Below are 70,145 nucleotides of genomic sequence, written 5' to 3'. Positions count from 1 at the left end.
ATCTGGTCGCTAGAGCCAGGTAAGGGAACCCTCCGCCACCATTTTAGCTTATTGGACCCAACAATCTTTACCAGCATCTTCTACCAGCATCGCCTACTTTGCCTTGACCGCCATTGATCACAGTGTCTAAACGATTAAGGACGGCATGGTCAGGATCGTTTCTGCCCAACATTAACGGTAAAGTCCCGACTACTGTCAATCGCTCTCCCTCACCTCCTATAAAGCAACAGTGTCCAGATGTAACAGAATTTTTAGCTCACCACACTTGTATGGGCAAAATAATCCATCCCTACCATGGATGGAGCACAAAGGCCATAGCAAGCAAAACTTAGCTAGTCCATTGTAAGAAAATCACAGCTCACATGGTAAATATCCAAATCTAAACTTTACTTTAGCATATAAAAATTGAAAATACAGGTCCCACAACAGACTGATGCATAATGTAACCATGTCTCCTACATACAAATAGTAAATACATTTCCCTTTGTAGATTATAGATTGCACATATAACATGACACCATATACACTACATAAAAAAGTGATGTAATTAATATGATTTGTCATTTTATGATTGTGGTGAGGATGTAAAAGAATTTCCAACCACCAATATTGACACATTTTATAGATCTTATGTCCACATCTCTGACAACCCATCACATTATGCCAACTTATTTTGTCTTCATTATCTCTGTCTATAAAAAGACAGGTGACAGCCACTGTTCCAAAGTTTGAGCTTTACTAGGGATCAAACTTTTTTTCATCATGAATAAGAATAGGGAGATTTTTATAAAAGATTTTTTTTGTATCCTATAAAACTCTTCACTGTAAGGAGTGATTAAAGCAAAGGTAGGTGTCTTACTTTCCCTTTCTTTCTTTCTTTTTTTCATTACTTAACACCAGAGTTTTCCTGTCCTGTTATTGTACTTTCTTTTTAGCCCTCTCTAAAGACCGATCTTAAAATCTCTGCTCCCCAAGTCTTTTACAAACTTTCTCCTGTTTTTTTTGGTCATATATTTTCATTAAAACATTTTCTCTTAGATTTAAAGGAAAGCAGGCATCCTGCGCACCCACACTAAACACAATACTCTGTGTTATAGTGTGGGTGAACAGGAGACCGATGTGGGGTCTCTAACTCATTTACATTTATGGTCACTGGCGATCAAAGTGCTTGTGCCTACTGAGTGCTCACGTGACCAGCGACCATGAATATTCAAGTTCAGCCAGTGGGCCCGCCTCCAGCGTGCAATTCAGCAAAGATAGAAGCTGATCTTCAGAGGGACCGGGCACCGGACTGAAGGTATGTATATTAGTCAGGATTACCGTTTCCCTTTAAAGGGGTACTCCACTGGAAAAAAAAAATCTTTAACCCCTTAAGGACCCAGCCATTTTACACCTCAGGACCCGGGCATTTTTTGCAATTCTGACCACTGTCACTTTAAACATTAATAACTCTGGAATGCTTTTAGTTATCAATCTGATTCCGAGATTGTTTTTTCGTGACATATTCTACTTTAACATAGTGGTAAAATTTTGTGATAACTTGCATCCTTCCTTGGTGAAAAATCCCAAAATTTTATGAAAAATTTGAAAATTTTGCATTTTTTTTTAACTTTGAAGCTCTCTGCTTGTAAGGAAAATGGATATTCCAAATAATTTTTTTTTTTTATTCACATATACAATATGTCTATTTTATGTTTGCATCATAAAATTTATGTGTTTTTACTTTTGGAAGACACCAGAGGGCTTCAAAGTTCAGCAGCAATTTTCAAATTTTTCACAAAATTTCCAAACTCACAATTTTTCAGGGACCAGTTCAGGTTTGAAGTGGATTTGAAGGGCCTTCATATTAGAAATACCCCACAAATGACCCCATTATAAAAACTGCACCCCCCAAAGTATTCAAAATGACATTCAGTCCGCGTTTTAACCCTTTAGGTGTTTCACAGGAATAACAGCAAAGTGAAGGAGAAAATTCACAATCTCCATTTTTTACACTCGCATGTTTTTGTAGACCCAATTTTTGAATTTTTACAAGGGGAAAAAGGAGAAAATGTATACTTATATTTGTAGCCCAATTTCTCTCGAGTAAGCACATACCTCATATGTCTATGTAAAGTGTTCGGCGGGCGCAGTAGAGGGCTCAGAAGCGAAGGAGCGACAAGGGGATTTTGGAGAGTACGTTTTTTTTAAATGGTTTTTGGGGGGCATGTTGCATTTAGGAAGCCCCTATGGTGCCAGAACAGCAAAAATCCCCCACATGGCATACCATTTTGGAAACTAGACCCCTTGAGGTACGTAACAAGGAATAAAGTGAGCCTTAATACCCCACAGGGGTTTCACGACTTTTGCATATGTAAAAAAATAAAAATAAAATTTCACTAAAATGTGTGTTTCCCCCCAAATTTCACGTTTTTGCAAGGGTTAATCGCAGAAAATACCCCCCAACATTTGTAACCACATCTCTTCTGAGTATGGAGGTACCCCATAAGTTGACCTGAAGTGCACTACGGGCGAACTACAATGCTCAGAAGAGAAGGAGTCATATTTGGCTTTTTGAGAGCAAATTTTGCTCGGGGGGCATGTTGCATTTAGGAAGCACATATGGTGCCAGAACAGCAAAATAACCCCCACATGGCATACCATTTTGGAAACTAGACCCCTTGAGGAACGTAACAAGGCATAAAATGAGCATTTACCCCCCACTGGTGTCTGTCATATCTTTGGAACAGTGGGCTGTACAACATTTTTAATTTGCACAGCCCACTCTTCCAAAGATCTGTCAGACACCAGTGGGGTGTAAATTCTCACTGCACCCCTCATTACATTCCGTGAGGGGTGTAGTTTCCGAAATGGGGTTTTGTTTTTTTTGCGTTTGTCAAAACCGCTGTAACAATCAGCCACCCCTGTGCAAATCACCTCAAATGTACATGACGCACTCTCCCTTCTGGGCCTTGTTGTGCGCCCCCAAAACACTTTACGCCTACATATGGGGTATCTCCGTAGTCGGGAGAAATTGCGTTACAAATTTTGGGGGCTTTTTTCCCCTTTACCTCTTGTCAAAATGAAAAGTATAGGGCAACACCAGCATGTTAGTGTAAAAAGTTTATTTTTTTACACTAACATGCTGGTGTAGACCCCATCTTCACCTTTTCATAAGGGGTGAAAGGAGAAAAAGACCCCCAAAATTTGTTAGTCAATTTCTCCCGAGTACGGCGATACCCCATATGTGACCCTAAACTGTTGCCTTGAAATACGACAGGGCTCCGAAGTGAGAGCGCCATGCGCATTTGAGGGCTGAATTAGGGATTTGCATAGGGGTGGACATAGGGGTATTCTACGCCAGTGATTCCCAAACAGGGTGCCTCCAGCTGTTGCAAAACTCCCAGCATGCCTAGACAGTCAACGGCTGTCTGGCAATACTGGGAGTTGTTGTTTTGCAACAGCTGGAGGCTCCATTTTGGAAACCGTGGCGCACCAGGCGTTTTTCATTTTTATTGGGAGGGGAGGGGGGCTGTGTAGGGGTATGTGTATATGTAGTGTTTTTTACTTTTTATTTTATTTTATTTTGTGGTAGTGTAGTGTTTTTAGGGTACAGTCACACGGGCGGGGGTTACAGCGAGTTTGACCTGCCGCGCAAAATTTGCTGCATCGCAAACTTGCAGCCCGATACTCACTGTAAGCCCCCTGCCCATGTGAATGTACCCTGTACATTCACAGGGGGGGGGGGGGACCTCCAGCTGTTGCAAAACTACTACTCCCAGCATGCCTGAGAATGTTTGGGAGTTGTGGTTTTGCAACAGCTGGAGGCACACGGGTTGGGAAACACTGAGTTAGGAAACAATGTTTCCCAACCAGTGTGCCTCCAGCTGTTGCAAAACCACAACTCCCAAACATTCTCAGGCATGCTGGGAGTAGTAGTTCGGCAACATCTTTAGAGCCAGATGTTGCCGAACTACAACTCCCAGCATGCTGGGAGTTGTAGTTTTGTAACATCTGGAGGACTACAGTTTGCAGACCACTAATACAGTGGTTCCCAATCTGTGCCCTTCCAGATGTTGCAAAACTACAACTCCCAGTATGCCAAAACTGTCCAGGCATGCTGGGAGTTGTAGTTCTGCAACATCTGAAGGGCCAGATGTTACAGCACTACAACTCCCAGCATGCCTGGACAGTAAGGGCATGCTGAGAATGTGTAGTTTTGCAACATCTGGAAGGGCACAGTGGTCTCCAAACTGTGGACCTCCAGATGTTGCAAAACTGCAACTCCCAGCATGCCCAGACGCCAAGGGCTGTCTGGGCATGCTGGGAGTTGTAGTTTACAGGGTCCTATTACAGCAATGCATGTCGCTTTACGGCGACGTGCATTGCTGTAAAGGGCCCGACCGCAGCTGAATATCTACTCACCAGTCGCCGCCGCCGCCATCTTCCTCGCCGGGATCCGGATCTTCAGGGACGAGGTAAGTACCGGGGCCGGTCCCCAGCACTCCCCCGTCCCCCGCCGCATCCTCCGGTCTTCCTCCCGTCCTCTCCGGACTTTCAGGGGCCGGGCAGGACGGGAGGAAGTAACCGCCCCCCCCTCCTGCGATTGGTCGGTTAACTAACCGACAGATCGCAGGGTATAGGAGGAGGTGGCAGGCGTGCCACCTCGCTCCTATACGTTAGCATGGTCCTGGCTGTCTGTGACAGCCGGGATCATGCGAAATTACCGGGTGGTCGGGTCCCAGAGACCCGATCAGCCCGGTATCGCCGCAGATCGCAAGGGCGATTTCCCTTGCGATTTGCGGCGATCGCCGACATGGGGGGCCTACATGGCCCCCCTCGGCGTTTGCCCTGGATGCCTGCTGAAGGATTTCAGCAGGCATCCGGTTCCGATCTCTGCCCGGCGAGCGGCAGAGACCGGAAAACGCCATGACGTATGCATACGTCATTGGTCCTTAAGACCCAGGGTGTGATGGCGTATGCATACGTCATGGGTCCTGAAGAGGTTAAAGAGCACCAGTCATCAACAAAAACTTTTAATATGTTGTTCATAATCATTAATGAAGAGATATAGTAATATATCTTCATTAAAAAATATTAATATTTATACCAGTTTTTTCATTTTATACTTTTGGCCACTAGGGGTCACTCTTCTATGCCTGGTCTGCAAGCAGCATCCTATGCTTTTCATAGTAAGTGTACAGCTTTTAGGGCTAATGCTGAAGGGCTCTGGTCCTTCCACCGGAAGTTCAGTACTGTGAGCTACAAGCCTGCACATGCCTCCCATATAACAGCCAGTCACCTCCCCCTCACCCCCTGCTCTGTGTTCTCCCTGCCCCTCACCACACGTTATCTTATACATTGTATTATCTCACTGCACTCCCTGCTCTGTGCCCCCCCCCCTGCGATTCATCTTAATTACTGCCTCTGTAATTGCTCCCACCGCCCCTGGTTCTCAGCATTGACTTTTTAGTACAGAGAGACACAGGAGAGAGAGAGACAGGGTGCCGTCCCTCCCCTGTACTTAGTCTGTATGCACACTGCTGTCTGGGCATGCTGGGAGTTGTAGTTTTGCAACAGCTGGAGGTGCCCTGGTTGGGAAACACTGCTGCAGAGGGAGAACAGCATACAGGAAGACTGGCAGAAGCAGAGTCCCAGCCAGGCTTCATGTGACATCATGCCTGCTGGGACCCGTCTCCTTCCACCCCTCAGAAAGACAGTGTTCGTGAGCTAATGAAGAGGGATAAAAAAAGGTATTTCCACAGCGTTTTAAACCTCAATAAACACAGGGATAGGCATAGTTAGAGAAGGGGACAGATGGGAAGGGGGATCAGGGAAAGTTTAGATGATGACAGGTACTCTTTAAGTCAACTGGTGCTAGAAAGTTAAATAGATTTGTAAATGACTTCTATTTAAAAATCTTAATCCTTTCAGTACTAATCAGCTGCTGTATGCTCCACAGGAAGTTCTTTTCTTTTTTTAATTTCCTTTCTGTCTGACCACAGTGCTCTCTGCTAACACCTCTGTTCATTTTAGGAACTGTCCAGAACAGAAGAGGTTTGCTATGGGAATTTGCTCCTAATCTGAACAGTTCCTAAAATGGATAGAGAGCACTGTGGTCAGACAGAAAGAAAATTCTAAAAGAAAAGAACTTTCATTGTGGTATACAGCAGCTGATAAGTACTGGAAGGATTAAGATTTTTAAATAAAAGTAATTTACAAATCTGTTTAACTTTCTGGCACCAGTTGATTTAAAGAAAAATGTTTTCCAGTAGAGTACCCCTTTAAGTAAAATGTTTCAAGTGACAAGAGGGTGCATCAAGAATTGTTTTCCCATACTGGCTTGCATAAGATTTTAGTGATCACAAGTTATTTATCCCTATCTGCCATAGGATCTATTCACACATACAGTATTCTGCGCAGATTTGATGCGCAGGATTTCAAGCTGTGTTAATTCATTCGGTTTACATTGAAATCTGCAGTAGAAAATCCTGCGCATCAAATCTGAACAGAATATTGTATGTGTGAATAGACCAATAAGATACAAATAAAGAAACATAATATCAGTTTGTCCCTAAACTTTAAATTAGGCTAGGTTTACACATTTTTTTTTCTGACGTATTTTGAAAAACTTCCACTGCAGTTTTTGAGCCAAAGACAGAAGTGCATCCAGCAGGAAGGAGAAGTATAAATCCTTCATTTATATTTCCCATTCCTTTAGAATACATTATTGGTTTTGGCTCAAAAACTGCAGTGGCAGTTTTACAAAATAAAAAAAAAAGGCAGACAAAAACCTTAGTGGAAACCTATTGTGGGCATTGTCATTCATAAACTTTATTAAGTTCAGTATGCCAGTATGTCACATTTCTGCCCCATACGATGATTAGGTCACCTATGTAGCAGCCACATAAGACAACAGAATCAGGAAAAATAAATAATTTGCACCCCCCCCCCCCCCCAAAAAAAAAAAAAAATACAATAAAATTATATAACTTTGCATTCATATTGGCAGCAGATATCTGAATATCTAAATATCTTAACTGATGCCAGAAAGTTAAACATATTTGTAAATTACTTATATTAAAAAGTCTTAATCCTTCCAGTACTTCTCAGTGGCTGTATACTACAGAGGAAATCCTTTTCTGATTTATTTTCTGTCTGACCACAGTGCTCTCTGCTGACACCTCTCTCCATGTCATGAACTGTCCAGAGCAGGAGAAAATTCCCATAGCAAACATATGCTGCTCTGGACAGTTCCTAAAATGGACAGATATGTCAGCAGAGAGCACTGTGGTCATAACAGAAAAGAAATCCAAGAAGAAAAGAATTTCTTCTGTAGTATACAGCTGCTAATAAGTACTGGAAGGATTAAGAAGGGGGTGCAGCAGGAGAGATCGCGGGGGGTCCCGCCGCTGGAGATAAGATGTTTAGGAGCAGAGTACCCCTTTAACCCCTTAAGGACTCAGGGTTTTTCCATTTTTGCACTTTAGTTTTTTCCTCCTTACCTTTATAAAATCATAATTCTTTCAATTTTGCACCTAAAAATCCATATGATGGCTTATTGTTTGCGCCACCAATTCTACTTTGTAAAGTAGAAAATATGGAAAAAATAATCATTGTGCGACAAAATTGAAGAAAACAATGCCATTTTGTAACTTCTGGGGGCTTCCATTTCTACACAGTACATTTTTCCTTCTCTTTATTCTGAAGGTCCATACGATTAAAATGATACTGTCACGATGCCGGCTGGCAGGTAGTGGATCCTCTGTGTCAGAGAGGGATGGCGAGGACCGCGCTAGTGGACCGGTTCTAAGCCACTACTGGTTTTCACCAGAGCCCGCCGCAAAGCGGGATGGTCTTGCTGCGGCGGTAGTGACCAGGTCGTATCCACTAGCAACGGGTCACCTCTCTGACTGCTGAAGATAGGCGAGGTACAAGGGAGTAGGCAGAAGCAAAGTCGGACGTAGCAGAAGGTCGGGGGCAGGCGGCAAGGTTCGTAGTCAGGGGAGATAGCAGAAGTTCTGGTACACAGGCTTTAAACACACAAAACGCTTTCACTAGGCACAAGGGCAACAAGATCCGGCAAGGAAGTGCATGGGAGGAGGTTAGATATAGTCAGGGACCAGGTGGAAGCAAATTAAGCTAATTGGGCCAGGCACCAATCATTGGTGCACTGGCCCTTTAAATCTCAGGGAGCTGGCGCGCGCGCGCCCTAGAGAGCGGAGCCGCGCGCGCCAGCACATGACACCAGGGGACGGGAACGGGTAAGTGACCTGGGACGCGATTCGCGAGCGGGCGCGTCCCGCTGTGCGAATCGCGTCCCCAACGGCCATGACAGTGCAGCGCTCCCGGTCAGCGGGACTGACCGGGGAGCTGCAAGGAGAAAGACGCCGTGAGCGCTCCGGGGAGGAGCGGGGACCCGGAGCGCTAGGCGTAACAGTACCCCCCCCCCTTAGGTCTCCCCTTTTTTTTGTCCGGTGACTGCCTCCCCTGGGATGAGGACACCGGGAAGGAATGGATGGTTTCCTCAATGGCAGGCAGTACAGCAGGAGTAGGAATGGGGAGAGAGGGCAGAGGGCGAGACCTGGCACGGGGCAGTGTGACACCAGGACGAGGGCCATGAGGGGACACAGAGGCTTGCCTGATGGGACTGGGAGGGGGGGAGAGGCATTTCCTGTGGCAGGCAGAGTCCTTAATGACCTTAAGGGGACCGGATACAGGAGGAACCACAGGATCACGGCAGGGAGTACTGGGAACCGGTTGAAGGCAGTCCTTGGAACAAGAGGGACCCCAACTCTTGATCTCCCCAGTGGACCAATCCAGGGTTGGGGAATGGTGTTGAAGCCAGGGTAGTCCAAGGAGAACTTCAGAAGTGCAATTAGGAAGGACAAAAAATACAATTTCCTCGTGATGAGGTCCGATGCACATTAGGAGGGGTTCCGTGCGGTAACGCACGGTGCAATCCAACCTGGCTCCGTTGACCGCGGAAATGTGGAGTGGCTTGGCAAGACGGGTCACCGGAATGCGGAATTTATTCACTAAGGACTCCCGAATAAAATTCCCAGAAGCTCCAGAGTCCAGGCAGGCCACGGCTGAGAGGGGAGAGCTGGCTGAAGTAGAAATCCGAACAGGCACCGTGAGACGTGGAGAAGCCGACTTAGCATCAAGAGACGCCACACCCACGAGAGCTGGGTGCGAGCGTGCGTTTCCCAGACGTGGAGGACGGATTGGGCAATCCACCAAAAAATGTTCAGTACTGGCACAGTACAGACAAAGATTCTCTTCCTTACGGCGATTCCTCTCTTCCAGGGTCAGGCGAGACCGATCCACTTGCATGGCCTCCTCGGCGGGAGGCCTAGGCGCAGATTGCAGTGGAGACTGTGGGAGAGGTGTCCAGAGATCTAAGTCTTTTTCCTGGCGGAGTTCTTGATGCCTCTCAGAAAAACGCATGTCAATGCGAGTGGCTAGATGAATGAGTTCATGCAGGTTAGCAGGAGTCTCTCGTGCGGCCAGAACATCTTTAATGTTGCTGGATAGGCCTTTTTTAAAGGTCGCGCAGAGAGCCTCATTATTCCAGGATAGTTCAGAAGCAAGAGTACGGAATTGTATGGCGTACTCGCCAACGGAAGAATTACCCTGGACCAGGTTCAGCAGGGCAGTCTCAGCAGAAGAGGCTCGGGCAGGTTCCTCAAAGACACTTCGAATTTCCGAGAAGAAGGAGTGTACAGAGGCAGTGACGGGGTCATTGCGGTCCCAGAGCGGTGTGGCCCATGACAGAGCTTTTCCAGACAGAAGGCTGACTACGAAAGCCACCTTAGACCTTTCAGTAGGAAACTGGTCCGACATCATCTCCAAGTGCAGAGAACATTGCGAAAGGAAGCCACGGCAAAACTTAGAGTCCCCATTAAATTTGTCCGGCAAGGACAGGCGGAGGCTAGGAGTGGCCACTCGCTGCGGAAGGGGTGCAGGAGCTGGCGGAGGAGATGATTGCTGCTGAAGTTGCGACACAATGGTGAATACTTCCGACAGCTGGTGGGTTAGATGGGCGATCTGTCGGGATTGCTGGGCGACCACCGTGGTGATATCAGAGATGTAAGGCAGAGGGACGTCAGCGGGATCCATGGCCGGATCTACTGTCACGATGCCGGCTGGCAGGTAGTGGATCCTCTGTGTCAGAGAGGGATGGCGAGGACCGCGCTAGTGGACCGGTTCTAAGCCACTACTGGTTTTCACCAGAGCCCGCCGCAAAGCGGGATGGTCTTGCTGCGGCGGTAGTGACCAGGTCGTATCCACTAGCAACGGGTCACCTCTCTGACTGCTGAAGATAGGCGAGGTACAAGGGAGTAGGCAGAAGCAAAGTCGGACGTAGCAGAAGGTCGGGGGCAGGCGGCAAGGTTCGTAGTCAGGGGAGATAGCAGAAGTTCTGGTACACAGGCTTTAAACACACAAAACGCTTTCACTAGGCACAAGGGCAACAAGATCCGGCAAGGAAGTGCATGGGAGGAGGTTAGATATAGTCAGGGACCAGGTGGAAGCAAATTAAGCTAATTGGGCCAGGCACCAATCATTGGTGCACTGGCCCTTTAAATCTCAGGGAGCTGGCGCGCGCGCGCCCTAGAGAGCGGAGCCGCGCGCGCCAGCACATGACACCAGGGGACGGGAACGGGTAAGTGACCTGGGACGCGATTCGCGAGCGGGCGCGTCCCGCTGTGCGAATCGCGTCCCCAACGGCCATGACAGTGCAGCGCTCCCGGTCAGCGGGACTGACCGGGGAGCTGCAAGGAGAAAGACGCCGTGAGCGCTCCGGGGAGGAGCGGGGACCCGGAGCGCTAGGCGTAACAGATACCCTACTTTTATAGGCTTGATTTTGTCGTACTTCTGAAAAAAATCATAACTACATGCAGGAAAATGTATACGATTAAAATTGTTATCTTCTGACCCCTATAACTTTTTTTATTTTTCTGCGTATGGGGAGGTATGAGGGCTCATTTTTGTGCCAAGATCTGAAGTTTTTAGCGGTACCATTTTTGTATTGATCGGACTTATTTTTTCATGATGTGAAGTGAAATACACTATTTTGGAATTTGGAATTTTTTTTGCCATCCTTCTGGGAAAACATCTTGTGGACAGATGAGACCAAGATAGAGCTTTTTTGTAAATCACATCATTCTTTTTACCGAAAACAGAATGAATCCTACAAAGAAAAGAACACAGTACCTACAGTGAAATATGGTGGAGGTTCAATGATGTTTTGGGGTTGTTTTGCTGCCTCTGGCACTGGGTGCCTTGAATGTGTGCAAGGCATCATGAAATCTGAGGATTCCCAATGGATTTTGGGTCGCACTGTACAGCCCAGTGTCAGAAAGCTGGGTTTGTGTCCGAGGTCTTGGGTCTTCCAGCAGGACAATGACCCCAAACATTCGTCAAAAAGCACCCAGAAATGGATGGCAACAAAGCGCTGGAGAGTTCTGAAGTGGCCAGCAATGAGTCCAGATCTAAATCCCATTGAAAACCTGTGAAGAGGTCTTAAAATTCCTGTTGAGAAAAGGCGCCCTTCCAATAAGAGAGACCTGGAGCAGTTTGCAAAGGAAGAGTGGTCCAACCATGCGGCAAACTTGCAACTCTGCAACTTTTTCATGAAAAGACACATTTCATGAATTTAGAAACTACTGCAAACTTCAGACAAAAAAAACCCCCATTAAATTACACATATATACTGGAAACATTTTGGAGATTTTTGGAGATTTTATGACCCAGTTGTCTAGGTATACCCTTGACAGGTGTCACTGTTATGAAATAATTAATGCTATTCATTTCAATGTCATCATTTCAATATTGTGGCTGATAGGTGTGCTTATAATGTAGCAAAACAGCCTCACTCTCTCCAGTCCTACATTCTGTTTGCATTCAGTCAAATGATTCAAACTAATGTGTGTGGCTTATCTATGACACCTGAACTGTTTTTACAGATATATAATACACAGGAAAACCAAACATGCTATTACACGAAACACTCGTCCACATCACGTTCAGTATGTTGTCAAAAGTATATACTGTATATAATACATGTGTCTGTCACTGGTTTTTACTGTAAAAAAGTGCAGTATACTTTATTATTTTCAGGATTCTTTATAATAAAAAGCATAATTCGCTGCTATTTTAAATGCAGTGAAAAACAGGTATACTGTCCAAACATATTTTACAAGAACACCTTTTTTTTTTTTTACATAGGTTTGTCTTTTGAAGTCTGCGAACAAAATTGATGGTACCGTTTTGTTAAAGACAAAAAAAAAAAAAACACTGCTCCCTGAAACAACTTAACCTGTTCAGGACTCCGGTCGTATGCACCTGCATCCCGAGTCCTTAAGGACGTGGGGCGTATGCACGTGGGAATTCCGGTGCCCGCCGCTAGCCGGTTGGGAACCGGACCGGGATGCCTGCTGAAATCATTCAGCAGGCACCCCGACACATTGCCCAGGGGGGTCCTGAGACCCCCCCATGTCGGCGATCGCAGAAAATCCCATGTCAATTCAGACATGCGATTTTCTGCTATTCCGGGCTGATCGGGTCTCTGGTGACCTGATCACCCGGAAAATAGCGATGATCGGAGCTGTCAGAGACAGCCCCGATCATCCTGAGGGCTAGGAGTGAGGTCACAGTGCTGCGATCTCCTCCTATCCCCTGCCATTGGTCAGAACTGATTCTGACCAATGGCAGAGCAGGACAGTGGGTTGCTATGGCAATCCCCCGTTCTGCCCACCCCTGGATGTCGAGGGGAACATGGACAGAAGATGGAGGCCGGGTACCTGCAAAGAAGATGCCTGGGGACCCCCCGATCTTCGCTGAAGACTGCTGGATCCTGGCTAAGGTAGGGAAGCGACGGTGGGGGGGGGGGGGGGGAATTGAAAGTGAAAGTAAAACGATCTTTACTGTGGCAACCACTAGGAAGGCCAAACTGCAACTCCCAGCATGCCCAGACAGCCAAAGGCTGTCTGGGCATGCTGGGAGTTGTAGTTTTGCAACATCTGGAGGGTCACATTTTGGAGACCACTGTTACAGTGGTGCCCAAACGGTAGCCCTCCAGATGTTGCCAAACTACAACTCTCAGCATGCCTGGACTGCCCAGGCATGCTGGGAGTTGTAGTTCTGTAACATCTGTCCCTTCAGATTTAGCAATTTTCATGACATTTACTTTGAAGCCCTCAAATTTTTTCAAAAAGCAAAAATATGTCCATTTTATGATGCCAACATAAAGTGGAAATATTGTATTTGTGAAGAAAAATAAAATTTATTGGGAATATCCATTTTCCTTACAAGTAGAGAGCTTCAAAGTTAGAAAAATGCAAAATTTTCATGAAATTTGGGGATTTTATCGCCGAAAATTTACCACCAAAATAAAGTAGAATATGTCACGAAAAAGCAATCTCAGAATCAGAATATTCGGTAAAAGCGTTTTCGCGTTGTTAATTCGTAAAGCGACGGTGGTCAGAATTGCGAAAAAGGGCTCAGTCCTTAAAGGGGTACTCCGCCCCTAGACATCTTATCCCCTATCCAAAGGATAGGGGATAAGATGTCAGATCGCCGAGGTCCCGCTGCTGGGGAGCCCTGGGATCCCCGCTGCGGCACCGCGGTCTCATTACAGCACAGAGCGAGTTCGCTCTGCACGTAATGATGGGCAGTACAGGGGACGGAGCATCGTTACGTCACGGCTCTGCCCCTCGTGACGTCACGGCCCGCCCCTTTCAATACAAGTCTATGGGAGGGGGCGCGGCGGTCGTCACGCCCCCTCCCATAGACTTGCATTAAGAGGACGGGCCGTGATGTCACGAGGGGCGGAGCCATGATGTCACGCTGCTCCGTCCCCCGTATCGCCCGTCATTACGCAGAGAGCGAACTCACTCTGTGCTGTAATGATAGCGCTGTGCCACAGCGGGGATCCCAGGGCTCCCCAGCAGTGGGACCGCGGTGATCTGACATCTTATCCCCTATCCTTTGGATAGGGGATAAGATGTCTAGGGGCGGAGTACCCCATTAAGGTGAAAAAGGGCTGCATCCTTAAGGGGTTAATAAAAAAAAAAGGTATTGCTTTTGAATTGTGGTTCAACAGAATCATTTTGAAAAAGAAAATAAGGAATCTAGACAGGATGGTACCCTGAACTTAATATTTTGCTGCACATCCTTTTGAGGCTGTCACTGCGATCAGACGATTTCTTTAACTCTCAAAGAGATTTCTGCAACTGTCTTCAGGTATCTTGGCCCACTCCTCTTAAAGGGGTACTCCACCCCTAGACATGGTTTTGATAAATCTCCCCCAGTGTTCTTTTTTTTTGTATACTTCATTTTTTACCTTTGAACATAAAATAGATATGACTTGCCAATAACCTCCAGTTTTGTCTCAGCAGTCCAAAAGACTTTCTCCCAGAAGCAAGCTTTTTGGCTTGTCCATATGCATTTTGGCAAATTCTAGTCTAGTTTTTTTTATGATTTGCTTTTAACAGTGGTGTCTTCCTCGGTTTTCTTCCATTACGTCCACTTTGACTCAAACAGCCAGGTGGTGCGATCTCAAACTTATGCACCTTGACCTTGGAGTTCACCTCTAATGTCTCTGGAATTTATTTTAGGCTCTTTGGTTACCAATTATATTATTTATCCCTTCAATTTGTTACTAGAATGTCGAACATACATTACAGGCATGATGTAAACGGAGCATAGCATCACTACGAAAAGATAATTCAATACAAACAGGGCGAATAACAATACTTGCAATAGTAAACCTAAATGTCTCACTGTTAAAAAGTTAAATGTTGTCATGTGAAAGCTGCAGTTGTTAAAGAAAAAGAAGAGCATGTTCTCACTGTTCTTGAGATTTTTTTGTGAACGACAAGGAAATATTTCAAGAGTAAAAGAGAATCTGGAAAACAAAAATGGAGAACAAAGGATCTTTGAGGAAGAATTCTGAAGCATGACGCATTATGTAATCACTTAATAGGTACTTTGCATTTCCAATATTTTTATGAATACACTAGGCAGCCTTGGTCAAACAAAACACAGCAATGTCAGGAACTCTAAAGGTAATGAGTTAATAAAGTGATTTTCCATAGACCTACAGGTTTAGAATAAAAACTAGATGAGATTTTCAAAGATAAAACAACAACAAAAAAGCCTTGGAACAGACCGGAACTTTCTGTAAGAACCCAGACATAAGCAAAACAAGTTTCTAATAACAAGTGGTCACTTTTTAATTTCAATTCCATTTTCACTGGGAGCTTTACACATAAAGCACATAAACACATAAACCGTAATTAATAATAACAAAGGCGAAGTTTACTATTTACCTTACCCATATTCTACCCATCTGTAGCAGCACTGCCTACGCCTAGATTCATTTTAAACAACTTTCAGGGCCCAGTTGAAATTGGCATGTTGGGAAAAAACATTCAGAGTTTACACTTTTGAGTTAATCTGTTTGGCTTTGTAGATACCACGTGTGTACACATAGTTTCAATTATTTAATATGCCATAAAGGATATGCATTTTAAAATAAAGTGGTCAACACAAGATAGAGGCTGGCGATGAGAAAAAGTCATGTACTAGTGAGTCAGGTGTCTGTGCCAGAGGGACAATACACTTACAATTTTTAACAAAGAGCTTTCTACTTTGTAGTCTTTAACCCCTTAAGGACTGAGCCCTTTTTCACCTTAAGGACTCGGCCATTTTTTGCAATTCTGACCACTGTCACTTTAAACATTAATAACTCTGGAATGCTTTTAGTTATCATTCTGATTCCGAGACTGTTTTTTCGTGACATATTCTACTTTAACTTAGTGGTAAAATTTTGTGGTAACTTGCATCCTTTCTTGGTGAAAAATCCCAAAATTTGATGAAAAATTTGAAAATTTAGCATTTTTCTAACTTTGAAGCTCTCTGCTTGTAAGGAAAATGGATATTCAAAATAATTTTTTTTTTTATTCACATATACAATATGTCTACTTTATATTTGCATCATAAAATTGATGAGTTTTTACTTTTGGAAGACATCAGAGGGCTTCAAAGTTCCGCAGCAATTTTCCAATTTTTCACAAAATTTTGAAACTCGCTTTTTTTCAGGGACCAGTTCAGGTTTGAAGTGGATTTGAAGGGTCTTCATATTAGAAATACCCCATAAATGACCCCATTATAAAAACTGCACCCCCGAAAGTATTCAAAATGACATTCAGTAAGCGTTTTAACCCTTTAGGTGTTTCACAGGAATAGCAGCAAAGTGAAGGAGAAAATACACAATCTTCATTTTTTACACTCGCTTGTTCTTGTAGACCCAATTTTTGAATTTTTGCAAGGGGTAAAAAGGAGAAAACTTTTACTTGTATTTGAAACCCAATTTCTCTCGAGTAAGGACATACCTCATATTTCTATGTTAATTGTTCGGCGGGCGCAGTAGAGGGCTCAGAAGGGAAGGAGCGTCAAATGGTTTTTGGGGGGCATGTCACCTTTAGGAAGCCCCTATGGTGCCAGAACTGCAAAAAACCCCACATGGCATACCATTTTGGAAACTAGACCCTCAGGGAACGTAACAAGGGGTAATGTGAACCTTAATACCCCACAGGTGATTCACGACTTTTGCATATGTAAAAAAAAAAATTTTTTTTACCTAAAATGCTTGGTTTCCCTAAAGTTTTACATTTTTAAAAAGGGTAATAGCAGAAAATACACCCCAAAATTTGAAGCCCAATTTCTCCCGATTCAGAAAACACCCCATATGGGGGTGAAAAGTGCTCTGCTGGCGCACTACAGGTCTCAGAAGAGAAGGAGTCACATTTGGCTTTTTTGAAGGAAATTTTGCTCTGGGGGCATGCCGCATTTAGGAAGCCCCTATGGTGCCAGGACAGCAAAAAAAAAACACATGGCATACCATTTTGGAAACTAGACCCCTCGGGGAACGTAACAAGGGGTAAAGTGAACCTTAATACCCTACAGGTGTTTCACGACTTTTGCATATGTAAAAAAAAATAAAAAAATGTACCTAAAATGCTTGGTTTCCCAAAAAATTTACATTTATACAAAGGGTTAAAGCAGAAAATACCCCCCAAAATTTGAAGCCCAATTTCTCCCGATTCAGAAAACACCCCATATGGGGGTGAAAAGTGCTCTGCTGGCGCACTACAGGTCTCAGAAGAGAAGGAGTCACATTTGGCTTTTTGAAAGCAAATTTTGCTCTGGGGGCATGCCGCATTTAGGAAGCCCCTATGGTGCCAGGACCGCAAAAAATACCCACATGGCATACCATTTTGGAAACTAGACCCCTCGGGGAACGTAACAAGGGGTTAAGTGAACCTTAATACCCCACAGGCGTTTCACGACTAAAAAAATTTTTTACCTAAAATGCTTCTTTTCCCAAAAACTTTACATTTTTAAAAAGGGTAAAAGCAGAAAATACCCCCCAAAATTTGAAGCCCAATTTCTCCCGAGTACAGCGATACCCCATATGTGACCCTTAACTGTTGCCTTGAAATACGACAGGGCTCCAAAGTGAGAGCGCCATGCGCATTTGAGGCCTTAATTAGGGACTTGCATAGGGGTGGACATAGGGGTATTCCACGCCAGTGATTCCCAAACAGGGTGCCTCCAGCTGTTGTAAAACTCCCAGCATGCCTGGACAGTCAACGGCTGTCCGACAATACTGGGAGTTGTTGTTTTGCAACAGCTGGAGGCTCCGTTTTGGAAACCATGGCGTACCAGATGTTTTTCATTTTTATTAGGGAGGGGAGGGGGGTTGTATAGGGGTATGTGTATACGTAGTGTTTTTTACTTTTTATTTTATTTTTTGTGGTAGTGTAGTGTAGTGTTTTTAGGGTACAGTCGCACGGGCGGGGGTTCACAGTAGTTTATCGCTGGCAGTTTGAGCTGTTGCAGAAAATTTGCTGCAGCTCAAACTTGCAGCCCGATACCTACTGTAATCCTCCGCCCATGTGAGTGTACCCTGTACATTCACATTGGGGGGGACCTCCAGCTGTTGCAAAACTAAAACTCCCAGCATGCGCTGACAGACTGTACATGCTGAGAGTTTTAGTTTTGCAACAGCTGTAGGCACACTGGTTATGTATCACGGAGTTTGTGACCTTACTCAGTGTTTCAAAACCAGTGTGCCTCCAGCTGTTGCAAAACTACAACTCCCAGCATGTACGGTGCATGGTGTAAGGTGACTGCTGGGAGTTGTAGTTTGCAACTGCTGGAGGCACACCGGTCGTGAAACACTGAGTTAGGTAAAAAAAAAAACCTCTAAGTTTCACAACCAGTGTGCCTTCAGCTGTTGCAAAACTACAACTCTCAGCAGTCACCGACAGCAAACGGGCATGCTGGGAGTTGTAGTTATGCAACCAGCAGATGCACCACTACAACTCCCAGCATGCACTTTAGCTGTTTGTGCAAGCTGGGAGTTGTAGTTATACAACAGCTGAAGGTACACTTTTCCATAGAAATAATGTGCCTCCAGCTGTTGCAAAACCATAAGTCCCAGCATGCCCATAAGGGAATGCTGGGAGTTGTGGTGGTCTGCCTCCTGCTGTTGCATAACTACAGCTCCCAGCATGCCCTTTTTGCATGCTGGGAGCTGTTGCTAAGCAACAGCAGGAGGCTGTAACTCACCTCCTGCTGTTGCTTCATCGCTGGACTGTCCCTCGCCGCCGCCGTCGCTCCTGGGGCCCCGATCCCAACATGGACGCCGGGGATCGGGGTCCCCAGCACCCGGGGTCGTCTTCCCGCACCCGCTCACGCCCTCCGGAAGAGGGGCGGAGCGGGTGCGGGAGTGACGCCCGCAGCAGGCGCCCTGATTGGTCGGCCGGTAATCCGGCCGACGAATCAGGGCGATCGTGAGGTGGCATCAGTGCCTCCTCACCCCTGCAGGCTCTGGCTGTTCGGGGCCGTCAGAGACGGCCCCGAACAGCCAGTAATTCCGGGTCACCGGGTCACTGGAGACCCGATTGACCCGGAATCGCCGCAGATCGCTGGACTGAATTGTCCAGCGATCTGCGGCGATCGCCGACATGGGGGGGCATAATGACCCCCCTGGGCGATATGCCGGGATGCCTGCTGAACGATTTCAGCAGGCATCCGGCTCCGGTCCCCAACCGGCTAGCGGTGGGGGCCGGAATTCCCACGGGCATATGGATACGCCCTGCGTCCTTAAGGACTCGGGATGCAGGGCGTATCCATACGCCCTGCGTCCTTAAGAGGTTAATGAGTGAATATGAAGCAAACCCCTTTGTCCAAGATCAATTCTCAGGGACCAAAACAAACTTTAAAATATATTATAGTATAACACATCTAGCAATGACTTCTCATATGAAGATGTATCCATCCCTATGGCATGGCTGTTCATAAAACTTCTGTCATGCCTAGTTTTGAACATGAAACCTCAACAACATAAAACATTAAATGTGCCTTTAATGTGTTTTGCAGAATACAAAACATAAGAATAGACTCAAAAAAAAAAAAAACTTCACACACAGTTATTCTAAGAAACTTAGAAAACAGGAAATAAATGGGAACAAATGAAGGGTAGCAAATCAGATAAGAAACTTTAAAGCTTTACAAGTATTGGGACTGTGAGAAGTTTATACGAACATTATCATTGGTATAGGTGGTAGAACTGTAGCAAACAATTCTACATTCTGACTCACTGACAGATCAGGAGGAGGCACTGGTTGCATACTATTCAGTTTCTTGCATAGGGTGCTCCCATTTTGGTGGTTCAAGATGGAGTGTCAATGGGGCAAAATATTCTCCATCTTCTGCGAATATTTTTTATAATTTACTGAGAAGAGAATTTTATATTTTCTCCGACAAATTTGTGGAATATATTAATCAAAATTATCTAAATCTTGCTTTTACTGCTATCCTTTTTTTGTGGATGATGGTTTGTGTATGTGTAGGCCTGGCTGAAAGTAGTGTGATGGTGGATTGGTGTTACTTGTAGTATCCTGCTGTATCCTGACTGATGTTACTAGCGTATACAGCATGAAATGGCGGAGTTATGTCAACAGCGTAGAGCAGGAGCTGGCGGACTGGTAGAAGCAGAAAGGTGGGGGTTTGAAAATGTTATAATGTTTCAATGAAGTTTTTTTCAAATTTTGAAATTAAAATTAAAATTCAATTATATGGTTCCTGAACTGGTGATGCTGACATGCTTTGGTGGTGTATGCGTAGACCTGGCTGAAACTACAGGGAGGTTGCAACAACAACCTTCAGCATGTCAGAGTGGTTTACTGGAGGAAGTCCTAGTAGTCTGCATAAAGCAGCAGGTTGAGAAAACATTAAAATTTATTAAAATTTTAGCCAGCCAAGTGACCCAGGCCTGGCTGGCTGCAGGGAGGTTGCAACAGCAATCTTCAGCATGTCAGAAAGGTTTACCCGAGGAAGTTGTAGTAGCCTGCATAAAGCAGCCGGTTGAGAAACCATTAAAATAATTTAAAATTTGGCCAGTTGCAACAGCAAACCTTCAACATGTAGTGGTTTACTGGAGGAAGTTGTAGTATCCTGCAAAATTTTGCCCCAGCCAGCCAGGCGGTCCAGGCCTGGCTGGAAGTAGCAGGTTGGCAAAAAAAAAATCTATTTTAATTTAGCCAGCAGCCTTGGCATGTGACAAATGTTCCTGATTAGCTGCCAATCCCATAGCTCTTAATCACACTGGCTTCAGAAATTGTCTTGCTGTTGTATAAAAAAGTCAGTCATTGCTTTTCGCTGCTGGTAGAGGCGGTCCAACAGGCGTAAAGTGGAGTTCCACCATGTTGGAACGTTGCAAATAAGGTGGTGTTGTGGAAGAGCGTTTTGATGTTGCAGGTGAAGCAAGCCATGTTTAAAAGCATATGAACAGTTATACCGAACGCAAATTTACCTGCACGTAGACACCACTGGCTTGACACCTGGACAAGTTGCCAAGAAACGTTTAGCACCTAGACACAGCACTTTGACGATGTTTGTGCCCTTATCGTTGACAATGTTTCCCAATTTCCACTCACGACTTGAGATCCAGTGTGAAACCTCTTGTTGCAGACAGAGCAGCAGCTCCTCCACCATGTGGAGGCTCAGCAGGTGTAACACAGCATGGCAGCGCTATATTTTGCAGCGAGTGGGGTAGGAGGAGAATGAGATACGCTCTTCCCCGTGGGGTGTAAAACAGTTGCGAGGGATCTGGAGGATCATCAGTAGCAGAAGTAGCGTTTAGCCGGCGTTGTGGGGCGTCTCGACTGTTTCACGTGGCCTTGTGGTGTCACGGTCTAACCGTATATGGAGAAGTGGATCCGCTGTCCTGTGTGGACAATGGCAGGACAGTACCAGGGAGCGGAATCTAAGGTGCCACTGGTTTTCCCCAGAGCCCGCCGCAAAGCGGGATGAACTTGCTGCGGCAGGTCGCTACCCCTGGCACGATCTGTCCACACAGGTTTACCAGATGTAACTTGGCACAGAGAATGAAGCGTAGACAGACGAAGCACGGGTCAGAAGGCTGGCTGCAAGGATGCGTAGTTGGATCCTAGGCACAAGGTCAGGAGGCAGGCAGCAAAGGAGCAAGGTCAGGTCACAAGCTGGAGGTAAGTAGGCAGGAGGCAAAGGAGCAGTCAGGTCACAAGCTGGAGGTCAGAAACACTAATATGGAATGCACACAGTAACGCTTTCTCTAGGGCACTAAGCACAAAGATCCGGCACCATGGTAGGGAGGTGCCGGACTAATATAGGTTCCACCAGCAGGGAACCAATTAAGGGCGTATCGGCCCTTTAAATCTAGTAATGCCAGCGCGTGCCCTAAGGAAGGATGGTGTGTGCGCCAGCAATGAAGAGCAGAAGACACACCGGGGGACAGAGAGAGGTGAGGGGATGCCCGGGGCGCGCATGCGGGCAACGTTCCGCATAGCGAGTCCCGGAGCCACCGAGACAGGTAGAAGGAGTGCGCTCACCGCCGGACAGAACAGCCGGAGAGTTACCCATAGCAACGCCTGGGACACGCGTGCGGGAGCATCCCGCCCCGCAATTGTCGGAGCCAGAGATAATAGGAGAGAGCCCATAACACGTAGAGACATAGTTCCTACACTAGGACCCTGGCCACGGCTTACTTTCTGTTTGCAGAGACAACATATTGCCGCGTTCTCTGCATCAGGTAAGGTGGAAAAGAAGTTCCGCACATGAGAATAATCGGACAGGGAATGCACCACCTGACCTGTGTGGTTTTTTACCGAAACCTGAACAGGCAGTAGCGCTGACATCACCTGAGCTCATCAGACCAGCAGCCCTACGCCTGTTACGTTTCACAGGTTTTTTCCCCTACCTCGGCTACGCTCTTCTTCGCTGGCACTGCCACTACCCTACTGCTCTAAACAGGTCAGCTCATGCCCAGGTGGTTCCCATGTCCTGTCCAACATCACATCATCCTCAACATCAAACTCCTTATCTTCCACGCCACTCCTCTCTGCATGGACTTCTTGGGCTCCTTGCTCCCCCTCAGCATAGCCACCTCGAAGCCTTACAGTATCTCCACCATGCCTACCAACACCAGTCCCGCTTGTGCTGGGCTCGACCACTGATTCTACTTCCACCACCTCACCAACACACTCCAAAACTTGACTGCCCCCACACAACTCCTCGTGGTTAGTGCTATCCTTCTGAGTAGTAATAGGGAGGGGGGGGGGGGCAAAGCCAGAGATGAGGAAGCAAAGCTTCTAGGATGGACCTTTTCACTTCCCCATGTGATTGTAGACGTCAAGAAATCCACTTACCGGAGGCTCACCGTCATATTGTCTTCCTCCTCAGAAGTCGTATGACAGAAATATTCCAGTAAAGCCATAACATCCTGTGAAACCACATTAATTATCTTAGGCGGTGAGAACTAGGGATGGCCGACGCAGCTGCCACACCACACCTAGCTGCTGTTGCCGCTAACTGTACTAGTACTGCTAGGGACATTCCTACTGGCAGACAACATGGCGGGGGTTATCTGCCCTCTACCATATCCACAAACTTGTTTTCCAGGCATGTTTTTTTGGGGTTACTTTTATCCTTTTTAGGTAATTTTTCCACCAACCTACTTGTCAAATCTAAGCTGCAATGCTTTGAACTTTGCGTGGCAGAGATGAAAGCACAATGAGTACTGAAGGTGTTTGAGGAACAATATTAAATGCACCAGAACCATATAACACTACAGGCTAAATATGTGTAACTTTAACATGCTTTTTGCATAGCAGGGATGAAAGCAGAATGGGTACTGAAGGTGTTTGTCGAACAATATTAAATGCACCACAACCGTATAACACTACAGGCTAAATACATGTAAATTCAACAGGCTTTCTAGGTGGCAGAGGAGACGGCACAATGAGTACTGAAGTTGTTTGCGGAACAATATTAAATCTACCAGAACCGTATAACACTAAAGGCTAGAATGAACGGAGTACTACTAACAGTTGCTGTTTAACCCCTTAAGGACACAGCCCATTATGACCTTAAGGACCAGAGCATTGTTTACATTTCTGAACACTGTCACTTTAAGCATTAACAACTCTGGGATGCTTTTACTTATGAATTTAATTCTGATAACTTTTTTCCTTACATATTCTATTGTATGTTAGTGGAAAATTTTCGTCAATACTTGCAACATTTCTTGGTGAAAAATTCCAAAATTTCATGGCAAAGTTGAAAAATCTGTATTTTTCTAACTTTAAAGCTCTCTGCCTGTACGGAAAATGGACATTCCAAATAAATTATATATTTATTCACATATACAATATGTCTACTTTAGGTTTGCATCATAAAGTTGACATGTTTTTACTTTTTGAAGACATTAGGGGACTTCAAAGTATAGCATCGATTTTTCAACTTTTCACGAAAATTTCAAAATCAGAATTTTTTAGGGACCAGTTCAGTTTTGAAGTGAATTTGAGTGACTTTATGCTCGAAATACCCCATAATGGAGGACTCCATTACGTAAACTGCACCTTCCAAGGTGTTCAAAATGACATTCAGAAAGTTTGCTAACCCTTTAGGTGTTTCACAGAAATAGCAGCAAGGTGGAGGAGAAAATTCAAGATCTTTGGGGGGGGGGGGGGGGGGGCATGTCGCATTTAGACAGAACAGCAGAAAAAAAAAACACATGACACACTATTTGGGAAACTATACCCCTCAAGGAACATAACAAGGGGTATAGTGATCCTTAACAGCCTGCAGGTGATTGACAAACTTTTGTTAAGGTGGGACTTGAAAATGAAAAATTAGATTTTTTTCACTAAAATGCTGGTGTTACCCCGAATTTTTCATTTTTACAAGGGGTAATAGGAGAAAAAGCCCCCCAAAATTTGTAACCCCATTTCTTCTGAGTATGGAAATGCCCCATATGTGGATGTTAAGTGCTCTGCAGGTGTACAACAGGGCTCAGAAGAGAAGGAGCGCCATTGGGCTTTTGGAGAGAGAATTTGGTTGGAATAGAAGTCGGGAGCCATGTGCGTTTACAAAGCCCCCCTGCTACCTAAACAGTGGACCCCGCCATACACACACACGTGACCCTATTTCGGAAACTACACCCCTCACAGAATGTAATAAGGGGTGCAGTGAGCATTTACACTCCACTGGTGTTTGACAGATGTTTGGAATAGTGGTCTGTGCAAATGAAATTTTTTTTTTTTAATTTTCATGGCCACTGTTCAAAAAAGTCTGTCAGACACCTGTGGGGTGTAAATGCTCACTGCATCCCTTATTACATTCTGTGAGGGGTGTAGTTTTCAAAACGGGGTCACATGTGGGGGGGCCCAGTGTTCTGGCAGCATGGGGGCTTTGTAAATGTTAGTGCGCCCGCAGAGCACTTAACATCAACATATGTGGTATTTCCATACTCAGAAGAAATCGTGTTACAAATTTTGGGGGGCTTTTTTCCAATTACCCCTTGTGAAAAAGAAAAATTTGGAGTAACACAATCATTTTAGTGAAAAAAAAAAATTTTTCATTTTCACATTCCAACTTTAATGACAATTTGTCAAACACCTATGGGGAACCAGCATGGTGCCTCCTCCACCAAAATACGACCCTACGACAGTGTTACCCAAACAGGGTGCCTCCAGCTGTTGCAAACTCCCAGCATGCCTGGACAGTCAATGGCTGTCCAGCAATACTGGGAGTTATTTTGCAACAGCTGGGGGAGATCAGTGTAAGGGTGAGTATATGCAGTGTTTTACTCTTTATTTTGTGTTAGTTTAGTGTGGTGTTTTTGGGGTACATTCACAAGGGCGGGGGATTACAGCAAGTTTCCCGCTGGGAGTTTGAGCTGCAGCAGAAAATTTTCCACAGGTCAAACTTAAAGCGGAAAAATTCACTGTAAACCCCTGCTCATGTGAATGTACCTTCACGTGGGGGGGGGGGGGGGACCTTCAGCTGTTGCAAGAATACAACTCCCAGCATGCATTGACAGACTGTGCATGCTGGGATTTGTAGTTATGCAACAGCTGGAGGCACACTGGTTGGGAAACACTGCGGTAGTCTGTTACCCAACCAGTGTGCCTCCAGTTGTTGCAAAATTAAAACTCCCAGCATGCCCAGACAGCCGAAGGACATGCTGGGAGCTGTAGATATGCAACAACTGGAGGGAAATAGTTTGGAGACCACTGTGTAGGGGTCTCAGAACTGTGGCCCTCCAGATGTTGCAAAACTTTAACTTCAAGCATGCCCAGACTGCCCAGGCATGCTGGGAGTTGTAGTTCGGCAACATCTGAAGTTTTGCAACATATGGTCGAGGGCCACAGTTTGGAGACCACTACACAGTGGTCTCCAAACTGTTCTTCTCCAGTTGTTGCATAACTTCAATTCCCAGCATGCCCTTCGGCTGTCAATGCATGCTGGGAGTTGTAGTTTTGCAACAACATGAGGTAGGGCTGGGCAGTATGACCAAATGTGCTTCACATTTTAACTTTTGGCGGTTCAACGGTATATAACGGTATTTACTTCTCCCCCCCCCCCCCCCCCTCCTAAATGAATTATCAGCCCAGCGCTGCTGTCTCGATTCGGCTAGCTGGATGTGGATCCTCTGTGTCAGCGAGGGATTGGCGTGGACCGTGTCGGTGGACTGGTTCTAGGGTTGCTACTTGTTTTCACCTGGTCTTGCTGCGGCGGTAGCAACCAGGTCGTATCCACTGGCAACGGCTCAACCTCGCTGACTGCTGAGAAGGCGTGGGACAGAAGGACTAGGCAGAAGCAAGGTCAGACGTAGCAGAAGATCGGGGCAGGCGGCAAGGTTCGTAGTCTATAGAAATAGCAGGAGGTCAGGAACACAGTATGGGTAAACACAGTAGTAGCTTTCTCAAGGCACTAAGGCAACAAGATCCGGCAGGGAAGTGCAGGGGAAGTGAGGTAATATAGCCAGGGAGCAGGTGGAAGCTAATTAGACTGATTGGGCCAGGCACCAATCATTGGTGCACTGGCCCTTTAAATCTTAGAGAGCTGGCGCGCGCACGCCCTAAGGAGCGGAGCCGCGCGCGCCAGGACATGACAGCCAGAGGCCGGGACAGGTGAGTGACTTGGGATGCGATTCGGGAGCGGGCGCGTCCCGCTATGCGAATCGCATCCCCGCCGGCAGTGTCAGTGCAGCGCTCCCGGTCAGCGGGTCTGACCGGGGCGCTGCAGAGAGAGGAACGCCGCGAGCGCTCCGGGGAGGAGCAGGGACCCGGAGCGCTCGGTGTAACAGCTGCGTTGTCCCCATCGGGGTAAATACTTACATATCACCCGCAGGCGCTGCCCTCCTCGTCCTCCTGTTTGTTGCGGCCGCCGGCGCTGACACTCTATACTGTGCGGTATCCCTATGCCCGGGCTGCAAAAGATAAGCAAAATAAACTTTAACGCATGTTCTGACGTCGGCCTTACGCTCTTCCTGGGGACGGGAACGTCGGAGAGCCGTCAGCCTATCACCGGCCGCAGTGATGTTCCGCATCGGCCGGTGATAGGCGGAGCCCACTGTCATGAAAGAAGCCGGCTACTTACATGACAGTGGGCTCAGCCTATCACCGGCCGAGGTGGAACATCACTGCGGCCGGTTATAGGCTGACGGCTGTCCAACGTTTCCGTCCCCAGGATGCAGGTGAGGCCAGTACTGGACCAACAGGAGGTGAATGAAAGTTTATTTTGTTTATTTTTTGCAGCCCGGGCATAGGGATACCGAACAGTATAGAGTGTCAGCGCCGGCAGGCCGCAACAAACAGGAGGACCAGGAGGGAAGCGCTTGCGGGTGATATGTGAGTATTTACCCCAATGGGGACAGCGCAGCGCTGGGCTGATAATTCATTAATTCCCGAGGGGGAGGGGCCAAACCGGTATTGCAGTATGGGTTAAAATTCATATCATGCAGCACAAACATTTCGGTGTTCGGTATGAACCGTTATACCGCCCAGCCCTAACGTGAGGTACACTGGTGCGGAAACACTGCTGTAGTCTGTTACCTAACTCAGTGTTTCCTAACCAGTGTGCCTCCAGTTGTTACAAAATTACAACTCCCAGCATGCCCGGACAGCCGAAGGGCATGCTGGGAGTTGTAGTTATGCAACAACTGGAGGAGAACAGTTTGGAGACCATTGTGTAGTGGTCTATAAACTGTGGCCCTCCAGATGTTGCAAAACTACAACTCCAAGCATGCCCAGACTGTCCAGGCATGCTGGGAGTTGTAGTTCAGCAACATCTGAAGGGCCAGATGTTGCAGAACTAAAATACCCAGCATGCCTGGCTGTCTGGGCATGCTTTGAATTGTAGTTTTGCAACATCTGGAGGGCTACAGTATGGACACCACTGTATAGTAGTCTCCAAACTGTGCCCTTCCAGATGTTGCAAAACTACAACTCTCAGCATGCCCAGACAGTCTGCTGGGAGTTCTACAACATCTGAAGGGCCAGATGTTACAGAACTACAACTCCCAGCATGCCTGGACTGTCTGTCTGGGCATGCTGAGAGTTGTAGTTTTGCAACATCTGGAAGGGCACAGTTTGGAAACCACTACACAGTGGTCTCCAAACTGTGGCCCTCAAGATGTTGCAAAACTACAACTCCCAACATGCCTAGACAGCCAAAGTCTGTGTCGGCATGCTGGGAGTTATAGTTTGGCAACTCCTAGAAGGCAGCTGTGAAGATCACTTACCATTGATCTTCACTGCTGCCTCTGCGCCACCTCCTCCGCCTAACTGCCGCCGGTCCCACTGCTGCCTGCCACAATCGCCGGTCCCCCACCTCGATCGCCAGTCCCCCCTCACTCTGGCCCCCGCCGCTATCTTCCCACCACTCTGCCCGGACTTCCAGGGGCGGGCAGAGCAGAGGATTTCAACTTTAACCCCCCCCCCTGCCCTGCGATTGGCCGGTCAGTCCTGACCAGCTAATCATAGGGGATAGAAGGAGGTGGTACCCACCTCACTCCTATCCTTCAGGAATCGAACGGCGAATCACGGCGATCACCGACAAGGGGGGTCTCAGGACCCCCCCAGGCGATATGCCGGGATGGCTGCTGATAGATATCAGCAGCCATCCCGTTCCGATCACTGCCCCGTGTGCAGCAGTGACCGGAAATGCCAAGGGCGTACAGGTGTGCCCTATGTCATAAAAGGGGTACTCCACCCCTGGCATCTTATCCCCTATCCAAAGGATAGGGGATAAGATGTTAGATCGCCGCGGTCCCGCTGCTGGGGACCCCGGGGATCGCTGCTGCGGCACCCCGCCATCATTACTACGCAGAGCGAGTTCGCTCTGTGCGTAATGACGGGCGATACAGGGGCCGGAGCAGTGTGACGTCATGGCTCCACCCCTCAAGACATCACGGCCTGTCCCCTTAATGCAAGTCTATGGCAGGGGGCGTGGCGACCACGCCCCCTCCCATAGACTTGTATTGACAGGGGCGGGCCCTGACATCACTAGGGGCGGAGCCGTGGCGTAACGATGCTCCGGCCCCTGTATTGTCCGTCACTACGTGCAGAGCGATCTCGCTCTGTGCAGTAATGATAGAGGGGTGTTGCAGCAGCGATCCCCAGGGTCCCCAGCAGCGGGACCCCGGCTATCTGACATCTTATCCCCTATCCTTTGGATAGGGGATAAGATGTCTAGGGGCGGAGTACCCCTTTAAGTACCAGGACGTCAGGGCATACCTGTACGCCCTGTGTCCTGAAGGGGTTAAGGACACAGCAGGTATTGGTCTTGAGTCAATTTTCAAGTTTATGTTTTCATTTTTGCCTCCTCCCCTTTTAGGAACCATAACTGTTTAATTTTGCCATCCACAGAGCCATATGAGGGCTTGCTTTTGCTGACCAATTGTATTTTTGCAATAAAATGTCAGCAGGACAAAATGTTGTCAGTTTCAGAACTCTCATAGAAAATGTAATATCTAAACTTTTGTTATTGTGTAACTTTTTTGTTGGGAGAAAAATGTACCACAGGTGCCACAATACTATAACCTCTTACAAAAACAGGAAGTAAACTATGGTTGAGGAATCGATGTCTAGACCTTAGCAGTGTATATATTTGGCAACATTCCAAAACACACATATATATATATATATAAAGAAGAACAGTCACATCTTCTTACCTGTGTTGTATAGTTAATATTTGCATTTTTCTGGTGGCAGAAAGACTAAAATTAACATAAAGTAAATATTAACACTTACCATAATATTCTGTTCTTTGTTATGTAAAACATTGAAAACTCAAAAAATAATCCATCAATATGTCTGCCTAATTAAATTATCAGTCTATAATTAACACTGATCATACTCCAAGGTACCTTGCTACAATGACAAAAAAGCAACACCATTTGTAAAATTTCTGTTATTTTTTTCATAGTACAAATGCTGTAATTACAGTATCTAATGCTTGTTTTTTTTAATGTGCCCCACCTGTCAAAATTGAAGCATTTCTGGGAGACTCCTACTGGTAAACAAGGAAAACAGTTTCAACATAACCATGAAAATTGTTCTAATTATTTTTGGTAAAATGTACCCATGCTCAAAAGCTCTGCACAGAATAGGCCTCACATATAAAAGAAGGGATTTTAACGATGCAACCAATCAGATTTAAGTCATCATTTATTCAGTGTGCAATTCAGAATGGAATATATTTTTTCAGGATACCAAGAATCGAGCTCCCAGGAGCAGAATGTCTGAAAATATCGAGGTCACTTCTGACCTGTGACTTCCCTGCAGACTATCACAATCTGTCGACTGAATTGCCATAAATCACATAGACTTGTTAGGGAGTTCCGGCAACTTCCTCTTCAGATGGCGATAGGCTGCAAGCAAGTCACGGGATCAGAAGCGTTACAATATTTTGAGACATTACCTGCTGCCGGGAGCACAATAAGAGGCCTGATGTATTGTCTTCAAGACAGATTCAGACACATTGAGGGAGATTTATCAAAACCTGTCCAGAGGAAAAGTGTCCAAGATGCCCAAAGCAACCAAACAGATCGCTTAATTCATTTTTCAGAGGCCTTTTCAGAAAAGAAAGAAGCAATCTGATTCAATCTGTGTTCAACTTAGCAACTTTTCCTCTAGACAGGTTTTGATAAATCTCCCCATTATATATACAACAATAAAATATGTCTGGCTTGCATGATCTATAAAGTTCTTCTTTGCCGTCTGGTAAAGGTCCTTGCCCGGACAGCTATACTGCCACATTTTATAAGGTGCTCTAGCAGGACTTACCGTATTTTTCGCCGTATAAGACGCACTTTTTCTTCCCCAAAACTGGGGGGGGAAAGTTGGTGCATCTTATACGGCGAATACACACCTATCGCGGCAGTCCCTGCGGCCATCAACGGCCGGGACCCGCAGCTAATACTGGACATCACCCATCGCAGTGATGCCCTGTATTAACCCTTCAGATGCGGCGATCAAAGCTGACCGCCGCGTCTGCAGGGAAAGTGACACTAACCCGGCTGTTCAGTCGGGCTGTTCGGGACCGCCGCGGTGAAATTGTGGCGTCCCCAACAGCTTACAGGACACCGGGAGGGACCTTACCTGCCTCCTCGGTGTCTGCTCCGTGCCGGGATCCCCTGCATGGCCGGCGCTCTCCTTCGTCGTCATCACGTCGTCGTGCACGCCGTCCCGTCATACAATAGGAGCGGCGTGCGTAGCGGCATCATGGCGACGACGGAGAGCGAGGATACCGGGCAGCCGAGACGGTCCGGAGCGACTTGGACACCCCGGGGATGCGGCGACAGCGATGGAGGGCGACATCCAGGGCAGCTTTGACGGGCGGTGATGGGTCCGGAGCGGCGGGGACACGTGAGTACTACCTCCTATACCAGTGGTCTTCAACCTGCGGACTTCCAGATGTTGCAAAACTACAACTCCCAGCATGCCCGGACAGCCAACATGCTGGGAGTTGTAGTTTTGCAACTTTTAAAGGTCCGCAGGTTAAAGATCACTGTCCTATACTTTACATTGTATTTGGTTCAGAATCTTTATTTTCTAGATTTTTATCCTATAAAATTAGGTGCGTCTAATATGCCGGAGCGTCTTATATGACGAAAAATACGGTATCTCCTAGTCTTCTTTTAACCTTTAATGTGGTTTCCAATGACTCCCCCTGCTTCCTTCGTGCATTTATTGTGGTAATTCCAATAAAGGATCCAAATATGTCAGAGCTACTACCCGATTCCTTTAATTAATGTTGATGCTAAGCTCTTTGCCAAGATGCTTGCTCTGCTGTTGAGCCTCTGCTTACTCACCTAGTCCTTCCGGATCAAATGGAATTTGTTCCCTCTAGAGAGGCTCGAGACAACACCTTAAAGAACTCCTTGTTGATCCAGCATGTGCAGACTGCTCACAAGCCTTGTATGATTTTATCTTTGTATGCCAAGAAGGTCTTTGATAGGGTGGATTGGCGGTCCAAGTGTCAAGATCTTACTCAAATTGGCCTTAGTCACTCCAGGCTAGAATAAGAATTAATGGGGTGCTGTCCGATTCACAAAATATCAAAAATGGCACTAGGCAAGGTTGCTCCTTGTTGCCTCTATTATGCATTCTGGTGATGGAGCATCAGGGGCTTTTGCCGATCATCTTTTGTTGTATCTTACTTGTTCGGAGGCCTTCTTGCCGGCTGTGTTCTTAGTCATTGCTGAATACAGCAGTTTTTAGCAACTACAAGATTTATCTATCCAAGAACATGACCCTGGATGTCTCCTTGGGCTCAGCAGTCACATTCCCTCTGTGCCGAACTTTACGTTTCACTTGGAAGTCCTCTTCTATTTCGTTTCTGGGAGTTCAAGTCCCTAATGACATGCCCCGGATTTATGAATTGAACTTCGATCAGTTGCAGGTCTCTTTTAAAGTTTGAAAGTGGGATAGACTTCTCATGGATAGGTCGGGTTAACATCCTTAACCCCTTAACGACGCAGGACGTAAATGTACGTCCTGGCGAGCTGGTACTTAACGCACCAGGACGTACATTTACGTCCTAAGCATAACCGCGAGCATCGGAGCGATGCCCGGATCATGTGCGTCAGGTGCCGGCTGCTGATCGCAGCCAGGGACCCGCCAGTAATGGCAGTCATCCGCGATCCCGCGGATGTCCACTATTAACCCCTCAGATGCCGTGATCAATACAGATCACGGCATCTGCAGCATCGCGGTCACTAAAATGGATGATCAGATCGCCCGCAGCGCTGCCGCGGTGATCCGATCATCCAGCATGGCAGACGGAGGTCCCCTCACCTGCCTCCGCTGCCTTCCCGGAGTCTTCTGCTCTGATCTGCTTTCCCGCAGACCAGAGCAGAAGATGACCGATAACACTGATCAGTGCTATGTCCTATACATAAAACTGAACAGTATTAGCAATCGAATAATTGCTATAAATAGTCCCCTAAAGTGTAAAAATAAAAGTTTAAAAAAAAGTGAAAAAATGTGAAAAACCCCCTACCCCAATAAAAACGTAAATTGTCCCATTTTCCCTATTTCACCCCCCAAAAATGTTAAAAATAATATTTTATATACATATTTGGTATCGCCGCCTGCGTAAATATCTGAACTATTAAAATAAAATGTTAATGATACCGTACGGTGAACGGCATTAACATTAAAAAAAATATCAAAATAGCAGCTTTTTTATAACATTTTATTTCAAAAGAATTTAATAAAAAATGGATTAAAAGTTTTATATAAGCAAATATGGTATCAATAAAAAGTACAGATCACGGCGCAAAAAATGAGCCCTCATACTGCCGCTTGTACGGAAAAATGAAAAAGTTATAGGTCTTCAAAATAGGGGGATTTTAAACGTACTACTTTGGTTAAAAAGTTAGCGATTTTTTTTAAGCGCAACAGTAATAGAAAAGTATGTTATTATGGATATCATTTTAATCGTATTGACCCAAAAAATAAAGAACACATGTAATTTTTACCGTAAATTGTATGGCGTGAAAATGAAACCTTACAAAATTAGCAAAATTACGGTTTTCTTTTTAATTTTCCCACAGAAATAGTATTTTTTTTGGTTGCGCTATACATTTTATGGTGTGATGGCATTACAACGGACAACTGGTCGCGCAAAAAACAAGCCTCATACTAGTCTGTGGATGAAAATATTAAAGAGTTATGATTTTTTGAAGGCGAGGAGGAAAAAACAAAAACGTAAAAATAAAATTGTCTGAGTCCTTAAGGCCCAAATGGGCTGAGTCCTTAAGGGGTTAAAGAAGTAACTCCGCTGCCCCAGCATTCTGAATATTTTGTTCCAAATGCTAGGTGCGGCGGCGTGGCGTCACGGCTACGCCCCTCATGCCATCACGCCACAACCCCTCAATGTAAGTTTATGGGATGGGATATGACTGCCGCCACACCCCCTCCCATAGACTTGCATTGAGGGGGTGTGGCATGACATCACAACCCCGCTGCCCACACCCAGCATTCTAAACGAACGCAGGTGCTGCACAGAGATCGTGGATAGGGGATAAGATGTTTAGAGGTGTACCCCTTTAAGATGACCCTTCTGCCTCATCTTTTGTATCTCCTTTTTTGGTATGTTGACCAGACTTTTCATATGATATATCTGGGGCTCTTTGTGCAATAGACTGGCCCACCTTACTATGATTAGATCAAAGTGGACAGGAGGTTGGGGCCTGATTCTTTTTGTTATTACTTAACAGCAGTGTTCTCTTGAATTATACACTGGTTTGATCACTCAGCTTCTAAACTGTGGGCTTGCTTCAAATCCTCTCTAACTTGTTATGCTTACAGCTATCCCGTGAGTATGTCATTCCTACTAGTCGGGTTCCTACCTTGCTAGCTTTCCCTTGGTACAGGTATTACTGCAAGTTTGTACTACGTATCGGGGTAAAGTGGGTTTACTTTGTCCCAGTGGCCTGTTGACTCCTATCTGGGAAACCCTGACTTCTCACCAGCCAGGGATAATTTTTAAGGTAGACTGAGGGGCTTTACTTTTCTGTTCTCACAGGTCCTTCAGTCATCTTCCATGAAGACAATGCCTGAGGTGCTAATTAATACACCTTCAAATCCTCTGTCGTTATGGCAATACACCCAGCTCAGCCACCTTTATTACACACTTGCTGAGTACCCGGCGTTGCCCGGTTTTTCTTTCCTAATCCTTGTTGGGAAGGAAAATAAACAAAGGAGGAAGCTTTTGACTTCATATCCCGTCCTCATATATTGTTGTCATATCCCAACCCCCTATCCCGTCCTCCTAACCCGACCTCCTATCCTGTCCTCCTATCCCGACCTCCTAACCCGTCCTCCTATCTCAATCTCCTATCTCGTCCTCCTATCCAGTCCTATCCCGTCCTCCTTTCTCGACCTCCTATCCCGACCTCCTATCCCGTCCTCCTATCTCTACCTCCTATCCTGATCTCCTATCCTGTCCTCCTTTCCCGTCCTCCTATTTTGACCTCCTATCCCGTCCTCCTATCCCGTCTTCCTATCTTGATGTCCTATCCCGGCCTCCTATTCTGACCTCCTATCCCGTCCTCCTATCCTTATCTCGACCTCCTATCTCGACCTCCTATCCAGACCTCCTATCCAGACCTCCAATCCCTACCTCCTATCCCGTCCTCCTATCCAATCCATCTATCCCAAACTCCTATCCTGACCTCCTATCCTGACCTCCTATCCCATCCTCATATCCCCTGCTCCTATCTTGACCTCCTATCCTGACCTTCTATCCCAATCTCCTATCCCGTTCTCCTATCCAGTTCATCTATCCCAACCTCCTATCTCGACCTCCTATCCCGACCTCCTATCCCATCCTCCTATCCCGTCCTCCTATGCCGACCTCCTATCCCGTCCTCCTATCCCGACCTCCTATCTTGACCTCCTATCCCGACCCGTAATATGTGTACCAGGTATTGAAATATCTCCAGCTGTACAGAAGTTATGTGGGAACATACATTTCCCATTGATTCGCATGGGACTTTAAACAAAAGCCCTGACCCTCACAAATGGGGGTAGTTAAGGGTTAAATTAACTATCCTATATTTTAAGTGGACATATAAGTAACATGTGACCAAGTATTATGGAAATATCTCCAGCCGTTTGGAAGTTATGCAGTAACATATATTTCCCATTGACTTGTATGGGACTTTAAACATAAACCCCGTCCCTGGCAAATCGGGGTGGGTAAGGGTTAAATCACCTATCCTATGTTTGTTGTTGACATATAAGTAACATGTGTGCCAAGTTTCATGTTAATATCTTTAGCCGTTTGGACGTGATGCTGGAACATACACACATACACACACACACGTTGAGTTTTATATATATATATATATATAGACTAGCTGAATACCCGGCGTTGCCCGGTTTTTCCTTCCTAATCCTTGTTGGGGAGGAAAATAAACAAAGGAGGAAGCTTTTGACTTCATATCCCGTCCTCATGTATTGTTGTCATATCCCAACCTCCAATCTCGTCCTCATATCTCGTCCTCACATCTTGTCCTCCTATGCCAACCTCCTATCCCGTCCTCCTATCCCGACCTCCTATCCCATCCTCCTATCCCGACCTCCTATCCCATCCTCATATCCCGACCCATAATATGTGTACCAGTTATTGAAATATCTCTTGCCGTATGGAAGTTATATGGGAACATACATTTCCCATTAATTTGCTTGGGACTTTAAACAAAAACCCCAACCCTCACAAATGGGGGTAGTTAAGGGTTAAATTAACTATCCTATATTTTAAGTGGACATATAAGTAACATGTGACCAAGTATTATGGAAATATCTCCAGCCGTTTGGAAGTTATGCAGTAATATATATTTCCCATTGACTTGTATGGGACTCTAAATATAAACCCTGCCCCTGGCAAGTGTGGGTGAGTAAGGGTTAAATCATCTATCCTATGTTTGTTGTTGACATATAAGTCACATGTGTGCCAAGTTTCATGTTAATATCTTTAGCCATTTGGACGTGATACTGGAACATACATACATACATACATACACGTTGAGTTTTATATATATATAGATTAAAGGAGGCCTGTGACCTTCATAGTCTCCCATTTCCTATTGAGACTATGTGTATAAGAACCCCCTCCTGCCAGTGTATTCTACCCTTCTTTAGCTTCTTTTGGATAATCGTCTGACCTCTTAGGAGGAGTGAGCCCAGGTATTGGGAAGGAATGTTTGGCAGCTTCACGCTCAGCCAATGAAGCATTTATTTCTCAATGGCAACCGTGGGAGGAGGACTAGCAGGTCTTCTCATTTGTCCCCCATTGCTTGGTTTCTCTCCCTTTTCTCCTCTTTTTCTTGGTTCCTTTCACGCTTTCTTTCTTTTTCTTTTTCAAAGTAGTTTTTTTTCCTTGTTCCCCATATGCACTTTTTATATTTATTTTCAAAGAGTTTTATAAAGTGGTTTTAGGTAAAATAAGCAGCATATAATATATAAATGTATAAATGAATTCACAGCAGTGAATAATAATGACGAGCATAATAATGAGGCGGCATCAAGTCAGAAGCAAACAAATAGAGTCATCAAAAATAGAATAAAGGCCCAGCAGTGAAAAAGCCATCAGGAAGTCGTGAGTAGACAACCGCTCTGGATCACGACATTTATAAGAAACCTAAAAAAGCGCCTCTAAAACAGTCCATAAAACTTATTGCTAACAACTATAGCTCCCCATAGCACTTTTAATTGAAATCCATTCTTTGTGTTTTATTATGCTTGTATATGTTAGAGAATGTTTCTTTGATTTTGTTTTGCTTTCACCTTTTTCCTCTAACTGTCCCCCTTTTGTTGCTTAATGAAACAGTGAAAAATAAATAAAACTAACGTAATGAAAAAGACATAACATATACTCACCTACCTTTCTGCCTTGGGCGTCCCATGTGACATCTTTGGCTCCTCACTGAACGCTCTGGCTGCTACATAGAGACAGACTTGGCTAGGTGTCTCACCTCAGTCGGCCATTATTGCTGAGATAAGTCTGCCCTGGAAATGGCATGGAAAACATTCAGCAGGGGATCAGAAGATGTCACAGGGAAATTTCAGAGTGAGAGAGGAAGACATGTGGTTGTTTGCTAAATAAACAAAATTCAGATTTAGTATAATTTACATAGGTGCCTTTGTGTTTTGGTTGTCTTTAAGTGTCAAAGAGTGTAATCCCACAATGTATACCTTCAATGACCTAGTGTAAAAAACTCATGGGAAAACAATGGATTTAGAGAGTGTGGCTAATATATGCATTGCACATCTCAATTTAAAATAATCAGGCAACTTAGGATCTGAAACTGTCTTTACAATTCCACAGAATTCCTCAATGCCTCTGAATATTGAGGACCTTGTGCTTGATCAACACCTTGAGGGCAAATGCCCTGTCTGTGGACCCCGCAAACAACAACCGAGATTGGGAAGTGTCTGAAAATACCAAAGCTTGTAACATCTACCGTAACTTTGTAGAAAAATGAAAAAACTTTAGTATACTTGCACCACAGATTTTGACCTGATCAGAACTATTTCCCAAAAGTAGATACAATTCTCACCGAAATTCTTTCCCATTATATGACTGCACCACAAAATAAGCAACTCTGGACAGAAGCACTAAAATTCCTGAACTGATAACCACAAACATGCCTTCCTTTTTTAGAAACTAAGGTTTAACCCTTCATTTATGACAGCAGCTTCCAGCAAAAATATAGCACAAATGTCCAGATCATAAAACAGTGGAATCTTTTCTGCTAACTCCTCTTTGGCAAGTAAACACATTTTAAGGCTAAACAAATGTTCTAATAAAGTTAGAAAAACATATTAACTCAAAAGAGAAAAGGCTTCATAGGATAAAACAACTGTACAAAAAGCACACTGTAATTCCCCAATAGCATAAAGAATGTATGACTGTAACCTTAATCAAATCCTACAAACTATTTAAAAAAAAAACTCTTCTGTTGCAATAATAAATGCCTGAAATAGTAGGAGAAAAAATTATAAAGAGAGTTATAACCAACCCACACAATATTCCCCATTGAAACTTGAGAATTAGCCCCATAAGGACAAAGGCCATTTTGGTCTTAAGGGCAATTTAATTTTTTGCATTTTAGTTTTTTCTTCCTCGTCCTTTAAGAGCCATACCTCTTTTTTATTTTTCCATCCATAGACCCATATGAGGGTTTGTTTTTTGGGCAACCAACTGTACTTTGTAATAACCACTTTAATTTTACCATAAAATGTTTGTCGCTACCAAACCAATTTTTACCCAGTGCACTTTACTGTAAAACTAACATTATCTTTTTTCTGTGGATCCATATAATTCACGATATGGGATCATTAACATTATATTTTAATAGCTCAGACATTTCGGTAAGTGGCAATACCAAATATTTTTTTTTTCGATTGCTTTTATTGTTCAGTCCTATGCATTGACATAGCACTGATCATTAATATCGGTGATCCACTTATATAACCTGCCAGAAGACAGACCATACAAGTTTATCCCGGAGAGTGGCATGGAGCATGTAAGGTGGCCTCCGGCCATCATTTATACTCATTGGACCTTCGTGATTGTGCTTTAGATGGTCCGATGAGTATAGCTAATTATTGATCATGGCATCTAAAGGGTTTATGGCGGGCATGATCATTAGCTCCTGCGTTCACTTCATAATCTGAATGCTGCTCAGGACATAAATTTACATCCTGTGCACTAAGTATCAGGCAGCCAGGGTGTTCTCTAGGAGTTAAGAAACCTAGACTAAAAAAAAAAACCTAAGGACTAAAAGAGACAAAACAATAAAAAGATAGAGAGGGACATGTAGGGGTATGGAGAAAAATGGTCGCCCACAATCACCCAAGGTCATCATGCCTGCCAGGTGCAAAAGCACTGAAGAAAAACCCTAGAATCAACAATGCCGTACCTCTGTGCTCACATCTGATAATTTAGAGCTCCACAATCTTATGATAAGGAAGAAGTGGTACCAGGAGGACCATGTGTTATTAAAGAAGTTTTCTCAGTCCGGTAAGGCTAATATTTAGTTAACCATTATCCAGAAAAAAATGTTATTACTAGTCAGTACTAACTCGGGAGTCTTTTCCAGGAATTAGCAAACACAATGAGATCCATGTATGAGTACTATTCAAGATTTCTTAGATTCACAACCTGGCAGAGCCTCCCAAAAGATAATTTATATAAGTTACTATTTGAGATCATACCATATGTGGAGGAATGATCCCCCCACCACCACAACCTCTAAGGCATGTTAGATATAGAAGAACCTCTGAAGTCAAATATCAGAATATGAAAAAATGATTAACGTCCTTGTGCTCTGGTACTTAACGCACCAGGATGTACATTTCCGTCCTGTCCATGACCGCGAGCACCGGAGTGGTGCTTGTGTCATGCACGGCATGTCCCGGCTGCTATCAGCCAGTCCCTCAGTAATGGTGAACATCAGCGATCGTGCTGATGTGCACCATTAACCCATCAGATGCCAGGAAAGGTTAAAGGACGTTAACATGTATAGTTTGTAAGAAAGAAGAGACAGAGGGGATATGATAGAAACTTTTAAATACATAAAGGGAATCAACAGGATAAAGGAGGAAAGCATATTTAAAAGAAGAAAAGCTACCACAAGAGGACAAGTATTACTTTACTGAGCGAGTATTGGATGTATGGAATAGCCTTCCTGCAGTAGTGGTAGCTGCAAATACAGTGGAGTTTAAACATGCATGGGATAAGCATAATGCTATCCTTCATATAAGATAGAGATAGGCATAAGGCTATCCTTCATATAAGATAGGGCCAGGGACTATTGATAGGATTCAGATTATTGGGCAGACCAGATGGGCCAAATGGTTCTTATCTGTCGACACATTCTGTGTTTCTATGCCGTGATCAATACAGATCACGGCATCTGCGGCAGTGTGGGGATCCGATCATCCATAATGGTGGCCGGAGGTCCACTCACCTGCCTCGGTCCGTCTCCAGGGGTCTTCTGCTCTGGTCCGAGATCGAGCAGACCAAAGCAGAAGATCGCCGATAATACTGATCAGTGCTATGCCCTATGCATAGCACTGAACAGTATTAGCAATCAAATGATTGCTATAAACAGTCCCCTATGGAGACTATTAGGGTATGTTCACACGTACGCAGATTTGATGCACAGAATTTGATGCACAGGATTTTCTGCTCCAGATTTCAATGTAAACTAAATGACTGAGCACAGCTTCTAATCGGCAGTTACAATTCCTGCACATCAAATCTGTGCAGGATCCTGTACATGTGAACGTACCCTTGAATTGTAAAGATTCTCTCCCATTTTTGAAGAATCATGGGACAAAACATTCTCTATCCCATCCAAAGTTTCGCACTGTATGTCTCACTTAGAATCCTCCTGTAAATTGTTGTATCGATGGTACCTCACCTCGGTAATGATGGCAAAGTTTAACACTAGAAACTCCCCACAATGTTGGCATTGTAATACAGGGAACGTTCATTGAAGGGGTACTCCGGTGGAAAACCTTCTTTTTTTTTTTAAATCAACTGGTGCCAGAAAGTTAAACAGATTTGTAAATTACTTCTATTAAAAAATCTTAATCCTTCCAGTTCTTATTAGCTGCTGAATACTATAGAGGAAATTCTTTTCTTTTTGGAACACAATGCTTTCTGCAGACATCACGAGCACAGTGCTCTCTGCTGACATCTCTGTCCATTTTAGGAACTGTCCAGAGCAGCATATGCTTGCTATGGGGATTTTCTCCTACTCTGGACAGTTCTTAAAATGGACAGAGAGAGATATCAGCAGAGAGCACTGTGCTCGTGATGTCAGCAGAAAGCTCTGTGTTCCAAAACAAAAATCCATTTCCTCTGTAGTATTCATCAGCTAATAAGTACTGGAAGAATTAAGATTTTTTAATAGAAGTAATTTACAAATATGTTTAACTTTCTGGCTCCAGTTGATTTAAAAAAAAAATTAAATGTTTTCCACCGGAGTGCCCCTTTAACCCCTTAAGGACTCAGGGTTTTTCAGTTTTTGCACTTTAGTTTTTTCCTCCATACCTTTTAAAAATCATAACCCTTTCAATTTTCCACTTAAAATCCATATTATGGCTTATTTTTTGCGTCACCAATTCTACTTTGCAGTGACATTAGTCATTTTACCCAAAAATTCACAGCGAAACGGAAAAAAAAAATCATTGTGCAACAAAATCGAAGAAAAAATGCCATTTTGTAATTTTTGTGGGCTTCCGTTTCTACGCAGTACATATTTAGGAAAAATTACATCTTATCATTATTCTGTAGGTCCATACGGTTAAAATGATACCCTACTTATATAGGTTTGATTTTGTCGCACTTCTGGAAAAAATCATAACTACATGCAGGAAAATTTATACGTTTCAAAATGTCATCTTCTGACCCCTATAACTTTTTTATTTTTCCACATACAGGGCGGTATGAAGACTCATTTTTTGCGCCGTGATCTGAAGTTTTTATCGGTATGATTTTTGTTTTGATCGGACTTTTTGATAACTTTTTATTAATTTTTTAATGGTATAAAAAGAGACCAAAATACGCTTTTTTGGACTTTGGAATTTTTTTGCGCGCACGCCATTGACCGTGCGGTTTAATTAATGATATATTTTTATAGTTCGGACATTTACGCACGCGGCGATACCACATATGTTTATTTTTATTTACACTGTTTTATTTTTTTATGGGAAAAGGGGGGTGATTCAAACTTTTATTAGGGAAGGGGTTAAATGACCTTTATTAACACTTTTTTGTAACTTTTTTTTTGCAGTGTTATAGCTCCCATAGGGACCTATAACACTGCACACATTGATCTCCTATGCTGATCACTGGCGTGTATTAACACGCCTGTGATCAGCATTATCGGCGCTTGACTGCTCCTGTCTGGATCTCAGGCACGGAGTAGTCATTCGTCGATCGGACACCGAGGAGGCAGGTAAGAGCCCTCCCGGTGTCCTGTAAGCTGTTCGGGACGCCACGATTTCACCGCGGCGGTCCCGAACAGCCCGACTGACTAGCCGGGATAGTTTCACTTTCGCTTTAGAAGCGGCGGTCAGCTTTGACCGCTGCTTCTAAAGGGTTAATACCGCACATTGCCGCGATCGGCGATGTGTGGTATTAGCCACGGGTTCCGGCTGTTGATGAGCGCCGGTACCAACGCGATGTGATGCGGGGTCGCAGCGCGACCCTGCTTCATATGGCGGGAGCCGGCGCAGGACGTAAATATACGTCCTGCGTCGTTAAGGGGTTAAAGGGGTACTCCGGCCTTACCTTTTTTGGGGGTTTCTGGTTGGTTTGTGTCTGGTTTATGGTATTGTGGCTTTGCTGTTTTTCCTGGGCTTTTAATTTTATGTGTACACTTACTTAATTATGGTGGCGGAAGTGTTGTAGTCCCGGTAGTTTGGCCGTGGTGGCGACCACGTTGTTCTCGTCATCCCGTGGCCATGTTGCGTTTGTGACGTGTTGTTTGTTCGCCTCCGAGTCGACTTCAGGACGCGCCCATCTCATGAATATTCATTGTGTGTTTGTGAGTGACTCCTCCCAGGGTATTGGCCTTCCCCGTTTTGAGCTTTGGATTGGTTGAAGTGTTGTCCAATCCCTGTTTTAGTTGCTGCCACGTGATGTGTGTTTGTTTACATCCTGTCTTTTCAGATTGCCTGGCAGTGTGTGGTTTGGTTGCATTACATTTTTTTTTTCTAACATCTGGTTTGCGCATGCGCATTTTCCCCTTCGATGCTGCCGGTGATGTAAAGTGATGTAAATCCAGCATAATATAGACAAATTCCGAAAATCCGGTGATAACAAAGAACTTACCATTCTGCGTGAGGTAAAAACGTTGCAGGAAGAAAAACAGCTGCACGGCACCCAGCTGCGGACCAAAACCAAGTACGTGAAGAAGGGGAGTGGCCAAACGGAAGCTAAGGCAACGTCATTGGCCAGTGCAGCAAACACACAAGAACTAACATGCTACGCTACACCGAAGGTCCTCCAGGATAGGCAACCAATGAGAAGTGGCAGGGGCGGATGCAGGGGGGGGGGAAGGGGCGGATGCAGGGGGGGGGGACTAACCTATTAAGTCACAGAAAAGGCAGGAACTTTACAGGGGAAAGGGGAGGAGACAAAACTTTAATTATAAAAAAAAAAAAGACCGCGGACCATGCTAAAGCTCATGGGAAATGAAGTACCACAAGGCAAAATGACAGGAAGTCATGGCGAAAATCAAAAGCGTGAAACGCAAACCACAGACCATGAGAGCACCAAACAGCGCAGCAGACGCAACATACATTAAAAGTCAGGTAAGCATGCTGTACAGTTTAAAAAGTAAAAAAAACGAGATTAACGCCAGAGTACCCCTTTAACCCCATTTGGGCCTTAAGGACTCAATTTTAATTTTACGTTTTCGTTTTATCCTCATCGCCTTCAAAAAAATCATAACTCTTTAATATTTTCCATGATAACTTACTTTTTTATTACTGTTGCGCTTAAAAAAAATGGCAAACTTTTTAACCAAATTAGTACGTTTAAAATCCCCCTATTTTGAAGACCTATAACTTTTTCATTTTTTGGTATAAGCGGCGGTATGAGGGCTCTTTTTTTACACTGTCATCTGTACTTTTCATAGATACCATATTTGCTTATATAAAACTTTTAATAAATTTTTTATAAATTGGAATAAAATGTTATTAAAAAAAACAGCTATTTTGGCCTGCTTTTTTGTTTAGTTTTTTTTACGTTCACGCCGTTCACCGTACGGTATCATTAACATTTCAATAGTTCGGATATTAATGCACGCGGCGATACCAAATATGTATATAAAATATATTTTTTACACTTTTTGGGGGTGAAATAGGGAAAATGGGACAATTTACGTTTTTATTGGGGACGGGTTTTAATTTTATTTTTTTCACATTTTTTTAATTTTTTCGTTTTCATGGACCACTGTTCCAAAAATCTGTCAGACAACTGTGGGGCGTAAATGCTCACTGCACCCCTTATTACATTCCGTGAGGGATGTAGTTTGCAAAATGGGGTCACATGTGGCAGAATGGGTCCATTGTTCTGGCACCAGGGGGGCTTTGTAAACACATGTGGCCTTCAATTTATTTTTTTTTTTTACACTAACAGGCTGGTGTAGCGCCCAACTTTTCCTTTTCATAAGGGGTAAAAGGAGAAAAAGCCACCCAATATTTGTAGTGCAATTTCTCCCGAGTACGGAAATACCCCATATGTGGCTCTAAACTGTTTCCTTGAAATACGACAGGGCTCCGAAGTGGGAGAGCGCGATGTGCATTTGAGGACTAAATTAGGGATTGCATAGGGGTGGACATATGGGTATTCTACGCCAGTGATTCCCAAACAGGGTGCCTCCAGCTGTTGCTAAACTCCCAGCATTCCCGGACAGTCAGTGGCTGTCCGGAAATGCTGGGAGTTGTTGTTTTGCAACAGCTGGAGGCTCCGTATTGGAAACACTGCCGTACAATACTTTTTCATTTTTATTGGGGGGAAAGTGTAAGTTGTGTATATATGTAGTGTTTTACCCTTTATTATGTGTTAGTGTAGTGTAGTGCAGTGTTTTTAGGGTACATTCGCACTGGTGGGCGTTTATGGGGAGTTTCCCGCTAGGAGTTTGCGCTGCGGCGAAAAATTTGCCGCAGCTCAAACTTGAAGCAGGAAACTTACTGTAAACCCGCCTGTGTGAATGTACCCTGTACATTCATATGGGGGGGGGGGGGGCAAACCTCCAGCTGTTTAAAAACTACAACTCCCAGCATGTACTGACAGACCGTGCATGCTGGGAGTTGTACTTTTGCAACAGCTGGAGGCATACTGGTTGGAAAACCTTCAGTTAGGTTCTGTTACCTAACTCAATATTTTCCAACCAGTGTGCCTCCAGCTGTTGCAAAACTACAACTCCCAGCATGTACTGATCGCCAAAGGGCATGCTGGGAGATGTAGTTATGCAACAGCTGGAGGTACCAACTACAACTCCCAGCATGCCGAGACAGCTGTTTGGTCATGCTGAGATTTGCAGTTTTGCAACATCTGGAGGGCTACAGTTTAGAGACCACTGCACAGTGATCTCAAAACTGTGGCCCTCCAGATGTTGCAAAACTACAAATCCCAGCATGCCCAGACAGCAGACTGCTGTGTGGGCATGCTAGGAGTTGTAGTTTTCCAAGATCTAGAGGGCCACAGTTTAGAGATCACTGCACAGTGATATCCAAACTGTGACCCTCCAGCTGTTGCAAAACTACAAATTCCAACATCCCCAAACAGCTGTCTGGGAGTTGTAGTTTTGCAACATCTGGAGGGCTACAGTTTACAGACCACTGTATAGTGGTCTCAAACTGTAGTCCTCCAGATGTTGCTAGGCAACTCACCGGCTTCCGTATGATCCAGGGAGCCGCATCACCGTCCTCTGCTGCCACCGATCCCCGCCGCTGATCGTCTCCTCCGCCGCGGTAAGTGGACCTCGGCTCCGGTCCCCGACGGTTTCCCCGTTCCGCCCCGCCTATTGTGGGTGGGCAGAATGGGGAAACCGAAAGTTAACCCCCCCCCTCGCCTCCGATCTGCTATTGGTCATGGCTTATAGACGACCAATAGCAGGGATAGGAGGGGTGGCACCCCTGCCACCTCACTCCTATCCCTTCAGGGGGATCATGGGTGTCTTGGACAACCCCGATCCCCCTTATTTTCCGGGTCATCGGATCACCATAGACCCGTATGACCCGGAATCGCAAGTGTGAATTCACTTGCGATTTGCGCCGATCGCCGGCATGGGGAGGGGGCTGATGACCCCCCTGGGCATCGATATCAGCAGTCACCCCGGTCCGGTCCCCGCCCGATGCGCGGCAGGGACTGAAATTCCCACGGATGTACGCGTACGTCCTTGGTCCTTAACTACCAGGATGCTTAGACATACGCGTATGTCCATGGTCCTTAAGGGGTTAAAAAGTCAGTTCAACATATGTCTTGAAACCTAGAATAGCTGCATTCCAGCATGGTTGTACTGTTGCGTGTTGCATGCAGTGTTTTTTTGATCTGGCAACTATCCTAGATCATCCATAGGTTTGGCATTATGCACTTTTTAAAGGGGTACTCTGGCCCTAAGACATCTTATCCCCTCCCTATCCAAAGGATAGGCGATGAGATGCCTGATCGTGGGGGTCCCGCCACCCGAGACACCTGCAATCTTTCAAGCAGCACCCCGTTATCATCAGCCTCCAGAGTGAACATCGCTCCGGGTCTGATGAATCACGATCATGGGGCCGGAGTATCATGACATCACGGCTCCGCCCCCGCATGACGTCACGATACTCCCACCCCGTGATCGTGATTCATCAGACCTGGAGCGATGTTCACTCCAAAGGCTGATGATAGCGGGGTGCTGCATTAAGGTATCTTATCCCCTATCCATTGGATAGGGGATAAGATGTCTTAGGGCCGTAGTACCCCTTTATGCTATAGAGAACCAAATGGGATGTTGGGCACCAGGGATTCAGCTTGTTGTATCTGGATTTTCAATCTTGGACAGCTCTGGATGTACAAGAACCTTAGACTTTATTCTTAATCAGGCTGTTTGTTGGGTGATTTGTTTAGACACAAAAAGCCCACGATCTTTCAAAGCTTAGGGGCCACTGCTGAAAGTGGATTGTTTTTGCATGGTTCATTAATATATACCGGATCCATTTGTAGAAATCTTTGGCTAAACATCTTAATAACTGATGAGAAGCACATATGTTGTTAGTTGAACCATATGTATGTACTCTTGGTGATCTTTTAAGACTGCATACAATTGTAGCAAACTCTCAGCTCTCACAGAAGTATTAGGTCTAAAAGGATTTTCAGCCTCTAGATGTAAACACAAAGGGCCACATTCATTCAAATGTATGATGAATTTTAAAGGTTATTTCTATCTTGAACATTTATGGCATATTCATAGGATATGCCACAAATGTTATGGCTGCTAAGGTACTTAAATACAACACCCACTATACTTAAACTGTGTAAATCTCATTTAAGTTATTTAATCCCATCCAGTGACAGAAACCATGCTATAATGGGCCAGGGGGTTGTCTATCTCAACATCTATCAGACATTCGTGGCATATTCTGTGGATGCCATAAATGTCCAGATGGAAATACCACTAGAGAGAGAGAGAGAGAGAGAGAGAGAGAGAGAGAGAGAGAGAGAGAGAGAGAGAGAGAGAGAGAGAGAGAGAGAGAGATGATAGAGAGAGAGAGATGAGAGAGAGAGAGAGAGAGAGAGAGAGAGAGAGAGACTAGAAATTTGGAAAAGGAAGCAGCACTCATCCACAGTACTTAAAATATATTCTTATGAAAAATCCTTTATCATGGATGCAGACATTCAGAGCTATGGCCATTTTGCATCTTTACCTATGCTTCAACTTGGCCCATATGACCAGAGGCCTACAGGGGTTCCATCCTATTTGACTTACTTTACCACTACAGCTAAAAATCGACATATGTACCGTACCACCTTTAAGGCAGAGAATTGAAGAAGGGAACAGGCAAGGATTGAGTTACTGAGCTCCAACTGTCTGTGCATGGGCGCTTACGAAATATCTGCTTTATAAATATAAGTACACACAGAAAGGAGTTCTGAGAAAGGAAGAACCTAGGAAGGCCGGCCAGTTACATCACTCATTTTATGTCGCACACAGTGCATATGTGCTCACAAAATATGTGTCTAATAGACATCCATATATAAATATGCACACAGGAAGCTATACAAAGGAGGCGTTCAGAAGAAAGAGCAAGCTCATCAGCTCCTCCTCTCTCTTCACCGCACACAATGTAGCTCCATGTATATATGTGCTATGTATAAATTATTAAATATGTGCAGAGAGCTCTGGGAAAGGAGGGACTAGTCATCTCCTCTGTTTAGTTCACACAATCCAGCCACATATGTATTTGAGTTTACATAATGGATGTCTTCTAGACATTTCCAAGTTCACTCAGGGAGTTCTAGGAATTCGAGAGGCAAACTAAGCTTGTCATCTTTTCTACTTCGTTTACCTCACACAGCCTAGCTAAGTATATATCATGCAGTATATGTGCTATCTAGTTATGAACACATTACTATGTTCTAGGAAAGGAGAATCTCTGAACTTGTCATCCCCTCCTGTTTATTACATACAATGGTAGCCCTTAGCAGTGGTTCAATTTAAAAGATGAAAGACGAAATGAGGTAAAGAAATTGGTTCAGCAGAGGCGCTACACAACTGTAGCCATGAAGAGAAGACTTGAGCACCACAGGACAAAATAACATCCACCACCAGTGACCCAGAACTGAGCATAATCGACTCCTGGGAACTATAAGTGGACCTGAGGAAGGCATTAGGGTATGCCGAAACGCATTGTCCCGAATTCTATCAATAAGTTATTTTATCCTGTGCTGCTCGAGTCTTCTCTTCATGGCTACAGTTGTGCAGCACCTCTGCTGAACCGATTTCTTTACCTCATTTTGTCCTTCGTCTTTTAGATTGAACCACTGCTCAGGGCTACCATTGGATGAAATAAACAGGAGCGGATGACAAGTTCAGAGATTCTCCTTTCCTAGAGGTTTCTTTACCTCATATCGTCCTTCGCCTATCTCCATCAGTCACCACTACTGGTGTCCCATACCCTTAAGAGAGCAGCAGCCAACTATTGCATTCACCTTTACTTACACCACTTGCTGCCAACTTCGGTGCAGCTTCCAAAAAAGGTCGGTATATCACCTGGGTGTGGTGAAGGGTAAACACCAGCGGATACACCTCATCAGGGAGCGCCCCCTGTATATTTTTATCTCTTCATTTAAGCTTTCAATCTAAAAGAGTGTCTCTAGAACCGTAGAGAGTTGTGCACCCATTTTTTATACACTCATTGGCCACTTTATTAGGTAAATCTTGCTAGTACTGGGTTGGACACTCTTTTGCATTCATTCTTCATGACATATGTTCTACAATAAGCTGGAAACATTCCTCAGAGATTTTGGTTCATATGGATTGAAATCTGGGACTGGTCCACTGATACAAGGCTGGCAAATTCTGACTCCGTCATCTGAATGTCACACCTGGAATCGAGACTGCTCAGACCAGGAGACATTCTTCCAGCCTTCCATTGTGTCATCTAGACGTGTATATATCACCCTGCATATGACTTCAGAGAGAACAGGGATGCAACAAGAAATGTGGTCTTGTCATCCTCTCAACTTCAATTATTGCATATAATAACAGACAACAGATAGATAGATAGATAGATAGATAGATAGATAGATAGATAGATAGTTCCACAGAAGAAGCAGCACATCCAAACAGGTATTAGAATGTAGATGGGTGCCAGCAGAGAACAGGCCGGATCACATTCTGTATACTTCAAGCCACAATGCAAAAGAGGATCCGCAGCACTCCAGATAAGGTGACATCAAACGTGCACTTTATTCACCCATGTTTTAGGATACAACATTTCAATGGCCTCTCACCCCTAATGCTTGGGAAAGATGGCGAGAAGCCATTGAAATGCTGTATCCTGAAACATGGGTGAATAAAGTGCACGTTTGATGTCACCTTATCTGGAGTGCTGCGGATCTTCTTTTGCATTGTAGATAGAGAGATACATTACCATGTGCCTGATTTCAGAACGAGGTATGAACTATCCCTGTCATTCTGTCAGCTGTTTACATCACACAGTTCTGCTCCATATGTATAAATGCCATTTAGACACGTATACATTAGCCGGTCTATGACTTTAGGGAATGTGATATTGTCATTTTCTCAGTGTCATTAACCACATACAAAAAGGGATAAAAGAGGAAAACCTTTCCTGTCATCCTATTTACATCATACAGTACAGACAGACACACAGGAATACATTACCCTGTGCATGACTTCAGGGAGAAGAAGGATGCAACAGGATAACTATGATAAATACATAGGAGATAGATATACATTACTCTGTGCATGACTTCAGTGAGAAGAAGGATGCAACAGGATAACTATGATAAATACATAGGAGATAGATATACGATACTCTGTGCATGACTTCAGTGAGGAGAAGGATGCAACAGGATAACTATGATAAACACATAGGAGATAGATATACATTACTCTGTGCATGACTTCAGTGAGAAGAAGGATGCAACAGGATAACTATGATAAATACATAGGAGATAGATATACGTTACTCTGTGCATGACTTCAGGGAGAAGATGGATGCAACAGGATAACTATGATAAATACATAGGAGATAGATATACATTACCCTGTGCATGACTTCAGGGAGAAGAAGGATGCAACAGGATAACTATGATAAATACATAGGAGATAGATATACATTACCCTGTGCATGACTTCAGGGAGAAGATGGATGCAACAGGATAACTATGATAAATACATAGGAGATAGATATACATTACCCTGTGCATGACTTCAGGGAGAAGAAGGATGCAACAGGATAACTATGATAAATACATAGGAGATAGATATACATTACCCTGTGCATGACTTCAGGGAGAAGAAGGATGCAACAGGATAACTATGATAAATAGATAGGATAGATATACATTACCCTGTGCATGACTTCAGGGAGAAGAAGGATGCAACAGGATAACTATGATAAATACATAGGAGATAGATATACGTTACTCTGTGCATGACTTCAGTGACAAGAGGGATACAAGAGGAAACAGTCCCTATCATCCCTTCAGCTGCTTATATCAGTACAGATCTCTGAGTAGATATGTTATACAGACCTGTACACACCTGGGTATAGTAAGAAGAGGAATGCCAACAGCCTATATACCATGTTGTTCTCTCTGGCCACTGTGTAGCTATGTCATACAGACCTGTACACACCTGGGTATAGTAAGAAGAGGAATGCCAACAGCCTATATACCATGTTGTTCTCTCTGGCCACTGTGTAGATATGTCATACAGACCTGTACACACCTGGGTATAGTAAGAAGAGGAATGCCAACAGCCTATATACCATGTTGTTCTCTCTGGCCACTGTGTAGATATGTCATACAGACCTGTACACACCTGGGTATAGTAAGAAGAGGAATGCCAACAGCCTATATACCATGTTGTTCTCTCTGGCCACTGTGTAGATATGTCATACAGACGTTTACACATTTCCATGTTTATGGGTATAGTAAGAGGGATAACAACAGCCTATAACCATGGTGCTATCCTCTAAGCTACCTTTACAGCAAAGTATAAAAGCTTACACTAGATATGCCTACACTACATTATTAACCCCTTAACGACGCTGAAGTAAATGTACGTCCTGGTGAGGTGGTACTTAACACACCAGGACGTACATTTACATCCTATACATGACCGTGAGCATCGGAACAATGCTCGGGTCATGCGCGGCAGGTCCCAGCTGCTGATAGGAGCCAGGGACCCGCCCGTAATGGCCGACATCCACAATCGCGCGGATGTCCTTCATTAACCCCTCAGATGCCGTGATCAATACAGATCACGGAATCTGCGGCAGTGCAGTCACTAAAACACTAAAATGGATGATCAGATCGCCCGCAGCACTGCCACGGCGATCCGATCATCCAATATGGCGGACGGAGGTCCCCTTACCTGCCTCCGCTGCCTTCCATGGGTCTTCTGCTCTGGTCTTAGATCGAGACCTGAGCAGAAGCTAGCCAATAACACTGATCAGTGCTATGCCTTATGCATAGCACTGAACAGTATTAGTAATCGAATGATTGCTATAAATAGTTCCCTATGGGGACTATTAAAGTGTAAAAATAAAAGAAAAAAAAGTGAAAAACAAAAGTAAAAAAAATTAGTAAAATCCCCTCCTAATAAAAATGTTAATTATCAGTTTTTCCACATTTTACCCCCAAAAAGTGTAAAAAAACATTTTTTAATAAACATATTTGGAACGCCGTGTGTGTAAATATCCGAAGTATTAAAATATAATGTTAATTATCTCATACGGTGAACGGCGTGAATGTAAAAATAAAAAGTCCAAATAAAATTGATAAAACATGTATTAAAAGTTTTATATATGCAAATGTGGAATAAAAAAAAAAAAATTACAGATCACGGCACAAAAAATTAGCCCTCATATGAAAAAGTTATATCAGCAAAATAGAGGGATTTTAAACGCACTAATTTGGTTAAAAAGTTTAAAAATTTGGTTAAAAAAAGTTTTTTTTAAGCAATATAATAATAGAAAAGTATGTAATCATGGGTATCATTTTAATCGTATTGACCCACAGAATAAAGGAAACAGGTCTATTGTACCGTAAAGTGTACAGCATGAAAACAAAACCTTCCACATTTAGCAAAATTAGTTTTCTTATGAATTTCTCCACACAAATAGTATTTTTTTGATTGTGCCATACATTTATGGTAAAATTAGTGATGTCATTACAAAGGACAACTGGTCATGCAAAAAACAAGCCCCATTCTAGTCTGTGGATGAAAATATAAGAGAGTTGTGATTTTTAGAAGGCGAGGAGGAAAAAACTAAAACGTAAAAATATAATAGTTTGAGTCCTTAAGGCCTAAATGGGCTGAGTGCTAAAGGGGTTAAACGCCTATAAGAAGCTATGGGAAAGAAGAAAGCTGCGCTGGCCATCGCCTATTTCCTTCATCTTGCATATGAAGTAAGGTTGTATAATACATGCCTCCTGGAGATATACACAGCGCCATGTGCACACGGACCGCTCTGGGACAGGAGGGGCTCTGCGGCTCCTCCTCTCTGTTTACATCAGGGCTGAATTTTATCTGCGCAACATGAGCTGGAATGCGGACATGAAGCCGTGTTCAGTACTGCGAGCAAAAGCTTTCTCACACAGGACCGAACCCACAGCTCTCCTCACACCACACACAGGACCGAACCCACAGCTCTCCTCATACCACACACAGGACCGAACCCACAGCTCTCCTCACACCACACACAGGACCGAAAACACAGCTCTCCTATTACACACAGGACCGAACCCACAGCTCTCCTCACACCACACACAGGACGGAAAACACTGCTCTCCTATTACACACAGGACCGAACCCACAGCTCTCCTCATACCACACACAGGACGGAAAACACTGCTCTCCTATTACACACAGGACCGAACCCACAGCTTCCACATCACACGCAGCACTGTAAACACAACGTGACGTCAAGAGCTCCATTCTAGCTGCGTATACGGGGGAGCTCCAGCACACGCCTCTCCAGATCCGCACACTACTACATCCTATATACCACCTGTACATCCTATATACCACTACTACATCCTATATACCACCTCTACATCTTATATACATCCTACATACCACCTCTGCATCCTATATACATCCTATATACCACCTCTACATCCTATATACATCCTATATACCACCTCTGCATCCTATTTACATCCTATATACCACCTCGACATCCTATATACATCCTATAAACCACCTCTGTGTCCTATATACATCCTATATACCACATCTACATCCTATATACCACTACTACATCCTATATACCACTACTACATCCTATATACCACCTCTACATCCTATATACCACTACTACATCCTATATACATCCTATATAGCACCTCTACATCCTATATACCACTACTACATCCTATATACCACCTCTACATCCTATATACATCCTATAAACCACCTCTACATCCTATATACCACTACTACATCCTATATACCACCACTATAGTTGGGCACACAGCATCTGTAAACATGAAGTGACGTCCAGAGCTTCATTCTAGCTGCGTATATGGGGGAGCTCCAGATCACCACATTGTAGAGTCCCCTGCCGCCCACACTACTACAGTGTATACCACTACTATATCCTGCTGCTATATTCTATATACTACTCCTACATCCCCACTATATCCTATATACCACTCCTATATCACCACCATATACCATTCCTGCATCCCTACTATATCCTATATACCACTCCTACACCACCACTATATCCTATAAACCACTCCTATATCACCACCACTATATCCTATATACCACTCCTACATCCCCACTATATCCTATATACCACTCCTATATCACCACCACTATATCCTATATACCACTCCTATATCACCACCACTATATCCTATATACCACTCCTATATCACCACCACTATATCCTATATACCACTCCTATATCACCACCATATACCTTTCCTACATCACCGCTTTATCCCACGCCTACATCCTATATATGAATCCTACATCACCACTATATCCTATATACCACTCCTACATCCCCACTATATCCTATATACTACTCCTACATCACCACTATATCCTATATACCACTCCTACATCCCCACTATATCCTATATACTACTCCTACATCACCACTATATCCTATATACCACTCCTACATCCCCACTATATCCTATATACTACTCCTACATCACCACTATATCCTATATACCACTCCTATATCACCACTATATTCTATATACCTCTCCTATATCACCACTATATCCTATATACCACTCCTACATCCCCACTATATCCTATATACCACTCCTACATCACTATCCTATATACCACTCCTATATCACCACTATATTCTATATACCACTCCTACATCCCCACTATATCCTATATACCACTCCTACATCCCCACTATATTCTATATACCACTCCTACATCCCCCACTATATCCTATATACCACTCATACATCCCCACTATATCCTATATACCTCCTATATACCATTCCTACATCCCTACTATATCCTATATACCACTCCTATATCACCACTATATTCTATATACCTCTCCTATATTCCCACTATATTCTATATACCTCTCCTATATCACCACTATATCCTATATACCACTCCTACATCCCCACTATATCCTATATACCACCATACACCACTCCTACATCCCCACTATATCCTATATACCACTCCTACATCCCCACTATATCCTATATACCACTCCTACATCCCCACTATATCCTATATACCACTCCTACATCCCCCTATATCCTATATACCACTCCTATATCCCCACTATATCCTATATACCACTCCTACATCACTATCCTATATACCACTCCTACATCCCCACTATATCCTATATACCACTCCTACATCCCCACTATATCCTATATACCACTCCTACATCCCCCTATATCCTATATACCACTCCTATATCCCCACTATATCCTATATACCACTCCTACATCACTATCCTATATACCACTCCTACATCCCCACTATATCCTATATACCACTCCTACACCCTCACTATATCCTATATACCACTCCTATATCCCCACTATATTCTATATACCACTCCTACATCCCCCACTATATCCTATATACCACCATATACCACTCCTACATCCCCCACTATATCCTATATACCACTCCTACACCCCCACTATATCCTATATACCACTCCTATATCCCCACTATATTCTATATACCACTCCTACATCCCCCACTATATCCTATATACCACTCCTACATCCCCCACTATATCCTATATACCACTCCTACATCCCCCTATATCCTATATACCACCAGAATACAACCATTAAACCCTACGTGCCCCCAATATACCCTTCCCACATCACTATCTGGGCACGGAGCGGCGCTGACCTTGTGTAGAGGAAAGCCCGGAGATAAGGGGCGTGTGCCCGCTGTGTAAACACCAAGTGGAAAGTTGCGCAAACCAAGAGCCGGAGCTGTCAGCGGTACCGCAGGAGTTGACTGACAGGTCTGTACTGTGGGTGTACGAGCCGTGCGGATACACTATACAATCCTATACTACATATATACATAGCCGCATATTGTACATATATCCTACAGCAGAGCAAACTCATGGACAACAAAAGGGGGGAGTGGCCGCACGCACAAGGCGCTCAGTCTGCATTATGCTCTGCGACTGCACACGGATGCCGCGTCCTAATGCCTGCATGCGACCCTTGTTATCATTACCTCCCCCATGATGTGGAGGCTGCCCTAACCACAGGAGAAAAGTGAGAAAAGCACAGGTAGGTGCCATGACTCACCATGAAGGAGAGGGTTGCCTCTTCTGTAGGGCTCACGATCCATCGTGCTCCCGATACCATGGCAGTGCCAGGCGATGTGCCCACCGGAGCAGAGGTGAGCAGTGCAGGTGGCTGCTCCTTCCTTCTCCATGTGTTGTGCTGGAAGTAGCTGCTCCTCCCTCCTCTATTCCTCTCAGTGCTGGATGTGGACGGTGCTGCTTCTCCCTCTGACACTGTGCGGCGCTGCACTTCTCGCCATCCCCGGGCGGGCGCACAGCTTGTCGCTGCAGTCAATGGGACTCTGCTCCGCGTCCTGTCACTTCTCTCTATTAAGCGATAGGGAAAGTTCTTCCCGTTCCCCGTGGAGTTGAATCTGTGTCCATCCATATAGTGTGGGGCTATGGTAGGGACGGAGTGCTGCTGAGCTGTCCTGTCGTCGCTGTAGCCTGTCCTCCTCTCTGCCTCCCTCTCTGATGTGGTTACATTATATCATGTCCATCATGTGACACCACAAGCTGCTCTCAATGGAAACTTAAAGGGGCCCCACGTGACTGCAGAAACAGCAAACAGGATACGCAGCAAACCCTGGCAGCATCAGCACCCTCCTCATCATCACCCCCAGGAACAGTCATCCCTGCATCATCATCCCACATCAGGAATCCTGCTCAGCATCACAACACACAAGGGCTGCTTCACCCTGCGATCATTGGCTACAGGGACGCGTATTGGGGATCTTTCCATGCAGTCAATAGGCTGTGTACTAGAACTGCATGACGTCAGGGACATGACTCAGCATTAGTTCTGACCTAAGAATAGCTTGGTTTAACACCTCAAGGACACAGCATGCTGGGAGTTGTAGTTTTGCAACATCTGGATGGGCACAGTTTGGAGACCAGTATACAGTGGTGTCCAAACTGTAGTGCTCCAGATGTCAATTCAAAGCATGCCGAGACTGTCCAGGCATGCTGGGAGTTGTAGTTCAGCAACATCTGGCCCTTCAGATGTTGCCGAACTACAACTCCCAGCATGCCTGGGAAGTCTGGGCATGCTTGGAGTTGAAGTCTTGCAACATCTGGAGGGCTACAGTTTGGAGACCAGTATACAGTGGTGTCCAAACTGTAGTGCTCCAGATGTCAATTCAAAGCATGCCGAGACTGTCCAGGCATGCTGGGAGTTGTAGTTCAGCAACATCTGGCCCTTCAGATGTTGCCGAACTACAACTCCCAGCATGCCTGGGAAGTCTGGGCATGCTTGGAGTTGAAGTCTTGCAACATCTGGAGGGCTACAGTTTGGAGACCACTACACAGTGGTCTCCAAACTGTTCTTCCCCAGTTGTTGCATAACTACAACTCCCAACATGTTCTTTGGCTGTCTGGGCATGCTGGGAGTTGTAGTATTGCAACAACTGGAGGCGCACTGGTTGGGAAACATTGTCTGTTTCCTAACTCAGTGTTTCCCAACCTATGTGCCTCCTGCTGTTGAAAAACTATAACTCCCAGCATGCACTGACAGACCATGCATGCTGGGAGTTGTAGCTTTGCAACAGCTGAAGGCACATGGGAACACTGAGTTAGGAAACAGACAGTGGTGCGGAAACACTGCAGTAGTCTGTTATCTAACTTAGTGTTTCCCAATCCCAACCAGTGTGCCTCCAGCTGTTGCATAACTACAACTCACAGTATGCATGGTCTGTCAGTGCATGCTGGGAGTTGTAGTTTTGCCCCCCACCAGGTACATTCACACAGACGGGGGTTTACAGCAAGTTTGTCGCTTCAAGTTTGAGATGCGGCAAATTTTCCGCTGCAGCATCAAACTCACTGTAAATCTCCGCCCGTTTGAATGTACCCTAAAAACAATACACTGCACTACACTACCTATGGCCTATGGGCCATAGCAGTAAGTCCCGGGACCGGAAGAGCGGTGGTCAGAACACCGAAGATGACGTGCTGGTGAGTGGTGACTTACCATACTCGTGTGTCCCCCTCACTGCTCTTCTCCGCTCTTCTCCTATGGGCGCACGCACAGGACGTCAGTGACGTCCCTGCGTGCGCTACCTCCCGGCAGCCCCTACGTTTTTAAAGTTAACGCAGGGCCGCAGAGAGGTAACCGGGGCATCCTTGTGTCCTGAAAAGATGCCCCAAATATGACGTGGGCCCCCTGCGGGCAACTACACCCCTCACGGAACGTAACAAGGGCTACAGTGAGCATTTACACCCCACAGGTGACTGACAGATTTTTGAAACAGTGGTCCGGGAAAATGAAGAATGTAATTTTTCATTTGCACAGCCCACTGTTACAAAAATCTTTCAAACGCCAGTGAGGTGTAAATGCTCACTGCACTCCTTGCTACTTTCCTTGAGGGGTGTAGTTTCTCAAATAGTATGCCATGTGGGGTGATTTTCGCTGTTCTGGTATCATAGGGGCTTCCTAAATGTGACATGCCCCCAAAAAACCATTTCAGCAACATTCGCTTTCCAAAAGCCCAATGCCGCTCCTTCCCTTTGAGCCCTCTAGTGCACCCGCAGATCACTTTACATCCACATATGAGGTACTTCATTACTCGAGACACATGGGGTTTCAAATTTTGGGGGACATTTTCACCTATTACTCCTTGTAAAAATGAAAAATTTGGGGTAACATCTGCATTTTAGTTTAAAAAAAAAACATTTTTCATTTTCACATCTAACTTCAATGCAAAGTCGTGTTAAGGCTCACTGTACCCCTTGTTACGTTCCTTGAGGGGTTTAGTTTCCCAAATAGTATACCATGTGGGGTGATTTTTGCTGTTCTGGCATAATGGAGGCTTCCTAAATGAGACATTCCCTGCAAAAAACATTTCATCAAAATTCGCTTTCCAAAAGCCCAGTGTCGCTCCTTCCCTTCTGAGCCCTCCACCTGCAGATCACTTTACATCCACATATGATATATTTCCTTCTCGAGAGAAATGGTGTTTCAAATTTTGGGGGACATTTTCACCTATTACCCCTTGTGAAAATGAAAAATTTGGGGTAACATCAGCATTTTAGTGAAAAAAATAAAAAAATTTCATTTTCACGTCCATCTTTATTGAAAATTCGTCAAACACCTGTGGGGTGTTAAGGCTCACTGTACCACTTGTTACATTCCTTGAAGGGTGTAGTTTCCCAAATAGTTTACCATGTGGGGTGTTTTTGGCTGTTTTGGCACCATAGGGGCTTCCTAAATGGGACATGCCCCCCAAAAACCATTTCAGCAAAATTTGCTATCCAAAATCCATTGTCGCTCCTTCCTTTCTGAGCCCTCTAGTGCACCCACAGAGCACTTTACATCCACATATTAGGTATTTCCTTACTCAAGAGAAATTGGGTTACATATTTTTGGGGCTTTTTCACCTTTTACCCCTTTTAAAAATAAAATATATGGGTCTACAAGAACATGTTAGTGTAAAAAATGAAGATTTTGAATTTTCGCCTCCACCTACTGCTATTCCTGTGAAACACCTAAAGGGTTAACAAACTTTCTGAATGTCATTTTGAATACTTTGAGGGGTGCAGTTTTCATAATGGGGTCCATTATGTGGTATTTCTAAAATAAAGACCCTCAAATTCACTTCAAAACTGAACTGGTCCCTGAAAAATTCAGATTTTGAATTTACTTGGAAAATTGCTGCTATACTTTGAAGCCCTCTGATGTCTTCAAAAAGTAAAAACATGTCAACTTTATGATGCAAATATAAAGTAGACATATTGTATATGTGAATCAATATATTATTTATTTGGTATATCTATTTTCCTTACAAGCAGAGAGCTTCAAAATTATAAAAACGCAAAGTTTTCAAATTTTTCATGAAATTTATGAATTTTTTTTACCAAAAAATGATGCAAGTATCAATGAAAATTTACCACTTACATAATGTAGAATATGTCACGAAAAAACAATCTCTGAATCAAATTCATAAGTACAAGCATCCCAGAGTTATTAATGCTTAAATTGACAGTGGTCAGAATTGCAAAAAATGCTCTGGTCCTAGGGTCAAATGGGCTCGGTCCCCAAGGGGTTAAAACTTTATCGGGGGAGGGGCTTTTTTACATTTTTAAAAACTTTTTTTAACATTTATTTTACACTTTTTTAGTCCCCATAGGGGTCTATTTATAGCAATTATTAGATGCATAGGGCATAGCACTGATCAGTATTATCGGGGATCTTCTGCTCTGGTCTGCTGGAAGGCAGATCAGTGCAGAAGACCCCTGGAGACAGACGGAGGCAGGTCGCTGATCTGATCCTCATGGCAGTGTCGCGGGCAATCAGAACAGCCAATATAAGTGCAGCAGATGCCGTGATCTGTATTGATCACGGCATCTGAGGGGTTAGTGGCAGACATCAGCGCAATCGCTGACAGCCGCTGGGAATGAAGTGAGCGCAGCTCTTGCGCTCGCGTCACAGTCACGTCATAAATATATGGCGCATTATTTTGTGTTAGTGTAGTGTAGTGTTTTAAGGGTACATTCACACTGGCGGGGGTTTACAGTGAGTTTCCCGCTAGGATCTTGCGCTGCGGCGAAAAATTTGCCGAAGCTCAAACCTGAAGCAGGAAACTCACTGTAAACCTGCCCTGCCCTCCAGCTGTTTCAAAACTACAACTCCCAGCATGTACTGACAGACAGTGCATGCTGAGAGTTGTACTTTTCCAACACCTGGATGGACACTGGTTGGAATACCTTGCGTTAGGTTCTGTTACCTAACTCAGTATTTTCCAACCAATGTGCCTCCAGCTGTTGCAAAACTACAACTCCCAGCATGTACTGATCGCCAAAGGGCATGCTGGGAGATGTAGTTATGCAACAGCTGGAGGTACGCACCTACAACTCCCTGCATGCCTAGACAGCTATTCGCTGTTTAGGCATGCTGGGATTTGCAGTTTTGCAACATCTGAAGGGCCACAGTTTAAAGACCACTGCACATTGATCTCCAAACTGTGACCCTCCAGCTGTTGCAAAACTACAAATCCCAGCATGCCCAAACAGCTGTCTAGGCATGCTGGGAGTTGTAGTTTTTCAACATCTGGAGGGCTACAGTTTAGAAACCACTGTATAGTGGTCTCAAACTGTAGCCCTCCAGATGTTGCTAGGCAACTCACCGTCTTCCGTAGGATCTAGGGAGCCGCATCGCCATCCTATTCTGCCGCCAATCACCGCCGCCGATCGCCGCCCGCTGCCGACGCCAATGGGTAAGTGGTCTTCGGTGCCAGTCCTCGTCGGTTTCCCCGTTCTGCCCAGCCTATTGTGGGTGGGCAGAACGGGGAAACCGAAAGTTAACCCCCCCGCCCCCGATCTGCTATTGGTTGTCGCTTCTAGACGACCAATAGCAGGGATAGGAGGGGTGGCACCCCTGCCACCTCACTCCTATCCCTTCAGGGGGATTGTGGGTGCCTTGGACATCCCCGATCCCCCTTATTTTCCGGGTCACCGGATGACCCGGAATCGTGGCAAATCGCCAGTGTGAATTCCCCCTTATTTTCCGGGTCACCGGAGACCCGGAAGACCCGGAATCGCAGCAAATCGCCAGTGTGAATTCACCGGCGATTTGCGGGGATCGCCGACAAGGAACTAGGACATACGCATGCGTCCGTGGTCCTTAACTGGTTAAAAGCGCTGTGGGGGGCAAGATATAGCGCTGCAGGGGGGGGGGCAGACATATAGCCCATATATCTTGCCCCCCAGCGCATTTATAATATGCCCCCCGCAGCACATTAATAAATACATACCCCCTGCCAGCGCATTTATAATGTACCCTCTGCCGGCGCATTTATAATGTGCCCTCTGCTCGCACATTTATAATGTGCCCCCCGCCGGCGCATTTCTCATATAATGCCACCACAGCGCTATATGTGAAAAGTATATCTATCAGCAGCCGGCCCGATGATGTTGATACAATACTTTTCATACTTAGCGCAGCAGGGGCATATGTATAGAGAAGCGCTGGGGTGGCAGACATATATAGCGATATCTGACCCCACAGCACTTCTAAATACATATGCCACCGCAGCGCTATATGTGAAAAGTATATCTATCAGCAGCCGGCCCGATGATGTTGATACAATACTTTTCATACATAGCGCTGCCACCGCAGTGCTATGAATGAAAAGTATTTCTATCAGCATCATCGGGCTGGCTGCTAATAGATATACTTTTCACATATAGCGCTACGGTGGCATATGTATTTAGAAGTGCTGTGGGGGCAGATGACACTATATGTCTGCCCCCCCCCCCCCCCCCAGTGCTTCTATATACATATGCCCCTGCAGCGCTAAGTAGGGACCTGGCAATAATGGCAGACATCAGTGATTGCACTGATATTTGCCCTCAAATACTGTGATCGCGGCATTGCGGTCGTTTGAATGGATGATCGGATCGCCCGCGGCGCTGCCATAGGGATCCAGCTGGAGGTCCCCTTATCTGCTCCGGTCAACCTCCCGGGGTCTTCTCCTCTGGTCTGAGATCGAGCAGGCCAGAGAAGATAGCTGATAATACTTATCAGTACTATGCCTACGCATGCAGTGTAATGATTGCTATAAATAGTCCCTTTTCGGGAACATAAAAAGTGTGAAAAAAATCCTCCCCCCAATAAAAATGTATTTGGCCCTTTTTCCCATGTTATCCCAAAAAGTCTAAAAAAAATAAAAATAAAATTATAATAAACACATTTGGTATTGCCACGTGCGTAAGTGTCCAAACTATGAAAATATAAGGTCCCCTACGGTAAACGGCATAAACGTAAAAAAAAAGTCCAAAATTGCTGCGTTTTTGTGACATCGCACTCAAAACAAAAATAATAAAAAACGATTAAAAAGTTACATATACACAAAAGGGGTATCTATAAAAAGCACAGATCATGGCGCAAACATTTTAAACATACTTATTTTATTTAAAGAGTTTTATTTTTTTTTTATTTATTTTTTTTTAAAGCCGCACAATAATAGGGTTTAGGGGATTTTTTCCTTGTTTTGTGATAGTTTGTGATTATTTATTAATTATAATAACAAAATAATACTATTGAGAGTTGGTAGCAAATTGTAGGTTTTAAATAAGCCTACAGAATTGCACTTATAAATGTGTGATTCTCGGCTGATTCTTCACCGTTCTCATGATCATTAAAATTCCACGAGGTAAGATCTTGCATGGAGCTCCCAACCGAGGGATTTTTTCTATTTTGGAATAATAGCACCAACTGTTTTAAACTTCTTACCAGGCTGCTTGGCGATGGTCTTTTAGCCCATTCCAGCCATGTGAGTGTCTACAATCTTTTCCCTTACATCCTTAGGCTGGGTTCACATCACGTTTTCTCCCATACAGGAGTGCAATACAGCAGGGGGGAGCTGAAACCTCGCGCTCCCATATGCCTTTCTATGCGCTCCCATATGTAATTCATTTCAATGAGCCAGCCGGTGTGAAACGTTCGGTCCGGTCGGCTCATTTTTGCGCTGTATGCGCTTTTACAACCGGACCTAAAACCATGGTGACCACAGTTTTAGGTACGGTGAAAAAGCGCATACAGTTCAAAAATGATCTGGATCTCAGGCACTGAGCAGTCATTCGGCGATTGGACAACAGGAGGCAAGGTAAGGCACCCTCCTGCTGTCCTAGAGCTGTTTGGGATGCCGCGATTTCGCCGCAATCACGAACAGCCCCCTGAGCTAACTGACAATGTTTTACTTTCACTTTAGAAGCAGCATTCAACTTTGAACGCCGCGTCTAAAGGGTTATTAGCGCACGGCACCTTCCTCATATTACTGCATAAACCTTTGCTCTTCTAATATAAAACTATATCATCTTGTGGTAGGTCTACTTTTTTCTACCTTCTAAATATAATGTTCTCCTTTACCGTGTTGATTCCTTTCACGTATTTAAAAGTTTCTATAATATCCTGTCTTTCTTCCAAGCTATACATGTTAAGGTCCTTTAACCTTCCTGGTAAGTTTTATCCTGCAGTTCATGTACTAGTTTAGTATCTCTTCTATGAATTCTTTCAAAATATCTATATCCTTTTGGAGATACATCTCTAGTACTGCATACAATATTCCAAGTGAGGTCTCACCAGTGTTCTGCATGAGCACTTCCCTCTTTCTACTACAAATACCTCCCCCTATACACCCAAGCTTTTTCTAGCATTTCCTGCTGCTCTATGACATTGTCTTCCTACCTCTTAGTCTTCTGAAATAATGACCCCTAAATTCCTTTACTCAGATATTGAGGTTAGGACTATATCACATATTTATCCCTTCTAACCATGGGTAGTTCACAGATATTGCAGGACTGGCAATATCAGTGCAGTTTCTGCATTGCAGTCCTTGCTTTGTGCTGTTGCCTGACTGAACTCTTCATTGTTGCATTCCTCTGTTATCCCTACTGGAAATGTATAAATAAACTGATTATTGAACGTTACCACTCCCCTTGTCAAATGGATGTGTCCCTACAAAGTCTGATAGTATAAGCCCTTGATTGGACAGTGTCAGGCTGGGTAAGAACACACCCCTACTGGAAACTTCCAATGGTTAATGTATTCATACATTTCTAGGAGAAATAATAAAGGAACAGCACCACACATAATGAACAGATTTAACAAAACTGTCTTAACCCTTTGCCGCATATGGACATTCATTAACGTTCATTTGCGGCTCGCGAGTTATGAGGCGTGCTGAGCAGGTGAGTAGGACCCAGCCGATTGGGCCGATGTCCGGCATTAACCCTTTAGACGTGGTGATCAAACTTGATCGCCATGTCTAAAACTAAAGTAAACATTGCCGGTTATCTCAGTGGTGCTGTTCTGGACCGCCACGGTGAAATCACGGCGTCCGAACAGCTTGCAGGACGCGAGGAGGACCCCTTCCTGGCTCCTGCGCGTCTTATTGCCGAATGACTGCTCTATGCCTGAGATCCAGGCAGGAGCAGTCGAGCAGCGTTAACACTGATCAATGCCATGCTATTGCATGTCAGTGATCAGTGTAGGAATCCGTGTGTGCAATGTTATAGTCCCCTTATGAAAATAAAGTGTTAATAAATGGGATTTAACCCCTTTCCTAATAAAAGTTTGAATCACCCCCTCACCCAATAAAAATAGACATATGTGGTATCATTGTTAATTAAAACACACGGTCTATGGCGTACACGTAAAAAAAATTCCAAAGTCCAAAATAGCTTATTTTTGGTCACTTTTGATACCAATAAAAAAATGAATAAGTGATCAAAAGGTCCAATCAAAACAAAAATGGTGCCGATAAAAATTTCAGACCACAGCGCAAAAAATGAGCCCTGATACAGCCCCTTATACGGAAAAATAAAAAAGTTATAGGGGTCAGAAGAGGACATTTTCAATATATTAATTTTGGTGCATGTAGTTAAAAAAAAATGTTTTAGAGTAAAATGAAATCAAACCTTTATAAATTGGGTAGCCTTGCAACTGTATGGACCTACAGAATAAATATAAGGTGCAATTTTTACCGAAAACTGCACTGCATAGAAATGGAAGCTGATAAAAATTACAAAAAGGCTTTTTTTTTTTTAAATTTGCCCCACAAATAATTTTTTTCTGGTTTCGCCATAGATTTTGTGGTGAAATTATTAATGATATTACAAAGTTAAATTGTTGGCACAGAGTACAAGCCCTCATATGGATTTTTAGATGGAAATTTGAAAGTGTTATGATTTTTAGAAGGTGAGGAGGAAAAAACAAAAGTGCAAGAATTAAAAATCGCCAAAGAGGGAAGGTGTTAAAGAACAACTGTCTTTGTTGTCTATAGCAACTGATCAATGATTGTTATCAGTGTCACAAGCACTAATCTGTTGGTGCAGGGTGGTAGTGCGGATAACACTGATGATGATACTTACGTATCCCGGATCCATGGTCCTATTTACCTGTTATCTTCCTTATTCGGGCGGCAGGTAGTGACGTCAGCGTGCTCCTTGAGCACACCAGTGCAACAAGCCTGCTGTCCGAATAAGGAGGCAAACAGGACTACGGTTCGGGCATAGGTAAGTATCATTATCATCATTGTTACCCGCACTACCAGCTTGTACCAACAGGTTAATGTGGATGACACTGATGACAGATTCCCCTTAAGAAAGATCAGCTCAGATTGTTTGTTATGGGCAACAAGGGCAATTTGTCTTTTAAAACGTTTTGGAAAACAAGACCCATAGTTTTGAAAAAAGATTTGTTTATCATGTTTATATTAGGTTATATTATGGGGAGTGCAATTATTCCCAAATTCCTTATTACTAAAATAATCCATTGTTGCCAACATAATAATAGGATATTTAGGCCCATCCAGAATCACCTGCAGCACCCCAAGGAACACCCACAAATGCTATCTAATGATCAAACCCCACCCAAACTCTGCCTATGGTCTGAGGTCAGTTCTGCCCCTTTTGCCATGACTGTTCGCGACTATAGTAGACATTGGGAGAGCTTACTAGCTTTTCTTATTTGTAATGATTTTATTAACAATCAGTATTTATTTGCTAATTACTATTAAAGATGTGTTTCTTTTCTTGTTATGATGTAACTTGTATCCCCCTTTATTTGTAAATATGTAGCTTTTCAGCCTCTTAGGTCAGATTTGAGACGAGACAATCTACTCTATTGCTCGATGCACAGAAAGACCAGGTCGCATCTTCAGTAAGTGCTATATTTTCTGTCAATGCAGTGAATGTTTCCAAGGTAGCACTATTTGCAAAGGCTTTCTTTAGAATCTTTACCTAAAGTGATCTTTTCAAAACAAGTGTAGACTTTTTTTTTGCAGTCATAGTATTATGTTGTTTTGCTAGTTAGGACCTCAGTGAAGCAAATCTATCAAAAGATCATTAGAGTAGGGTTCTGAGTCCCCAAGTGGAAGAAAACTGTTACGCCTAGCGCTCCGGGTCCCCGCTCCTCCCCGGACCGCTCACGGCGTCTCTCTCCCTGCAGCGCCCCGGTCAGTCCCGCTGACCGGGAGCGCTGCACTGACATGGCCGTCGGGGATGCGATTCGCACAGCGGGACGCGCCCGCTCGCGAATCGCGTCCCAGCTCACTTACCCGTCCCGGGCCCCTCCTGTCATGTGCTGGCGCGCGCGGCTCCGCTCTCTAGGGCGCGCGCGCGCCAGCTCTCTGAGACTTAAAGGGCCAGTGCACCAATGATTGGTGCCTGGCCCAATTAGCTTAATTGGCTTCCATCTGCTCCCAGACTATATCTGCTCACTGCCCCTGCACTCCCTTGCCGGATCTTGTTGCCTTGTGCCAGTGAAAGCGTTTAGTGTTGTCCAAGCCTGTGTTACCTGAACTCCTGCTATCCATATTGACTACGAACCTTGCCGCCTGCCCCGACCTTCTGCTACGTCTGACCTTGCCTCTGCCTAGTCCTTCTGTCCCACGCCTTCTCAGCAGTCAGCGAGGTTGAGCCGTTGCTGGTGGATACGACCTGGTTGCTACTGCCGCAGCAAGACCATCCCGCTTTGCGGCGGGCTCTGGTGAACACCAGTAGCCTCTTAGAACCGGTCCACCAGCACGGTCCACGCCAATCCCTCGCTGACACAGTGGATCCACAACCTGTGAGCCGAATCGTGACAGTAGATCCGGCCATGGATCCCGCTGAGGTGCCGCTGCCAAGTCTCGCTGACCTTCCCACGGTGGTCGCTCAGCAATCGCAGCAGATTACCCAACAAGGACAGCAGCTGTCGCAGTTGACCGCCATGTTACAGCAACTTCTGCCTCTGCTACAGCAGCAACCATCTCCTCCGCCAGCTCCTGCACCTCCTCCGCAGCGAGTGGCCGCTCCTAGCCTCCGCTTGTCCCTGCCGGACAAATTTGATGGGGACTCTAGACTCTGCCGTGGATTTCTGTCTCAGTGTTCCCTGCATATGGAGATGTTGTCGGACTTGTTTCCTACAGAACGGTCTAAGGTGGCGTTCGTAGTGAGCCTTCTTTCAGGAAAGGCCTTGTCTTGGGCCACACCGCTTTGGGACCGCAATGATCCTGCCACAGCCACAGTCCAGTCCTTCTTCGCTGAAGTCCGGAGTGTCTTCGAGGAACCAGCCCGAGCTTCTTCTGCCGAGACTGTCCTGCTGAACCTGGTCCAGGGTAATTCTTCAGTGGGCGAGTACGCCATCCAATTTCGTACTCTTGCTTCCGAATTATCATGGAATAATGAGGCTCTCTGCGCGACCTTTAAAAAAGGCCTATCCAGTCGCATCAAGGATGTGCTGGCCGCACGAGAGATTCCTGCCAACCTACAAGAACTTATCCATTTGGCCACCCGCATTGACATGCGTTTTTCTGAGAGACATCAAGAGCTCCGCCAGGAAAAAGACTTAGATTTCTGGGCACCTCTCCCACAGTATCCGCTGCAATCTACGCCTGGGCCTCCCGCCGAGGAGGCCATGCAAGTGGATCGGTCTCGCCTGACCCAGGAAGAGAGGAATCGCCGTAGGGAAGAAAATCTTTGTCTGTACTGTGCCAGTACCGAGCATTTCTTGGTGGATTGCCCTATTCGTCCTCCACGTCTGGGAAACGCACGCATGCACCCAGCTCACGTGGGTGTGGCGTCTCTTGGTTCAAAGTCTGCTTCTCCACGTCTCACGGTGCCCGTGCGGATTTCTTCTTCAGCCAACTAATCCCTCTCAGCCGTGGCCTGCTTGGACTCTGGTGCCTCTGGGAATTTTATTCTGGATTCTTTTGTGAATAAATTCCGCATCCCGGTGACCCATCTCGTCAAGCCGCTCTACATTTCCGCGGTCAACGGAGTCAGATTGGATTGCACCGTGCGTTACCGCACAGAACCCCTCTTGATGTGCATTGGACCCCACCACGAAAGGATTGAATTTTTCGTCCTCCCCAACTGCACCTCTGAGGTCCTCCTCGGTCTGCCATGGCTCCAGCTTCATTCTCCCACCCTTGACTGGACCACCGGGGAGATCAAGAACTGGGACTCTGCTTGCCACAAGAGATGCCTCTCCCCCCCTCCCAGTCCCGTCAGGCAAGCCTCAGTGCCTCCTCATGGCCCCCGTCCTTGTCTCACCCTGCCTCGTGCCAAGCTTCACCCTCTGCCCTCCCTCCCCATTCCCACTCCTGCTGTACTGCCTGCCTTTGAGGAAACCCTCCATTCACTCCCGGTGTCCTCGTCCCAGGTAAAGCAGTTGTCGGACAAAAAAAGGGGGAGACCTAAGGGGGGGGTACTGTTACGCCTAGCGCTCCGGGTCCCCGCTCCTCCCCGGAGCGCTCACGGCGTCTCTCTCCCTGCAGCGCCCCGGTCAGTCCTGCTGACCGGGAGCGCTGCACTGACATGGCCGTCGGGGATGCGATTCGCACAGCGGGACGCGCCCGCTCGCGAATCGCGTCCCAGCTCACTTACCCGTCCCGGGCCCCTCCTGTCATGTGCTGGCGCGCGCGGCTCCGCTCTCTAGGGCGCGCGCGCCTGCTCTCTGAGACTTAAAGGGCCAGTGCACCAATGATTGGTGCCTGGCCCAATTAGCTTAATTGGCTTCCATCTGCTCCCAGACTATATCTGCTCACTGCCCCTGCACTCCCTTGCCAGATCTTGTTGCCTTGTGCCAGTGAAAGCGTTTAGTGTTGTCCAAGCCTGTGTTACCTGAACTCCTGCTATCCATATTGACTACGAACCTTGCCGCCTGCCCCGACCTTCTGCTACGTCTGACCTTGCCTCTGCCTAGTCCTTCTGTCCCACGCCTTCTCAGCAGTCAGCGAGGTT

At 45.0% G+C, this 70,145-nt stretch overlaps 1 protein-coding gene across 5 annotated transcripts; it reads right to left on the bottom strand.

Annotated features, from left to right (window-relative positions):
* Positions 1–14,070: 14,070 nt before the first annotated feature.
* LOC130333476 (uncharacterized) lies at positions 14,071–57,215 on the bottom strand. 5 transcript variants are annotated; one of them, XM_056553846.1, is made up of 3 exons: positions 56,449–57,215; positions 29,555–29,584; positions 14,071–14,890 (listed from the first exon to the last, which is right to left on the bottom strand). In XM_056553846.1, exons 1-3 carry the CDS (start codon positions 56,812–56,814, stop codon positions 14,873–14,875), a joined length of 414 nt encoding a protein of 137 aa, XP_056409821.1. In that variant the 5' UTR covers positions 56,815–57,215; the 3' UTR covers positions 14,071–14,872. The 5 variants fall into 5 exon arrangements, 4 of the variants coding, with proteins under 4 accessions (XP_056409821.1, XP_056409820.1, XP_056409823.1 ...); XM_056553845.1 differs by lacking the exon at positions 29,555–29,584 and adding an exon at positions 26,718–26,809; XR_008875653.1 differs by lacking the exons at positions 14,071–14,890; positions 29,555–29,584 and adding exons at positions 30,224–30,253; positions 37,275–37,403.
* Positions 57,216–70,145: the final 12,930 nt, after the last annotated feature.

Source organism: Hyla sarda, unplaced genomic scaffold, assembly GCF_029499605.1.
Source record: "Hyla sarda isolate aHylSar1 unplaced genomic scaffold, aHylSar1.hap1 scaffold_411, whole genome shotgun sequence".
Classification (NCBI taxonomy): Eukaryota; Metazoa; Chordata; class Amphibia; order Anura; family Hylidae; genus Hyla; species Hyla sarda.
The sequence above is the reverse complement of the archived record's forward strand: the minus strand, read 5'-3'. Positions and strand labels throughout refer to the sequence as shown.

Excerpts from the sequence above, each read along its gene's own strand:
- LOC130333476 (XM_056553845.1), bottom strand. The coding sequence starts at position 56,814 with ATGGATGGACACAGATTCAACTCCACGGGGAACGGGAAGAACTTTCCC. Across the intron at positions 26,810-56,448 it reads AGGCAACCCTCTCCTTCATG|CCCGGGCATAGGGATACCGC; the intron begins GTGAGTCATGGC and ends TATCTTTTGCAG. Across the intron at positions 14,891-26,717 it reads GCAGCGCCTGCGGGTGATAT|ATTCTCTTTTACTCTTGAAA; the intron begins GTAAGTATTTAC and ends TTTGTTTTCCAG.